We start from the raw sequence: 72,089 nt of genomic DNA, 5'->3' as shown, positions 1-72,089 counted from the left end.
TTAGCTCAATTCCTTCTGGAAAGTGGATTTTACAGAGGCACAATTGACAAGACTTTATTCTACCTCAACCATGGAAGGGACTTACTTTTGGTACAGATATATGTTGATGATATCATATTTGGTTCTACTAATTCCAAACTGTGTGAGAAGTTTGCAAAGCTAATGCAATCAAGATATCAAATGAGTATGATGGGAGAACTCAGCTATTTTCTAGGCCTTCAAGTCAAGCAAACTGCAGAAGGCACTTTTATCTGTCAATCCAAGTATACCAGAAATTTACTGAAGAAATTTGGAATGCAAGATTTTTCAACTGCATCCACTCTCATGGCCACTGCAACCAAGTTAGATAAGGATACTGGTAAATCAGTAGATATTACTAACTACAGAGGTATGATTGGCTCCTTACTCTATCTAACTGCAAGTAGACCTGATATCATGTATGCTACCTGTCTTTGTGTAAGATTTCAGGTTGATCCAAGAGAACCTCACTTATTAGCTGTGACAAGAATTTTCAAGTACCTTAAGGGTATAGCTGATCTAGGATCATGGTATCCTAGGGAATTAGATTTTAAGCTAATTGGTTACTCAGATGCAGCAGGATGCAAAATAGACAGGAAAAACACGAGTGGAAGCTGCCAATTTCTTGGAGGCAGATTGGTTTCTTGGTTTAGCAAGAAACAAAAGACAATTTCCACATCAACTGCAGAAGCAGAATATATTGCTGCAGGAAGCTGTTGTGCACAGATTCTTTGGATGAAGAATCAGTTACTGGATTATGGGTTAGAATTTTCTAAAATCCCTATTTACTGTGATAATCAAAGTGTTATTGCTATGACAGGTAATCCAGTTCAACACTCAATGACAAAGCACATCAGCATTAGGTACCATTTGATAAGAGAACATGTGGATGAAGGTACAGTGGAATTGCATTTTATTCCAACAGATCAACACCTAGCAGATATCTTCACAAAACCACTATGTGAAGCTACTTTTATAAGATTGGTCAATGAACTTGGAATGGTGTCAGGTTCTTTCTCTAAATCTGCTTAGTTTTTATTCTCATGCATCAGACTTTATGATCAGTGTTTACATATTATATTATTTATATGTAATCTGTGCTTAATTTGAAAATTCATTAAATGCTGATTGTTATCTGATGTGGATTTATATACTCTGATAAGTGTTTTGAATGTTCTGTGGCTATTCAATCCAATGAGGATAACTGTGCTAGATGCTGACCTATTAGTCTTTAACATACTAGAAATCCCATGTTTGAATTAGTTGTTTATGTGGAAACTCATTAACACAAGCAGATTCTGATATTGAGCTTAGTCAAGTTTACTTTGTGTATCTTATTACTAAGTCACAAACTAGATTCTTGTTTCTTATCTGTTAAATTCTGATGTCAGTAAATCTTAAGAATGAACTAAGTGCTGATAAGCCTCATTTATCAAAAGAAAAGGATAAAAGTCAGGTACTACTTTGAGATCTAGAGTAAAAATGTGGAAGGGAAGACCCAAGTGCATTTGCTGGTATTAAGTAATATGCATTAGAAAAGCAAAAAAATTCTTGGTGACTTTTCACACTCTATGATTACTGGAGAAATACTCTGATAACAACATAAATTTTGATAAGCAATCGTGACTCACTTACACTGAGAAGCCACTGTAAAAAGAAATTTCAAAAGATGCATAAAATGAGCACAAACATTTGAGGTGGACTCATGTATAAATTTGTTCTATAGTAGACATCATGACTGATGACAGATTTTAAGCATTTTTCTTAGTTATGCCTTATTTCTAAGATGTACTGAAGTTGATCAGACTTTAATTTTTATCTGATATTTTACTGAATGCACACACTTTCACTCCATATGAATGATGAAAATTACTGCGGTGATTAAGTTGTTTTTGACAAACAGTTAAGTGTCATTTGCATAAATTCTGAGGACAAGTTCTGATGGAAGTTCTGATGATTAAACTCTGAAGAAAACAAGTCAGTATTTGTATGAAGAATCACTGAAAAAGATATTCACTTTTTGAGTACAGAAGCCATGTTCTGATGACTGTTAAAATGTGATATAAGTTAAGTTCTGATATTAAATCCTGATAGAATCTTTGATGCTTACGTAGCATTTTTCTTTACTTGACTTATTTGTGGTAAAATCTGAAATAGTCATATTTAAATCAGAATAAATTTGGGTGAGATAAAAATAGTCATAATCATTATGAGTTAGTGGTTAACGTGTATATCTTGAAAAACTGCATGTGCACGGTAATTATTGCTTATTTTACGTGCCCATTAACTCCTGCTCTAACCGTTTATTGATTGTTCACACGGTGCCAGGTGTAAAGTGTATCCCATGTTTCAAAAATATAACTGTTGAGTTGAGAAAGTATATATATGGGAGTTAAAAGATTTTCTAATCTTTTACTTACTTTTCTAATTCTTAGTCTCTTTTACTTTCTCTCTTGCTCTAATATTCTCTTAAGCATTTTCTTTCAGGACTTTTAACAAACACTTTGCAAACACTCTCTCTCTCACTTAATTTCTTACAGAGATGGCACCAAAAGACGTAATTTTCAATGGGGCTAAGTTTGTTCCTAACAACTACTCCGCCATTCTTAGCAAGGCTGAAGCTCCATCGGAACTTCACTGCATTCAGGATTTTCTCGCTAATTCTGATATTGGGTACGCTCTGACCCAGCCTGATGCAGTCTCTAGAACTCAAGTGATGGAGTTCTGGAGAAGTGGAGTATATGATGATGGTGGTGCTCAAGGGTCCCCAAGTATTATCTTTTCATCAGGGGAGGATGAGCATGTCGTGACATTGGCCACGGTTCGACAAGCACTGCAGCTTCCTGAGAACTGCGTTTACTCTACTGTTAAGGAGCCAGTTCTTCAAAATATGATGGCCAGTCTGGGGTATGAAAAGACATTGGCAAAGATGGGTCAATTGAAGAGACCTTACTTAAGGAGGGAATGAAGTTTCTTCTTTGACTGCATTACCAAGGCTTTTGCAAACAAATGTTCTAACTTCGATGCAATCCCCATATTCAGTCAACAAATCGGGTATGCTCTCATTAATCAAACTGATTTTGATTATGCAAGTGTTGTCTTAGGTTTCATTGGGGATAGGATGAGAGAAGACAGAAATACTGTTTATTTTGCTAGATTCTGTCAGCTTATTTATAGTTTTTTTTGTGATGTTAAGCCTCAATCAACTAGTGAATTAATTCCATCATTCAGACTAACTAAAAGAGCTTTTAATGACTTATTATCTACTGATAATAAGAAGGCTGTGTTAAGACCCCTCCGAGTTCCTTTATCTGTCAAACAAGCCTTAATAATCTATGATCCAGTTAAATACACTGCACTATATCCTGATGTCCAACCATCAGAACCTCAACCATCAACACCTACCACCTTTACACAAACACCTCAGACTTCTCAACCATCAGTAGAAACAACTTGACCTTCATCTTCCAAAACTTCTAAGAGGACAAAGTCTGTTCCTCAACCTCCACAAAAGAGAAGGAAGATGATTCTCAGAGATGAGTCTGAGAGTGAAGAGGAAATAATTGAAGCACGAGTTCATGCATCTGAACCTGTGATAATTGAAGCTGAGAATGTTACTTCTCAGAAAGAAAAAGCAGCTCAAAGTTCTGATACTTTGAAAAGGAAATCTATAAATTCTGATGCTTCTGAAGCAACTCCTTCATTGGGAAGAAGATTGAATAAAATGAAGGCTAGGAGGTATTTGGCTAAGGCTATATCAGAAGATACTGAAGAAGCTGAGGAAGGGGGTCAGGAATCTCTGATCTCACAAGAACCAATTATCATTGAAGCCCTTCCAGCTCAAGCCAAAAACACTGCTAATGACACAGTTGTTACCCCTCCTGTCTCTCCTATTAAAGCTACAGATGATGCTAAAGAACACACTGATAATTCTGAAATAGATATTCATAATTTGAATATACCTGAAGTTCTGTATCTGGAAGCTCCATCTACATCAAAGACACCAACTCTGGAGATAAATTCTGCTGATCAGAATTTAGATGATGTTATTCCTGAATCTTCAGTTGCTTCACATACTATTGAGCTATCAGAACATAATGAGTCTTCCTCAAGTTCTGATGACAGTGTTTCTGTTGAGACTCCAGTACCTACTCTGGGCAAGGAAGAATTGGTAAAAAAATTTGTTAAAAAGGAAGCACCTATTCCTTGAGAGGATACTCACAGAGGTGTTGAGTGGACCAAGAAGGGGAATGAATCAGATTTTATTCCATGTTCTAAAATTCTGACAGAGCATATTGCAAAAGCTGATGAGTTGCTCACAAACGCTGATTTCAAGACACAACTCAAGATCACAGCTCTGTCTACAAAACATCTTCAAGGTCTACATACTTCTACTCATAAAAGGTTGATACACTCAGGGAACAAGCTGATAAGTTCAATCTACAGATCAAGCTTGACAAGAACAGGTATATCAGACCTATTTCTGAAAAAGTTGCAACCATTGAGAAAACTCAAGAGAAGCAATAAGCCCAAATTGTTGAGGTTCTGGCTAATCAAGCTTCTCAGAAAGCTCAATTGGATGAAATCCAATCTTCAGTTGAACTTCTTCTTTCTCTTTTACTTCCTGATGATGCCAAAAAGGGGGAGAAGGTAGTTAAGTCCAAATGCTCACCTACTCAAGAACTGAAGAAAAATGATGATAAAGGTGATGACCAGGGAAACTCTGAAAAGAGCAGAGGTCAAAGAAAAGTTTAAGGAAAATCTTCTATTCGGAACAAGTCAAGTTCTGATGCTGTGAATGCTCAAAGTTTGAAGTCAAGTGGTGATAAGCAAAGTCTGATGTCAAGTTTTGATATTCTGATTAAGTCAGGATCTGAAGACTCTCAGAAGTTTTTATAAACTCTAAAGTTAAAGGGGAAGCAGACTACTGTTTATTACAAAGATCCTAAAATCCAGACACTTGATGAGGATATAGCAAGAAGATTATTTCTGAAACACAATCCAGGAATAGATTTAGAAACTCTCAAGGAGGAAGAAGCTAGATTTGCTGTTGAGAAGATAAATCCTAAGTCTAAAGCTTCTGATGCAAAGAAACCTCCAAGGCCTAAGGAAAAAGGCATTGTGATCAAGGAAAAGTCAAATTCTGAAACTTCAAAGTTCAAGACTAGATCACAGACTGAGAGTGATCCCAAAGACAAAGGGAAAGGAAAAATTTATGAACCAACCAAGTCACTGGACTTGAAAACTTCTCAAGATCTGATGAAACCAGTATGTAAAATGGTTCAAGTAACTGATGATAATCTTGTTGAAGATGAAACTGTTCAAATTCTGAAAAGAAGAAAGATAATTGAAGATTCTAAAACAACCTCTGACACTGCTCAAGTTGTTATTCAGAATAAAGGACAGGAAGGTACAAAAGAAACAACAAATTTTGATCAAGCTATCAAGACATCAACTACTGAAAATGCTCAAGTTGATTGGGATAAAATGACAATTGCTGATAAGAAGAAGCTGTTATGGAAGAAAGCTACTCCAGTTGAACCAAAATCCAATCTCATGATTAATCAACTTGCTACATTTGGGTTGAAAGCCAAGCAACCTAGAGATAGAGCTGGATTAGGTTCTGACGAAGAGAAGATTCAAACAGGAGTAGAGGTTACTCTAAGAGATCCTTTCATATTGACAGACAAACCATATGAACAAATCAAACAAAGGCACCTTGACAAGGTGTTGTCTTCTCAAGTTGTGATAGATGCTCATGATAAGGAGAATCTAAAAGAGAAATTGATCTTATATCTCAATGATGGAAGGACTTATAGATTAGTTGATATTGATGTATTAAAGAAGTCTATTAGAGAACTTCAACATATTCACTATCTTCTGGAAAATAAAATCCGATGTTACAAGAAGATGGTCATAATACATTTTGAAGGCTATAAGAGATCTATTCAGAATCTCTGGTACAAAGACTTCTCATTACAGTCCAATGATTACTGAAGGTGATGGAAGAGAAATTCCTATGTTGAAGAATTCTGCTAAGGTGGAAGTTATTCTGAAAGGAAGATGCTTATATTATAATGAAAACTCATCACATCCTAAGGTTATCAGATTTGGTGATGGACTTGAAAGAACATCCATTCAATCTCTCAGAACATCCATTTATCAAATTGGTGATAGTAAGGAAGAAGAACTGATGCAGGTCAAAGCACAGTTAGCTGAAGTTCTGAAGAAAGCTGAAGATAATCTGATAAATGATTTTGTTAAGAATCATTATGGATTCAGATTGATTCAGTGATGTTGGTAAAGCTGGATGTTTTGTAAGTTGTAATTAATAGTCTTATTAAACTCTTATTGCATTTGAACTTAAATGTTTTTGACATCATCAAATCTATTAACTTGTATATTCTTGCATAATTTACAAGTTGGGGGAGATTGTTGGATATATTTGAGATGTCATGTCTAATATGTTTCATGTTTAGTTTTCAGATCTTAACTAACAGGAAATATCAGTTCTTACTGGAATCAGGACTTACTGGAAGTCAGGACTTAAGGATATCGGGACTTAGATTATCAGAAGATAATATCAGAAGATGGATATCAGAACTTAAGTACTGGAGGACTAACAGTTAAGGAATGAAGCTGATTTACAGGAAAGAAGATCGAGACTAATACAAGAAGACGATATGCATGGAAAGAGTTAGAGGACTAGAAGAATTATATAATATATCTGGTTGATATATTTTAGGAGACAAAATTATATTCCATGTCAATTAGAAGTTATCTTGTAACTGTGTGTCTATATAAACACAGACATAGGTTTACTCTATAAGAGTTACGATCATCGAGAAGATCATACAATTGTAACCTAGCAGCTCTCGTGATATTTGTTCATCACTGAGAGAGAACAGTTCCATTATAACAGAGTTTATTATATCGAATACATCTGTTTTCTGTTACTTATGCTTTAAATCGATTTGATTGTATTCTACACTGTATTCACCCCCCTTCTACAGTGTTGTGTGACCTAACAGATAGTCTACTCATTGATCAAGAAAAACTAGATTAAACTATGATGAGGATGACACATTACACCCCTTTAGTTTAATTTATAATATGTGGTTAAAGGGATTGTATTACATTGTACATTATTCACGAAAGGTTTAATCGATCACCTATTCAATTATTATTACTTGGGTAGCAATGATGTATTACTAAGTGCCGCTCATTATTTACGATTTTAAATTAGATTTAAAATTCATTTCCAAATCGTCTTTAAGACGTTTGACATCATTTAGGCCCTATAATATGCGATTTAATTTTGTCATATTTAATTTCGAATTTTCTAAATTTTACCATATTTGTTTTTTGTGAACAGATCATGATGGGTATGATATGTTAAGATCAGATTATGTGTTTAACATGTTCTTATGTGTTAATTGAGAATGGTGGATGTTTATGATCACATAGGATGAAGTTATAGCCAACCACGTTTACTTTATTTCACTTTACATATATATGCTCATATGATGAATGTATGTGTAGAGTAGTTTAATGATGCTTAATTAGATTAAGGATGTATGTATAGATACGACACTCATGCCATGCTTGCTAAACAAGATAAAATCTGTAACGATTCAAGAATTTAAAATGAAAAAATGATTAAGAGATTATCGTGTTAATGAAACATGGAATAAAATACATTTTTCCTTTATTTTTGACATACGGGATTTTGTCAAAAGCGGGTTCATTGAACTTGTAAGGTTGTGGGTTTTAAGCGAGACCGTTGTGACTACCTCACTACCTAGAAATAAAACCATTGACGAATATTAATTTGAAATATTTTATTCAAGGAAAAATTAGGAATCACTTTATGATGGGATCATGATCGTTTTAAAATTAACAAAATCCTAAAGTTAATATTAAGTTGATCAAATGCCTTCTAATGAGTCTAATGCGTTAACCCCTAGATCGATAAGGAGTGGGTTCGCCAAAGCGAAGTACTCCCATCTATAGTGGGAAATGCGTTAAGTATATTAATACTTTTTTACTATTGGGTTTGACTTAACTAAGTTACTACAATAGGATTGTGAGCTTAGAGGCATAGAGATTGGCAAGATTTATTAGATAAATATGAACAAATATTTTTCCATCAAGCTATCCAAGAGTTATATACTTGATATAATTGACAAATATTATCTACGTAAATAATCATATTTTAGGAGAAAAGCCAAAGATGACCTAACGCATGAAGAAATATGGATCTTGGGTTACTAGAAAGGATGTATAAGATATTCTTTCCGAATTAATAGTTAGGGCTACTGATTTGATAAAAATAGTGGGAGATATATATTGTGAATATATATGAATAATCACTTGAACATAATTTAATGATCATCTGTAGACTAATTCATTTTATGCACTTACATATTGTAGATATCAAATGACAAATAACACAAATAACTTCACCATGTAATAGTCCTTAAAAAGGATAAGCTGACATGAAATAATTTTGTCGACTGACATGGGAACTTGAGGATTGTCCTCAGGTTCAAGGATGTCACTCAAACCCCTCCCTTATTTCTTCTAGTTGAGAATGAAACATGTGCTGAACAAAATGCTTACCAGAAGCAAATTGATTATGCAACTGATGTTTAATGTCTCATGCTTGCAATTATGAGTGCTGAGCTTTAGAAGCAACACGAGCATATTGATGCTTATGATGTGATTGAGCACCTTCAAAGGATGTTTGAAGGATAGGCTCGTCAACAAAGATTTGACAATAATAAGGTACTATAAATTTGCATGAATGAGAGAATGAGTTCCAGTTGGACCAAATGTTCTAAAGATGATAGGTATACGTACCTTGATATTTAGGGTTTCAAGATTGGTCTAAAGAATTAGCTTGATTTGATCAAGAAATCTTTGAACAACTTCTATTCTCAGTTTGTTATAAACAAAATGAGTCAGATAGACAAAACACCCATCCAGTTGTGAGGCATGTTTAAAACTGGTGAAAACAACACGGTAAAGGCATGAACTTCGTTCATATTGATGGTGTACACATGAAATGCAAGTGGGAAAGGTAAGTGGGCAGGCAAGGTTAAGATTTGATTTTATTCAGTGCAAAACCAGAGTCCAATCCTAATGGGGCTTTTGAAGCATATTCGTTGTGTTGCTAAAAAAGAAAATCGTCACTTCTATGATAATAACCAGATGATTGGAAGTTAAACTGTCGAGTTTATTTGGAAGATCTAAAGAAGAAGACCAGTAATGGTCAAGCTTCAGGTTTCGGGTTAGAATTTGAGCAAAAGTTGTTTCTCTAGTTGGAGGAACTCGGTACCTACTTTCTCCCATAAGGTGAAGTTGAGAACTTGGTAAATTGTTATTATGTGCCTTCTTTTAGCGGATACATATATCAATTTATTGTTAGGACAAAAAGGTATTTTATTTTAAATAAATAAACAACAGTTGTTTATTCTATTTCAATGATAAGACTTGTAACGTTGTACACTTAGTTAACAATTTATATTTTCTAAGATGACTCAAATCAAACATTACCCCTAGCATTGTTGTTTAAGCCAATTAATGAGAAACACATTTCTGAGTTACATATAGATGGGTACTTGGATAAGTTTGATTTTGATCATACAAAAGATGCGAACTTTATCTCATTGGCAAAATGATTAAAGCTTCTTTTACCTGATTAGGTGAAAGGGCCACCGAAAGATTAGGACTTATACATAGTGATGTATGCGGTCTAATATGGACGATGGCAAGGGGTGGCTTTTACTACTTCATAATATTTACTGATGACTTCAGTAGATATGGATATGTATATCTTATGAAGAACAAATCCGATTCTTTTGAAATATTCAAAGAATGTAAGGCTAAAGTAGAAAAGCAAACATAGAAAAGTATAAAATTTCTACGATCAGATCTTGGAGGAGAATACTTAAGCCTCAAATTTAAGAGTTTCTTGAAGTAGTGTGATATTGTATCACAACTTACTCCTTCTGGAACATCTCAATGTAATAGAGATTCTGAGAGGAGAAATCATATCTTGTTGGACATGGTGTGATCGATGATGAGTCAAGTGGATCTTCCAATCAGTTTTCGGGGTTATGCTCTAGAAATGGCTGCATATACACTTAACCGAGTTCTGAAAAAAGTGGTTCAAAAGACTATATATGAGATATAGACTGATAAACATCATAGCATGTCATTTATGAAAATGTGGGGACGTGAAGCGTTTGTGAAACGTTTAGCCTCTGACAAGTTTGGACCAAAATTAGATATTGAACTAGAGTCGTAACAAGATCAGGATGTACATGAAAATGTTGAAAGTAACCTTGTTCAGGAAACACATGTTATTCGTAGATCAAGTAGGATTCACCATGAGCCCGAGAAAAATTATGAATTTCTCTTGACTCAAGATGGTAATGTGATGCTTATAAATAACGATGAGTCTCTCACCTACCAAGATGCTATGAACAATACAAACTCCGAGAGATGGCTGGAGGCCATGAAATCTGAGATGAAATTCATGTATCAAAATAAAGTATTGACTTTAGTTGATCCACTCGAAGAAGTAAAACTTATAGGGCAAAATTGACTTTTCAAAAAGAAAACTGACATGGATGGTAAAGTACATACCTATAAGGTGCGACTAGTGGAAAAATGTTTTAAACAAATTCATGATATAGACTATGATGAGACTTTTTCACCAGTTGCTATGGTCAAGTCCATCAGGATTTTGCTAGCAATAACTGCTTACTTTGACTATGAGATTTGACAAATGGATGTCAAAACCGCTTTCTTATATGGGAGTCTTGAAGAGGATGTATATATGATATAACCTGAGAGTTTTTTTGATCCAAAATTTTCTAAGATGGTTCATAAGCTACTTCTATCTATTTATGGATTGAAGCAAGCCTCAAGGAGATGGAATATTTGTTTTGATGAAACGGTCAAATAGTTTGGCTTTATTCAAAACGAAGATGAACCATATATTTACAAAAAGGTTAGTGGGAGCCATGTGACATTTCTAGTATTATATATAGATCACATATAATAAATAAGAAATAACATACCTTCTTTACAGACTGTTAAGACTTGGTTGAGAAATAGTTTCTCGATGAAAGACTTAGGCGATGCTACCTATATATTAGGGATCAAGATCTATAGAGATATATTGAGGAGATTAATCGACCTAGTCAGAATACATACATTGACAAAGTATTGCATCATTTTTGGATGCATAAGGCAAAGAAAAGATACGTTTTGATGTCTCACGGGATAATGATCTCAAAAGGATAATTTCCCTAAATCATTAGAAGATAAGGGTCATATGAGCAAAGTTCCATATATTTCGACAATTGGATCTATAATGTATACAATGATATGTACTCATACTGATGTTTCGTATGCTTTGAGCATGACGAGCAGATACCAGTCTAATTAAGGTGAGGGTCACTGAATGGTTGTCAAAAATATTCTTAAGTACTTAAAAAGGACTAAAGATCTATTTTTGATGTATGAAGAAAATAGGGAACTGGTTGTAAAGGGTTACACTGATGCTAGTTTCTGAAACTAATTTTTGAAAAGACAAGGATGATTATGTGTCTATGTCTGGTTTGTATTTTGTCTAAATATAAGTGATGTTAGCCGGAATAGTTTACAGCATCATCATTGATGATTCTATAATGGAAGCAGAATATATTGATACTTTCGAAATAGCCAAAGAGAATGTTTGGGTGTGTGCTTAGGCGATATCACTTTATTATTGAGATTAATGATCAATGAGATATATATGTAAAGTGCATAGTAATGATAATGTTGCAGACCACTGACCAAGGCTATGTCGCAACAGAAGAATGATGGTCATACTAGTTCCATGAGTATTAGATACATGGGTGATTGTCTCTAGTGCAAGTGGGACATTGTTAGTTTTCGTGCCCTATAGACAACACTATAATATTTTAGTTTAAAATATTTGGATTATTAATATTTATGTTTTATCGATTATTTTCTTTATAATTTATTATGTCTTAATTTTCTGCAATATAAATGTTAGATTAATAAATGTTCTTGAAATATGATATGAATTCTATATCTCTAAGTATGCGACTTAGAAATGAGATTATAAGAATAATATCAATATTCCTAAAGATCCCTAGTCGAGTATTATTATTAAGGGACAATAATAATGCATTAAGACTGATGTATTTGTTTACTGATGATCACATCTCATTGATCATAAGTATAGTGATAATAAAGTAAAAAACGCAGGCAAATGTAAATGTACATGGTGCTGGACAGACCCAGCGTGAGATTCTACATGTATGTTGTGTCATAAGTAATTCTCACTGTAATAATGATGTAATGAAACTTAGACTTAATATTATTATATTTTTTATACGAGAATTAATGTACTTTGATTATATTAAAAGTTACCTTTGACGGGGTAATGATAAAAGTGTATTTCAGGTATATTATGAATTGTATGAGATATGCGAATTCTCTAGAAAGAATTTAACTCTCCTAATTTTAGGAGTGATATTATTGGCCTCTTGTATGAGTTAGACTATGAAATGCGTGGCCGCACTCAAATGTTGATTTGATATGATAGTCCACTTATTGATCAAGAAAAAGTAGATTAAACTATGATGAGTATAACACATTACATGCCTTTAGTTTATTCTACAATATGAAGTTAAATGGATTATATTACATTGTAAATTATTCACGAAAGCTTTAATCGATCATCGATACAATTATTATTAATTGAGTAGCAATGATGTATTACTAAATGACGCTCATTGTTTACGATTTTAAATTAGATTTAAAATTTGTTGTCAACGTAATAATAATCTATATGGTCACACACAAAGAATGCTTGAAGGATTATTTAATTTAAATTAAATTTAAATTAAATTAAAGTAATTTGAATTATTTATAATATGAATTAAGTATGACTTAATTCATTAGATAAAAAATGATATTCAAATTTACTAATATTAATTATGAAATTCAGTTGTTAAACTTAATTATTATACAAATAGAAATTTCGAATTAATAATAACTCCTAATTAGTTAAGAGTTATAATTCGTTTTTTTAATCTATATATAATATCTCTTGTGGTTGAATTTTAATAAAAGACTTTTGCTAAAAACCAGAGCCACTAAGAGAGAAGATAGAGAGAGAGTAAGAAGAGACGATTTTATGCTAATACACATCTGATCCTTACGTTCAAGCATTCGTATGGATACCGATAGAGTGTAGATCGCGAGAGCGGGATGCGTGGTGACTGAACAAGTTTTGGATCTCCATTAGTCAACCAATTTGTGAAGTTTCTTAAGGTAAAAAATCTGATTAACAAATTAAATATCTACTTTTCGCATGGGTCCTGCGATGAGTTTCGAAAATTCTAGTTTTTCACGTTTTTAATTACAGTTTCCATTGCGTTTTATATCTCGAAATCCTTGAGTTCAGTTCCTATAAAACCTATCACTAAAATACCCTACAGTGCGATAAGGCTAAGTGGAGCGAAAATGGTTTTGCATGAGATTGAAAATGAAAACTACTGACGCCACACGAGGTTTGTGAATAAGTGATTTCCTGATAATAAGGAAGTAATATCCGGTCTTTCTGCTAAACATGATGTATTAAACTCATAATTCATAAATAATTTTTATGAATGTCAACTAAGTATCATAAATAAATTGCCCCCATTTCTTCATCAAAAGTCATTCTTTGACAAATAATCAATGTGAGTTATAATTAGTAGAATTTTGTGCGTTAGACTTAGTAGAATTTGAACAATCCTCTTCTTTTTTTTATGTCATTTAGGTCGAGAACTGAAAAAATAATTCATCCTTTCTTGTAGGATCCATTTTCCATGTTGAACAAGATATCTCAAATCGTCGTTGCGTTTGTTGGTTGCCAGATTCGACCTACATTAAGATCCTAGATATAGGTGCGTTTTGGATCATGAACCTCATTTTCATGGACCAGGTTTTTGGACTAGTTAATTATTTCTTAGGGCTTACTTTTAGCATGTATCAATGAAATTTTCCGCGTGTATTAACATAAATATACATAATTATATTTTTGAAATACATTTTTGTGTGTCTCAAAATTATCTTAAATATATTTTCATTTAACTCTAAAATAAATTCTCAGTTTCAATAATATTATTATTTATATATGTGCTTTAAGATTTTATAATTGTTTTTATAATAATGATATTGTTAGTTGAAAAAAGTTCTCCAAACTGGTCGAAATTATCCGTTCATAGTGTCATGATATTTTTTTCAAAAAATAACTTTGTACGAAAAAATGATAAAAATATCACTATTTTTAGACTTTGTGACAAAATACTATTTTTTAAATTTTTGGAGAAAAAAACCTGAATAATACAGCATTTTGAAACTTGATAGGAACAAGATCATTTCACAGATGTAAGAGCGCATATGTATGGGTATTTATGTTTTAAAGAATAAAAAACAAATTAAACCGTGATACCAATTTCAAAAGGAGTGTTATTGATACCTAGATTTTAAAATAGGTAACTGGGTGATATTTTTGGCAATTTTCTTTTAAAACGGTAAATGTGACGTAAAATCAGTGTTCTAAAAATTCTCGATTAATTTTTAAAAAATATTTGGATGATTAATTTTTTGAAATCCGATTAACATTTAAAAATTATTTTTGAGTTATAGATTTCATAATAAATAAGATAAATATAGTAAATATTATTAAAATATTTAAATATATCCATTTTTTTCCGATTAATTTCTGATTTGTCGATTAATCACTAATCGGTAAGTAGACCGATTAATACTAATTACCGAGAAAAAAATGATATTTTTGGAAGAAACCCAGACTAAATACAAAAATACGCCCTACGAAATCTCGTTAAAACTACACTTTGCTCCCATTGTCTCTACAGTGACGCCGCTATATACTCTAATTATTACCATCTCTCTCTCTCTCTCTCTCTCGTTCTCTCTCTGTATCTACTCTCCCACCTAAATAAATTGGTAAGAAAGAAAAACCCCATTAACACACACCACACCAATCCACCAAAACACACACGTATTTATATATAGAGAAAGAGCGGGAAATGCTCAATTTGATTGGCTAATATAGTAAATATATATATATATATGGGGAGCAACAAAACATTCGTGGATGGTGTTCGTAGATTGTTTCAACGTCGCGCTACATCTTCATCTTCTTCATCAGTGAATGATAATAATACCAATAATAATGATCATAAAAATACCCATTTGACTGTTAAAAATCTTGGACCCGATTTGATTGCCAAAGAAGAAGAACAAGGGCTTGCAGATTTTGACTTTTCTGGCCTTTCTGTTATCAAAGTTCCTAAACGTGTTACTCTTGTTATGGATTCTCACAAAAAGGTTTGTTTTCTTGCTTCTTTTTGTTATGGCGTTTAGATCTGTTTCATTGATTTGGGTTTTGGTCCAATGCGTTGATTAAAGTTGCAAACTTTAGTCTTTTTTTATGTGGGTTTTTGATGGTTTGGTTGGTTGGGTTTTTGTCAAAGGGTTTGAACAAAGTTGCAAGCTTTAATTTTTTTGTGATATTTTGGTTGATGATTCGATCTTTAGTGGGGATATTCGTAATTTGGTATCTATAGGTATGGTTTTCTTTGGAAAGACTTAAATGGTGGGGATTTTTGGTTATCTAGTGATGGTGCTTCTTGGTCAAATGGGGTGAGTGAAGTTGCAAGCTTGAGTCTTTTAAATGTCAGTTAATGATGTTTTAGTTGATACTACTACCTGATTGGATTGTTCCTGGGGATATTGGTAGTTATTTAATTGGTCTAATGGTTTTAGCAAAGTTGGAAATTTTTGTTTTTTTAATGATAGTTATGGATGTTCCTGTCGATATGTAAATTAATCTTTGTGAGGATTTTGTGCGGTTTGTTAATTCTGATGCTAATAAATGATGTGCTATGGTTATCAAAGCTTACCTTTTTGAATGTTAATGTAAGCTTTTAGGGATGTTAATGTAAGCATTTAGGAGTACTTGCTGGTGATCTGTCTCATCTGATTCAAATGGCTTATAGTCTTGCCTTTATGTGTTTAACAATGGTGTATACATTTTAGAAAAATTTGACCTGTTGGAAGTTGGATGAAAAATAGAATTAAAGTGCTTAGATTGGAATCTATATGGTTTTTCTTGTGGGACTATGAATATATTCTAATTGTATATGTTGATCATGTTATCTTTGAACAAGCAAATATGCCTGACCAAGTTATTTTTGGTCTTGCAAGTAATGCATTCAGGAATGGTTTGTGTAGTAAATCAGACCTGTCAAAAGAGAATGCATAAAGAAATTCTGGCAGATGATATGTATGCAAGATATGTATTAGTTTGATAACTGTAATTTAGTTTGTGGGCAGTGTGGATCTATAAACATGCAAGACTATGTAGATTACCCTCTGCTGTTTTCATTAACACAAGGTCTAAAAAAGATTAAAAAGAGTTTGCATGAAGAGCAATAATGTGTGTGTATATTCCCTTCGTTATTATGCTCATATCACATGTATCTGTCGTGTCAGTCATTTAAAAAAATAATTAACGGAATCTAATTTCTACTTGTCTCAATATTTATTCCTCAGAATTCGTTGGATAAAGAGTTCTTTACAGAGTATGGGGAGGCAAACAGATACCAAATTCAAGAAGTTGTTGGGAAAGGTAGTTATGGTGTTGTAGGTTCTGCAGTAGATACCAACACCGGCGAAAAAGTTGCAATTAAGAAAATTAATGATGTATTTGATCATGTCTCTGATGCAACCAGAATACTAAGAGAAATCAAGCTCCTCAGGCTGCTAAAGCATCCTAATATCGTCGAAATAAAGCATATTATGCTTCCACCCTCTCGGAGAGAGTTCAGAGATATATATGTTGTTTTTGAATTAATGGAATCTGACCTTCACCAAGTAATTAGGGCTAATGATGATCTTACTCGTGAACATCATCAGTTTTTCTTGTACCAGCTCCTTCGTAGCCTAAAGTATATGCACTCAGGTTCCTTGCTTGCACTAACATTTCATTACTACTTCTGCTCTGTCATGCCAGTTTTTTTGATTCATTTTTATCTTGTATTCTAATTTTTTCACAGCTAATGTATTTCATCGTGATTTAAAGCCAAAAAATATCCTTGCCAATTCTGACTGTAAATTAAAGATTTGTGATTTTGGGCTTGCTCGTGTATCATTCAACGATGCTCCATCTGCTATATTTTGGACTGTAAGTTTGCATCCATTTCTGTTTTTATACCTTCTTACTTTTGCCATATAGTATAATTTTAAATAATTGTTAAAATTTTATTAAAATATTTATTTCCACTATTGAAGGACTATGTTGCAACAAGATGGTATCGTGCTCCAGAACTCTGTGGTTCCTTCTTCTCTAAAGTAAGATATTAGCAAGGATGCTCGCTTTTAATTTCCTTTTTCATTCTTGTTCTTTAAAATAAATAATAAATATAAAGGTTAAATACTTTGGCTTAATATGGCTGTCCTTTTCTTTTTGGAGTTGGTTGAGGATTCTTGTTAATTTTTGTAGTAATTAATTTATCTAAACAAAAACAGTCTCACATTATAATCAGTTACTTGAACAATATTGCACACTTAATAAAAATAAAACATAACAATAACGATATTGTCTGTTGATATTGCGGTATTTCTTTTATCTCTTTTCTTTCAATTATAAAGTTGAAAAATAAGCAAAATCATTTTTTGAATATCATTTTTTTTTAATTTGATAAACTTAAAAAAACAAGCCCCTTAAATTTCCTAATATTTGGAGGTCCACTGGGAGAGGGCTTCTTGCACCCCTTGATCAATGGCCCTGCTTGGCAGATACCTGACTATGGTGTTTTCCTTTGAAGCCTCAGTTTCTTTAATACAAGCGGAAATAGTAAACTTATATTCGAGAACGTAACGTGTCTAGTATTTGGTATTTTAGGGACTTCAGTTTGTTCTTCTCGGGTAATGTATTGCTGACTGTTCTTCTATCTTGTCAGATATAGATATAGGACTTAAGCAGGCATTTGTTCTTTAAAAAAAATAGCTAGGGGGACTTCTTTTATTTATCCTTGTGCTAGTTGGCTTTTGGTGCTTTATGTGTTGTGTGTGTGTGGCGGGTTTACATGTGAAAAGTTTAGTGCACTGGTATAATTACTAATATTGATTATATACAGTTTTCCATTTTACATGAAGAGGTTAATTTATCACATGAGTTGAAAAGAATCAAAACCTAATGAGAAACTCACTCCATTAAATACAATCTACAGCAATATACTTGCATGTGTATAAAATATTTGGTAGCGATTATATTCAGATACATTTAGAATCCAGCTATTTTACGGAGTCTGTGAAGATTTGTTGCTTTGTCCAGAAAGTAGCATCAGTTCTGTTCTATCAAGCTGCTCTTTGTTTAATTTAGGATGTTATATGCTGCATGCATATGCAAAATGCGTAATTGTCATAATCTATTTCTCCAACACAAACAATTTATGTGCAGTTAACAAAATGTTACTTTTTTTTTGCAGTATACTCCTGCAATTGATATTTGGAGCATTGGATGCATTTTTGCTGAGTTGCTTACGGGAAAACCTTTATTTCCTGGAAAAAACGTTGTACACCAATTGGATCTCATGACTGATTTGCTTGGTACTTCTCCCCCTGAAACAATTGCAAGGGTTGGTTCTCTCAATTTCAGATTTACTCTCTTTATAATTATACCTTTATCATAAGGTTTGAGCTAGTGCTTTCTCCAAAGTCATCTACACACATTCTGTTATATGCCATAGATGTGATTTCTGTGGCCTTCTTACGTTCTGTTTCCTGATTGTTATATTAACCCAATAATTGGTTTGTTGGTAGATTCGGAATGATAAGGCAAGAAGATATTTAAATAGTATGCGTAAGAAACAGCCAGTGCCATTTTCACAGAAATTCCCTAAAGCTGATCCTCTGGCTCTTCGGCTGTTGGAGCGCTTGCTGTCTTTTGATCCTAAAGACCGGCCATCTGCTGCAGAGGTAGTAATGTTTATGTTTTAATTCAGTTTTTATAAGTAAATTGTTTTAGGTGAAGGGCTAGCGTAATTTACCTACTCCTAAAGAGTAGGGACCACTTTCATCATGGTTCTTGGGTTTGCAGGCACTAGCTGATCCTTACTTTCAAGGTTTGGCAAATGAGGAACATGAACCATCTACTCAACCTATTTCAAAACTTGAGTTTGAATTTGACCGGAGAAAATTAGCAAAAGATGATGTTAGGGAGCTGATTTATAGAGAGGTTTGGTCTTTATGCTTTTGGAAAATTATCGTCTTAACAATTTACTCATCACCTCTACTTATTATTACCAACTTCTCTTTCAAAATAAATAGATTTTGGAGTATCACCCACAAATGCTTCAGGAGTATCTTCGTGGTGGAGAACAGACTAGCTTTATGTACCCAAGGTCAGAACCTTGTCTCAGATCTTGGTCCAAGTTCATTTTTTTTCCCTTGCAATATGAATGGTTAGTTGTAAACAGTACCTGGTATTTGTAGAGTGGGTTGATGATAATTTATATTGAAGTTTATTATCAGTTTTAACTTTTATCAGATCTTCATTGTACTACTTTCATGCTCATCCAAGTATGTGATTAATATTGAAGTTTATTATCAGTTTTAACTTTTATCAGATCTTCATTGTACTACTTTCATGCTCATCCAAGTATGTGATTAAAGGGTCCTCCTACTTAAATCTGAGGGGCTATTATGAAAGAGATATCTTCCAACAGATATATTGAATTGATAGTTTTAACTTTTAAGTAGAATTGAAATTTTACCCATCTTTACACTTTCTTAAATGTTTTCGGTTGATCTTATAGTATGTTGAATCCATCGGTGCACTATTTTATTAGTGCAGTACACAATTGCCTCCAGATGTCTGTCGTAGATGTCTTTCATGACATCCATGGTTTACGAATGTTTATTTTTTGGTTGAATAAAGAGCAATGACAGAATCTTATATGATTGTTTTCTCTATCCAAAGGTCCTACTTTATTTCTCTTACCTTGTTCTGCATGTTGCTTTGTACTGGGATCAAAGGTGGAGGAATAGAAGATATGACTAGGATAGATATTCTTTCTCACTGGGATGGTACGTAGAGGAAACTAAAGGTACAAGTAGGCTACGTTAGGGGTATACCGTGTAATGGTAATTATCATGGGCTATGAACTTGTCAATAATTGAATGTACTTGCTTGGTATTGGATAAATAGGCGTTTTTGTATTCTATTAAAGTTGCAGTTGACAATTAGCTCTTGGCAGGACTCGACAAATAGAAAAGTTTCTGGGTAGTCTGCATATTATATATAACAAACATAATTTAATAATCCTTTGACCACACCAAGGTTTTTGAAATTATTATTGAAACTTTCTTATAATGATAGCAGTTCATTATGACCGAGTGAAAAAAAGTGGGTATTAAAGTAATACTATTATGTTCATCTATTTTCGTACCAATTTTAGTGTAGTACATGCAGCTGACAATAATTAGCATTCTTTATTCTTATGATTCTTGATTGTCTCTTATGGATGTTTGTTTATAGTTTTTCAGTACCGTATCCTTCACAACAATTAGTTCTTACCCCTCTTTAGGAATTAAAGTGGAAAATATTAGATGTGTATGCTTAACCAAGCTCTGCTTATTTTAATACTTCATTTTAAAAAAGTTCATGGTATTACATTAAGGTTGCTTCTAATTTCTAGTCATTTAAGGTTATTAACTTATCATATAAGACATGTAGCGGAAAGCTCATTATATTCTATTTGTGTGTTGATTAGTGGCGTTGATCGGTTTAAGCGACAATTTGCGCATCTTGAGGAGCATCCTGGTAAAGGTGGAAAAAATACTCCGCTGCAAAGGCAGCATGCATCATTGCCTAGGTAAGTCTTTAGATCAAAATTTCTGTCAATGATATATTAAATGTGCCATTGTTGACCCGCATATATCAATCAATCTCTGCAAACTCTATTTGAATGATATGTAGTATGTCTAACATCTCCAACTTAAGCAATGCACAAATAGAAAAACTACGAAGTACCTTTATTGTCTTCCATATGAAAATGTTGTATATGAGAAAAAAGCTGTTTTATACAGCTCAAGTACTAATGCTACATTCAGTTGTACTACTATTTCCAAAGCTTTCTTTTGTTGCATCAATGCTGTTTTTTTTCAGAGAACGGGTTCCGGCACCCAAGGATGAAGCTAATATCCAAGAAAGTAATGATTCTGAGAAGCGTAGTGCAGATTCTGTTGCTTCAACGCTTCATAGTCCTCCTGGACAGTCTGATGGAACAGATAATGCAAATGCAAACGATGGAACAAATAAGCCAAACTACAATGCACATAGCTTGTTAAAGAGTGCTAGTATAAGTGCTTCCAAGTGTATCGGAGTGCAACCAAGAAAAGATGCTGAAGTAAGTTTACAGATTCTTTTTGCATGTGGTCTGAGTAATTTTCTAGGATGACTGCTTTGTCCTTTCTCGATTATGAAGTAGCTCATCCCCGTGTCACACATCAGATGCCAGTATTAGAAGAACTCCTATGGTTGAGGGGTCCCCTCACACACACACACCAGAATCCGTACTTCTTAGATTAGTGAGATTGCTAAAATTGTTTGCATCTGTCTCTAACCTGCGGGTTTATTGTCGACTATGGCAATGTGAATCTTTTCCACATTAGAAATATCATATAAGAATGTGGAGAAGTTGTGGTATGTGATCGACTCTGACCTATTAAGATTTAACTGGTATATTTTTGTGTGCAAGTATTGGAAACCAAGTAAAATTGATGAGAGGCTTTTGACCCAAAATCCTTGGAAGCCCACATGTAGACTTAATTAATGAAGATTATCTGCCATCCGCTTAAGCGTTAATAATTTTATGCTACATATTACAGGAAGAACCGCTAGCCGAGAAACTGGAGGAGGTTGATGGGTTGACTAAAACGATGGCAGCCGTTATTGTCTGAGCGAACTACAACAATCAGTGGCCTTGGAAGTTTATTTACGAGCTGATCCTATGATTCAATGGACCCAAGACACTTATTTTACGAACTAATACCGTAGGACCATGAAGGCTCACCATAGTTTTGTATTAGAGAAGCTAAAAGATTGAATAATTTCCATTTTGATGAATTTGTATCATAGGTTGAATATATCGGTTAAAAATAGATGTATGATGTCTCTCTAGTCATATTTGGACTTGGCTAACACACAAAAAACGTTTGAATATATACATTGTAAAGCATTATAAATCATGTCAATTCCTCCTAAAATAACAGCATAGCGGTAAACATCAGGTTTTCAAAAAGTAATTTTTTTTCTTTTTTTGTCGGCCAGAAAGTAAATTAAATGCATTGTAAATCCATTTTTATTGTAATATATTAAATATAATGAGATTTTCATCATATTAGTGAAGTGTAATATTTCAATTTTTTTTAATTGATCAAACGTGTAATGCAGGCAATCAATTGGCTTGTAAGTTGCAACTCTAGCTTGTCTCGTCTGCATTTGGGAAAAGATATTAGCATCAACCAATTGTGTTTGATCTCTTCTACTTGAAATATTTAGGAGCAACAATCAACTGGGCAGATCAAATTGCGTGTTGATATTAATTTTATATTTGCCATTCTTAAAGTTTTTAAATTTTGACGTAGGGAAACACATGAATAGTGAATGTATGGTAAAAGCATATTCTTGCATGCATATAGCATGAGAATAAAAATGAAAGGACAGAGAGGAAATAAGTAGGAGTATTAGCAGATAGTATAAACCAATCTTGTTCCTCAGCCCTTGACACAAGTTGGGCTCCTTCATGCTTGTTGAGCAGGTGATAATAATATACATTTATTATATGTATGTATGGCTCCAATGACATTCTTCAATTCTGGTAAGTACTCCACATGGAATTGAGCTTGGGGGTTATGTTGATATGTTTCTTGATTCCTTGTGAGATATATGAAGTAGAATTTAGACTTCAACGATTAGGTCTCCCCCTCGAGAGATTTGTATGATATATGAAGTACTCGATCTTCTTCGACCTAACACTTACATTTAGTTGCATTTTACTCCTTATTACTTGCGAATTTCATTGTTTTCACCCAACCTTCTAAACTTATTTCTGTTTTTAGGAGGAAACTTGAAACTTGTAGTTGTTAAATAGTCCGGGATTTATTATCTAGGTGTTAATAATTTTAATCCCATAAATATGCAACACTAACATTTTCCACTGCCCCTCTTTTCATGTACCTTCCCCAGATAATGCAATGCATAAAAATAAATTGCAAGAGTATGCACAAAAGTGTGGCTTGCCGCTTCCTGTTTACACAACTGATAACAGAGGTTTTGTTCATAAGCCCAAGTTTCAATCCACTGTGTTAGTGGATGGAATAGAATATCGGTCGGAACAAGGGTTCTCACGTATAGTATCTGCTGAGAATGATGTAGCAAAAATCGCACTTGAGTGTATAAAGAAAAATTTGAAAATTGCAGGACCTTCAAGTTTTCACATGCAGGTTTGTTGTACCACTTATATTTTGTGTTCATACATTAATCAATATGAAGATTGTAATCTTCGATCATATGTCTATGACTCCTCGTGTAAATTTTTTCAGGAGCCAAAAATTTCAAAGTCAATTCTTTATGAATTTGCAATCAAGAGCAAAGTTGAAATTCCTACGTATAAAACTACCTGTGCAGAAAAGGCAGAACCAGTTTTCGTCACTACTTGTACATTCAAAGGAAAAAGTTACACCAGTGAGATAGCTGGAAGCAAGAAAATGGCGGAACAGTATGCAGCACGCAAAGCCATAAAATCACTTCTTGGTAATAACTAATAATAGATCATTAAGTTTGTTGAAGTCTGTACTTATAAGATGAGTTTTTACTGACATGGAGAATATTTGTTGAAGTTTTTGATTCCAGTAACGTTCTTTCCCAAATAATCAAGTCCAAGACAAAACCTAATCCGGAACAGGGCATTTCTTCCACTGCTGTAAAAGCAGGTAAATCAGCACACTTGTATTACTTGGCAATGATATATCAGATTGATTTATTGTGCTGAACTGATCTGATTTATTTCCATATATTCATCCAGAAAATTCTTCAGAACACACAACTACTACTCAGGTAAAATATTTATCTTTCTAATAGTTAACATAACCTCAAGACAACCTTCCTGTTGGTTCTTTTCAATGAAAATACCTAAATTTAGCATTGGACTTTTACTAGCACAATGTCGCAGTAGATACCAAATAGCGGTAACTTGATGGGAGCTTGTTTCGGATTATCTTTTGAAGAAAAAATTGAGCTCTTAACAACATAAAAATATATGTATTTCTTGCGATTACCTTTCTGGAAACTCTGACAGTGGCATCTGCCTAGTTGAATTATAAAACTTATTGTAATAAGTAATGCAAAGAGATATCTTTTTTCATTTGTCGTCTTTCCAGTTTAATGCTTTTATGAGCCATTAGACAGCAATAACATATCTTTTTTTCTCACTGTTGCAGTATGGAGGAGTGAGCAGTGAGAAGCGTAGGGTTGAACAAAACAGCAGGGGAGCAAAAAGAGTCCGAATTGCTGAATATTGATTTTCTTATCTGCATTTGTTGATGCTAGCTTGGTATATTTTGTTTATCTAGTTCAGTCATTGTAGTGAAACATATGTTACTTGTTATTTATCAGCATCTAAAGGTATGTACTTATATCATGAAAACTTGTGACCAAGTGGAAAGGAGAACATTGAACTACGATTTTTGTTAAACTTCAAGACACTCTCTCTGTTTGCGAACTGCTAGGTTATTACTCTCTGTTTGCGAACTGCTAGGTTATTACTCTCTGTTTGCGTACTGCTAAGTTATCTGACGTGAATAGTTTTGGGCCGCTTAAATCTCAAGCCTAATCTAGGCCTGAAGCCAAAGAAATCAAACCATCCACCTAGTTCTCCCCTATTGTACTTAATAATTCCACACTTTGCACATGGTTGCATTCCTTATGTTTTATTTTCTTCAGAACATCATATCATAATTCAACTGCTATTTTACTTTGCGATCAATGGTTTATATATATAAAATGAATACTCGTTCACGTTCTTCCCTCCTACCATTATCATTCAAAAACCTTATCAAGTTATCATAGATGTTTACACAACATTTTCTTATCTTGTCTGTTTTGCATCCTTCCCGTCCACATATAATCTTCTAAGCATGTATTCTAGCCCTTACAATTAAATGAAACCTATTGTGTTGCTTTAACATTAACAATAAGTCTCAATTTCGAAGTAGTAGGTAATGAAATGCAGGGTTTAAACCTGATGAATATTTTTATTCAGTAATCATAAATCTTGATTTATTATTTTTTTTCCATGTATTCGTCTAATCGTTCCTAAAACCTGGTCATGAAAGTTGTGTGTGTCTCTATATTAGGTCATGCACAAAGTGTGGTAGAACCGGTTTTCATAGATTCAAAGGTTACTGCAAAATCTGAAATAGTCTTCTAGCTTCCCAAGGAAATTCTTCATCTTGATTCGAATGAAAATATTATCAAGCAATAAAACAATTTTTTTTTTAATAAGCAAGAAACAAAAATAAACCTGTTCGCAATCCGAGCATAAAATATAGCTTACAATCCACAAAAGCATGATACCTTAAAACCTGAAATATAATTCACTACTAATGCAAACAACTACAAAATTAACTATTTTGTAGTTGAACACAAGCCCAATGTATTCTATCAATATGCTTAAACATAAGAACCATCTTCATCATTCAGAAACTACAAACTCTTTTGAGTCCACACAGAAAATATTAGACAAAAGACTAGTTTCAAACATTAAATTACTTTAAGTAAACTGAACATGTGGAGGCTCAAAATCGGTGAGGGAGCAAGTAATCCCTATTTGTACAGCACAAATAATTTTGTAGGCCGGCAAACATGGGAGTTTGATGCTGACTATGGAACTCCAGAAGAGATAGCTGAGGTTGAGCAGGCTCGAATCCATTTTTGGAATAATCGTCACAGGATTAAACCTAATGGTGATCTCATCTGGCGTTTGCAGGTCTGTACTGTACTTGTTATTCTTTTGCTTTAAAAGTCATGTGTCAGTTTATATTACATGCACTATGGTATAAGCAAGCTACTGACGATAAACAAAAAAGAATTGCTGTTAGTAGAAGCTAAACGTAATACTCGTAAGAGAACAATGATCGAGATAAACATCATATTTCAGAGAAAGTTCGACAAGAGGTCCAACTGATCTGTGTACATGCCTATGAGTCAATATAATAGAATAAATTGTCGTTTAAGTATGCAAGTGTGTGCATTAGTACACACTTACATACTTAAAACTCTAAAGATATGAGATTTATCGAGCTTTCATCACCAGCGTTAAGGTTATGGAAGAGTAAACAGGTCACAAGAGGTCTCGAGAGCTCATGCACTTGCAATATCTTCAAAATTTAGTTTGAAGTTGAATATTTCTCTCCAAAAATAACTTACAGAAACTTAAGATTATAGTAAAGTTAGCCACTTTATAATATTGTGATTATTCATATTTAGTGAATGATAAACTGTAGTTTTTTGTTTTAGATAGTAGGACTATATGATGCACTATATAAATTCATGGGGTGCATTCGAAAGGTTTTAGATTATGTATGTCAAAATGGTTTGTGAATAAAATGAGAAGTTTTGATTTTTGAAGAATATGTGTGCACTAAATGTTGTAGATACATGTTTGATGAATCCAGTTTTTACGAGAGAAGAATTTCAAGCAAACAATACCCCAAGTAACGGTGAAAGAAGGAGAAGAGATCAGGTACGAAGCAGTGACAAGTACATTGAGAAGGGCTGTTCACTTTTTTTCAGCCTTGCAGGCTGATGACGGTCATTGGCCTGCTGAAATTGCTGGACCATTGTTTTTTCTTCCACCTTTGGTCAGTCTTCTTATATTCTCTGCTGCTATGTACACCTTCTGCTATCCATGGAAATTGACATTTATCTATTGTCACTACTCTTTGTGCAGGTCATGTGTGTCTATATTACGGGACACCTTAATACTGTATTCCCCTCAGAACACTGCAAAGAAATTCTACGTTACATCTACTGTCATCAGGCGAGACTACATCTTTTACTTCCTTTTTTTTTTGTTCTTTCATAGTCTAAAGAAAAATATTATGAGTCGAAATTTATTAAGGCCGCTTAATCATGTTTCAGAATGAGGATGGTGGATGGGGATTACATATTGAGGGCCACAGCACCATGTTTTGTACAGTCCTAAGCTACATTACAATGCGCATACTTGGAGAAGAAGCTGATGGGGGTAAATACAATGCCTGTGCTAGAGCAAGAAAATGGATCCTAGATCACGGCAGTGCAACTGCAATACCTTCTTGGGGCAAGACATGGCTTTCAGTAAGACAAAATACGTTCTGGTGTGCATAAAGTTTTTCGTTGCTTAAGTTTTTGTTTAGGTACTCATTTTGTTGGTTTTACAAATGGGTGCATCTTTAGTTTACTGTTGGTTTGAGGTGCCAAGAAAATTCCCAATATGATTGCACATAGAATGACCCTAATTCAACTGTAATAATTTGCATAAAGTTTTTTTTTTATCACAGAAAACACACATCACATATAATTCGTACAACATTTTAAAAATGCAATGGAGTGCACAATCCCTAAAAGACCATAAAAAGCTTGATCTTTCTACACTTTCGATCATTTAAACAGATTGAACCCCAATTATCTGAGCTTCTTCATCAACAGTTTCTTCGTTTTTGGCCTGGTCTTGAATTTGTCTGCTTGTATCCCCTTCTCCACCCCCATAATTGACCTCATTTCCATTTGTTTTATCCTCCTTGAGTAGACCATAAGTAATGCTAGCAGGTCGGTGTGTAGGAATTGTCAGGAGCACATAATAATTTCTGGGAGGCCACCCCTGCACTTTTAGTTAAAACGAGTATGAAGCCCAATGATTTTATACACATCTCAATGGTAAAAAAACTATAAATCTGGGGCCCCTCTCTAACACCGCCCCTTGATGCTAGTAACATCTCTCCCACTACTAGTACTGTCATTCTCAGAGATTCATTTTATATGTATCAACTGCCTTTATATTTTGTCAAAAATGTGACAGTTTGACATAGTAACCTGCAGTGTTTCAACTAATTTAGTACCCGACTGAACATTTCTATCTTGATTCATGTATGCACACTACATCTAGATACTTGGATCATCACAAAAATTGACGAATGAAGTTATTAAAGATATCTATGGAGGAGCTTGACAGTAACTTGCCTCGTATTTCTACTTCCTCAGATACTTGGTGTATATGAATGGTCTGGAAGTAACCCGATGCCCCCAGAGTTTTGGCTCCTTCCTTCTTTTCTTCCTATGCATCCAGGTTAGCTAGTACTAATGTACCAGTCAATAGCAGTATGCATATATATCATTATTTCTAACAAAGCATGGCCCTATCACTACTACGTTTCTCTATAATCTTTAGCCAAAATGTGGTGCTATTGTCGGATGGTTTACATGCCTATGTCATATCTATATGGGAAGAGATTTGTGGGGCCAATCACTCCTCTCGTATTGCAATTGAGACAAGAGCTCTATTTGCAACCGTATGAGAATATTAATTGGATGAAAGTACGGCATTATGTTGCCAAGGTAATTTTTTTAGTACAGGAACAAATTAATCGGCATTACATGCTATCTTACAGTTTTACATGCGCTCATACATTCAAAATAAATTAGACACCGACTTGTCATTGCAGGAAGATGTCTACTATCCACATCCTTTCATACAGAATTTAATATGGGATGGTCTTTATATATTTACGGAACCTTTGTTGAATCGTTGGCCCTATAAAAAAATAAGAGAAAAAGCTCTACAAACCGCTATGAAACATATACATTATGAAGATGAAAACAGTAGGTACATCACTATTGGATGCGTAGAAAAGGTAATGTGCTGTACCATGTAGATCTATTCTGTTGAATACGATTACCAACATGAAGAAAGTATGTGTAAGACTGTAACTAAGATTTTTAATTTCAATTCAATTGTTTTGTGCAGGTTCTGTGCATGCTTGCTTGCTGGGTTGAAGATCCAAATGGTGAATATTTCAAGAAGCACCTAGCTAGGATCCCAGATTATTTATGGATTGCTGAAGATGGGATGACGATGCAGGTTGGATTCCAGTCCGACCAAATACACATTTCAAGATTGTACTAGACTAGAGATAATGACCACAGTGCTACATGAGTTTGAAATTTACACTTCACGATCGAATACAAGCATAATAATTGGCCTAAAAATGATGTTAAAATGCAGAGTTTTGGCAGTCAGGAGTGGGATACTGGTTTTGCGATACAAGCATTATTGGCTAGCGATCTTACTAATGAAATTAATAAGACCCTCATGAAAGGGCATGACTTCATAAAAAAGTCACAGGTTCCAGTTTAAATTTTACAGAATTAAAGCTTGTGTTTATAATAACTGCTGCTTCTCTGGAGGGTATTTTTGGTTCTACAAAATCCTGGAAAATTTTGGATTTAGATGTAATTTTTTCAGGTTAAAGATAATCCTTCCGGGAACTTTAAGAGCATGTATCGTCACATTTCTAAGGGATCCTGGACATTTTCAGATCAAGATCATGGATGGCAAGTGTCTGATTGTACTGCAGAAGGTTTGAAGGTATTTGGCATGCTTTGTATACTCAGAAAACACTAAATATGATACTTCAAAACCCTAACTCCCTCTTATTTTTCTTCTTTTCTAGTGTTGCCTTCTTTTTTCAATGATGCACCCAGAACTTGTTGGCAACAAAATGGATGACGCACAATTTTTTGATGCTGTTAATTTACTATTATCGCTACAGGTAACTTGAGATGAACTCGAGTTGTCATTTTAACGCCTCACACGGTAATTTATGGTGCTAAGATACTTGCATAATAGTTTTTTTAAGTACTTCTATCAAAATTTATGATCTACATTTTTATTTCTAATTACAAACACTAAAAGTACTGTTTTGTATAACTATATCTTAATTATACACAACATAGTAGGCACCCCTGACTCCCTGAGAATCTGATGTTGTAAACAACATGAAGTATGTAGCTTTGGAATTACTGTACAGTTTTCAGCACCCTTGCTATGTTCACACACTATAAACTGCTACAATATTGGCTCGCATGCACGCACACCCTCCCACCCATAGTTCACTTAATTAACCTTCATATACGTGACTGTAGAGTACAAATGGCGGTATACCAGCTTGGGAACCAACAGGGTCCTCAAAATGGTTGGAGGTATGGTTCTCTGGAAACATAAGAAAGTGCACTAGATTCTGTAATATTTATCAATATTATTTCATATCGCATTATGCCCTCCTTCTCTTCCTCTTTCATCGAAGTTCAGTTCCAGATAATATTACAGTCTGATTACTCATGTTTTGACGGTAAAGAAGCTCAAAATTTTACTAAGATTTGATATAGGCTTTCCGTAGAGAAGTTCAATGTCTATTGTACCCTCTATAGTATATGGAAGTTCAATGTTTAATGTAACCTCCATTATGTAAAATATGACATCTTTATTTTTAAAACTGTTTGCACCCTGCAGATGCTCAATCCTACAGAATTCTTTGAAGGCATTGTCATTGAACACGAGTATGATTCTCGAGTATCAGTATTTTACAAATATTGAAAGTATCATGAAATTATACTTAAGTAGGACTTCTCTAGGTATGTTGAATGCACTTCATCTGCAATAGAGGCATTGACGATGTTTAAGAAATTATACCCTGGGCATAGGAGGAGAGAGATTGAAGTTTTTATAGAAAATGCTGTACAGTACCTTGAAAATACACAAACACCAGATGGTTCATGGTATATTCCTTCACTTAATTACATTAGACGTTAAAGGCTTAAATGTTTTAAAAAGAAGGGTGACGCGACACACACACATGTAGGTATGGATGCTGGGGTGTGTGCTTTACTTATGGTACTTGGTTTGCTCTGGGAGCTCTAACTGCTGCCGGAAAGACATACAACAATTCTGCATCTATTCGAAGAGGTGTTGATTTTCTATTAAAATCACAATGCAGTGATGGTGGTTGGGGAGAAAGTTACCTTTCTTGCCCTGCAAAGGTAAATGCAGTTGCCTAAAGTATATCCATGGCCACTCTTTTGTAATTATAATTTCAAACAGTTAATCAACTGCCTGTCTGCCTTACACCATTGCTTGTCTGTCTGGCGCAGTCTCTATTGAGAAACATTTCTTTCTTACACCATTTATGAACTAACTAGGTTTAGTTGCTATACTGCTAGTTGAGCTTCAGTTGAGTAGGTATCCTCAACAAATTTGAGGGAAACCTTAATTTCCAACAAAATGCATTAGCACTAACTAATTATGGGCTCATGTTAATAATGTGTTAAGCAGATATATACAAAATTAGAAGGAAATCGATCAACTTTGGTACAAACTGCATGGGCCATGATGGGTTTGATCTCTTCCGGGCAGGTCAGTGATTAAGCACTTGGGCTGTGTATTGTTAAATACTCAAACTGCTAATTATCAGAAAGAATATTAAACTGGTCTCAGAGAGCAATGCACAAGTCATAATGTGTTTCCTATCTTGTATTCCTAAATAGGACAAGAGAGACGCGACGCCCCTTCATCGCGCTGCGAAATTGCTGATCAATTCGCAAATGGAAAACGGTGATTTTCCCCAACAAGTAAGTAAAGTCAAATCTCGATAATCTAATTTAAGCTGCAGGTAGTTGTTTAAGAAAGCCAGCAAAGATGTGAATGTGCGTAGGCACTTTGAAAACATACTTTAAAATCTTGCAATTTGGTGGCAGGAAATTACAGGAGTTTTCAATAGGAACTGTACGTTGCACTACACATGCTATAGAAACATATATCCTTTGTGGGCTTTGGCCAAGTATCGCAACATATTCAAGTCATCATCATATTCAAAAGCTATTTGTAAACTTTCAAAATCGCAAGAGATTCTGAATTTCAAAATTAAATAGATTATAATAAAATTATCACTATTATTAACAAAAATATTGTACTCATATATACCTTAATGTCATGATCTTGACTATTTTTTTTAAAATTTTTGTTAAAATTAAACTAAGAAAATGAAGTAAGAACATTAAGAAAATTGCAGAAAGTAAGAGATAAACTTAACATTCATTTCATTTTATTGATAACCATAAAATGAAGACGGAGTACCTTATATATACGATAAAACTGTGCTGACTGCTACTCTATTGGGCCGAAATAGAACCAAAAGCCCGGTAATATATTTAGCCCAAATAAAGCATATGAGCAAACAGTGTCATTTAGCATGGTTTGTGACACTTAACTGATATATATATATATATATATATATATATATATATATATATATATATATATATATATATCTTCATGATGCTGAAACGAAAGATCAAAGAAAATTAACTGTAAGATAAAATTTTAAATGGTGTTGCACGAAATCACAAGTACACAAGGACGGAAGACGTGCTGAATCACAGTGCAAGAGCTAAGAAGTCTCAGTAAAGAGAGGGAAAGCAATGACTTGGTAAAGGAATTCCACGAAAATGAATCAACTGTGATACAACAGTTTATATACAATCTACCTGTTAGGAGTTGTCCCACATCGTTTGTGTGAGTGGCAGTTTGCTAAAATATAAGCAGCCAGATAACTCCAATTAATATGAGGTCTTTTGGGAGTGATCCAAAAACAAACCCGTGCAGCAAGCCTAACAAGTGTTATCAAACCTTCAGGTTATAAACGGTCCAAAACAATCTCAGATGGGCTCCAGAAGTTACCTAAGAAGAGGCAGATGGGCTTGCCCCAGAATGGGCTCTAGGAAAAGGCAGACGGGCCTTCCAGTATGGGCCTAGGGGGAGCAAATAGCCAGATGGACTTTCAGTATGGGTCGAGGGGGAGCCTGGTCACACTGAAGGAGGCAGAATCGACGAGGCCTTTTGGGAGGTGCCCAAAAACAAATCCGTGCAGGCTCGGCCCAAAGCGGACAATATCATACTAATATGGAGTTAAGCCGTGCTCAACAAGCCCAACATCTACCATCTAACTTTAACTAAATTACGAAGTGAATTGACTTTACGACGTGAACGTATTTACGACACCTAATGACGAAGCGTTAATTATTAATAACAAACACGAATCCCAAACGATAATTCTGTAATTCATCCAGAAGATGAGAAAACTCTCTAAATTTTGATTAATAATAAAATAATAATTCAATATATAATGATGATATTTATCTAAGAAAACGAAATAAAACCAAATCCAAAGTAAAAATAATATTAATTATAAAGCAGAATGATCATGCACAATCTCTAAATATTAAAAAAAAACTTATGGTGCATTATTACGTTTTGGCATGATCATGCTATTCGACAGCCCGATCAAGATATTCGGTAGCCTCATCATGCCATCATGCATCTTATTTCAATCCATCGCATCTTTACTCGCATCAAGCAATCCTACATCACACTACAAGGAAAACAGGTAATACACAACGATTATACTCTATTTTTTCGTTCACTATTAAGGTACCGTTTGATACATGGATCAAATAACGGGCTAATATTGTTATGTGAACTTGTAGAGACAACGAATGAGTATTAAACCCGCTATATTACATCCAAAAAATATGTATTTTTGTTATTTCCATTGTAGCAGAAGACATTACTAAAGCGTTCTTACAAACTAAGTATTCTCACAAGCTAAGAAAATCGTTATGTAGACTATAACTTAGAGTTTAACATTAAAACCAAACATATAATCATTGTTGTATATTTTAACACACAACACAGTTAAATTAAGAAATCATTTGTAAAAATGGTCTACAAACAATAATTTATTATGTTAAGAGTGTCGTATAAACAACTACATATAATATTTTTGTTCTTCCAACGTGTGGTCCGAGTAACTTTAATATGATTTTTTTAACTTTTTTAAGACAATAATGTTATGATGTTATATGAATTTTCATATTACAAAAGTTTAGTTGCTAGAAGTATTGTTTTATTTTCGAAGACATAATGATTTATATGAAACTTAGGTATTAAAAATGGGGGCCGGTCTACAACAAACGTTTGTTGTAGACCGGTTGATAACAAACACATTTGTAACCGTTAGATCGGGAATTGGAGGGCTGAGATCACATGTGGACCGCGGAAATTTTCAGCGGTCCGGAGTAATTACAAAAAAACCCCTAGCCCATGGACCGCGGAAAATTTCCGCGGTTGGTGTCGTTTTTTGTTTACCTATTCCCTGTCAAACACAGACTCATAACAAGAAAAACATAAACAACAGCCGCATAAAAATACAACACAAACACAAACAGCCACACAAAACCACAGCAGCCGCAGCAGAGCAGAAGCAAGAGCCCAACAATCCAAAAGCTTAAATCATTCTCCTTTTCCGTCATTAAGGTATATATATTCGATTCTTTTTTATTATTTATAGTTTTATTGATATAAATTTATGTATTTATATTGTTCTAGATCTGATTTTGTATGAATCCTTGTAATAAATTCACATATGAATCTTAGTATGATTAAATTCGAATTTTTAGAATTGATTTAGGGTTCATAATTAGTGTTAATTTAATTCGATTACTAGGATAAATTAATGTTAATTTAGAATTAATTTAGTGAATGTAAAATCGAATTAAGACAATAATATTTTTAATTTTAATTCGAATTTCTAATAATTTTTAATTCGAATTAAGTTAATAAAATTAAATTAGATTTTATATGGTAAATTTCGAATTGTAATGTAATGAAAAATATGGATGCATTTTTTAGGATAAATTTTGTTAAATTTAGTGATAATTCGGTTTTTTAGGATAAATTAGTGTTAATTTAGAATTAATTTACTGTATGTAAAATCGAATTAACGTAATAATATTTTTAATTTTAATTCAAATTTTTAATAATTGTGTATTAAATTTGATTTTTTTTACTGTAAATTTCGAATTATAATGTAATTAAAAATATGGATGAATTGTTTAGGATAATTTTAGGATAATTCGAATTATTAACCCTTAATTTATTTATAATTCAAATTTTAGTGTTACAATTTTAGGATAATTCGTCATATTTTGTCAAAATTGGGATTTGTAATGATAAATTTAGTGTTAAATTCGAGTCATGTAAGTGTAAAATTCAAAGTTTTAATGATAAAGTTGTATGATAAAATTTGAATTTGTAATGATAGATAAATTTAGTGTAAAATTCGAAAATTTAATGATAAAATTTGTGTTAAATTCGAATTATATTACTGTAAAATGTATGGATGTAATTAACATATGATTTTGGTGATGTTTTTGTTGTGTACGTTGTGGTGTTTTTATTGTGGTGATTGATGAATTTTGTTGGCAATATTTTCAGGTATGGATAATTTTGATGATTTCGGGAATATGTTGCCGGGTCCAAACGCGCATAATATTATTTGGGATAATCGGTATCACGTCAGTGAGGATGTTTGGGATGGTGCAGGGAGAGATGAGTTGCAGAGCTATTCGGGGAACAAGTCATTGCACTTGTGGAAGTTAAGGAGACCACAACGGGAATTGATACACATGCTTGGGTTTGCGATTTTTGCAGACCCTGTTGTTGTCTTGGCTACTGACACTCGGTTGATATCTGCTTTGGTGGAGCGTTGGAGACCTGAGACCAACACTTTCTTCACGAGGCAGGGGGAGATGACTGTTATATTGGAGGATGTAGGGTTTATTTTAGGGGTGCCAGTACAGGGGATGCGCTGACTTGTGGGGTGATAGAGAACAAGGCGGCGTATTTTGCTAATAATTGGTTTGAGCCTTTGACCGAGGAGGAGGTGAAGGAGGCTTTGTATCGGAATAACATCAAGCTGGGGTGGTTGTTTGAGAGATATGGTGCACAGAAGCCTGAGAAGCACAATATGAGGGCCACGGTTGTACATACCAAGGCGTATCTGCTATTCATTATGGGTTGTATCCTCTTCCCAGCATCAACCGCTCTTTTGTTCATGTTCGGTATATGCACCCATTGATTAATATGCGGGAGATTCCTTATTATGCTTGGGGTGCAGCTGTGTTAGCTCATATATACCGGGGTTTGGAGATTGCTGCAAGGAAGGGCAGCAAGAGCATTGCTTGTTGTGTCTGGGTGTTACAGGTTTGGTCTTACGAGAGATTTCCTCGTATTGGCGTGCCTTTACGATCTCCCGGTCAGGAGGATTATCCGGTTACTGAGGGATGGGCCTATGCTAGTGATACTCATGTCGGGGTTTCGAAGAAGCACAGGATGTCAGGCCCTCACCACAGCTTACCGTTCTATAGGGGTGAGTTTGATGGTGTTGCTGGTGATGAGGTGGTCTGGAGGCCGTATGCTAGGTTCGAGGATGTTATGGACAGCGAGATGATACAGGCACAGTTAGCTGGGTGCGGTCGAGTTCCCCTTGTATGTTACGACGTGGTCGAGTGGCAGCATCCGGACAGGGTGTCGAGACAGTTTGGTTCTAGTCCGCAGATTCCACGGGCACCGGTGAACATGGTTGGTTACAGGGGGGCTAAGGATGCCACGTTTGCAGGGGAGGATTGGCTGGTGCGGTGGTTTATTGATATTGGAAAATGGGCCAGGTTCTGTTCAGATTTGGATGGCCTTGTTGATGACTCGGTAGACATAGCTTCAGAGGCTGATTATATGGCGTGGTATGCTGATATATCTCGTATGCGCATAGGGAAGCTCGATCCACAGCCTCAGCAGCAGTACAAGACGAGGGAGTTGTATGATAGCCTCGAGAGCTATGAAGTTGTAAGTGTTTTACAAATATGCATATTTCACATTACACCCCCACACACTACAAAATTTGCATTCACACGTATTTCATCTTGATGATATGATATTCTTGTGGAATTAATGAAAAAATGTTTGCCTGTTTTTATTTGTAGATGGTTGCCGGGCTTAATATGTTGAAGCAGCTGGATGCTAGGGTTCCTCCTGAGTTTGTGGAGGAGTTTGGGAGGATTTCTGCTACCTTCCTCACACCATTCTCTCGGTTGATGAAGAAGATCAAAGGACCCGCCTACAGACCTCCCACATTTCAGAACATAAAATCAGATTTCATTGCACCTTTGGCTGACGACTTTGACATTCCAGCCATTCCTGCCCAGGATGTCGTTGACATGACACAGCCATCCCAGCATGTGTCTCAGCCACCCCAGGCTATTGCCTCATCTAATAGGCCCGCGAAGCTTGCATCCCGCAGGATGAAAGAGGAGAAGTGGAGTATCACTAAGAGTCTCGGCATGACAAAGAAGAATGCTATATATTCAGATTGGGGATGGGGCTTTGGGATGGCGCCGAGGAATCCCGGTGGTCTTAGTGTTCAGGACTATCACGTCCATGCATCAGCTATGCAGAGTCTGGCTCCAGGAACATGGGTTGATGACATGATCATATACACTTATATGGTATTGTTCGTTGTCTAATATATTTTAGTTTTTGCATTTATTTTACTTGTTGCATTAATTTTACTTGTTGCATTTATTTTACTTGTTGCATTCATATATACTTGCAGGGATTGCTAAGGACTCGGGAGGAGGAGATTCACACTGGAGGTATATGGGAGAGGAAACCCGTCTATTATTTCATGGATCCCTACTTCATGGTTCTTGGGAAAGGACATGTGAAGAAAATCAGAAAAGCATCGAGGGTCGGTGGAGATACATTGCAAAGGGCATGGAATAAAGCATTACGTAGCTTTACCGGGTTTTCCAGTGCTACTGTTGGTCCTTCCGTTCTCGAGGCGGACTACATATTCATCCCATGTTGTGTCAGAGATGTGCATTGGGTTTTGTTCATGTTCGGTACTAGACGATTTGAAGGTCTTATCATAGATTCAATAAATAACGAGCCGGATTATCGTGAGGATATACGAGTGGTGGTATGTTCCTCTACTATTACTGTCTTCTATATAGTCCTTACCAATTGTATATTATATTCATTCTCGGATCATAATTTCATTGCAGTCATGGTTGTTGCCGAGGCTATTGCATATGGTACACCCAGTCGAGGGGCTTGACCCTACTTCAGCCGAGGTCCTTGCTCTACCGTCCAGGCCAAAGCAACGAAACTCTAATGATTGTGGTGTTTATGTGATGAAGTACATGGACTACTTCACACAAGGATATGACTTAGCTGAGGTACCAAATTGGTCGCAGGAGGAGGTGGATACCTTTAGGTATCGGATAGCCAGGGAGCTTCAGTTAGGGAAGGCAAGGGGGATTCCCGGGATTCGTATGCGTAGGCGTCACGAGGCTTCGTAGTTGAATTTCATAGTGTTTTAGTTTGTCGGATTATGTAGTTGGATTGCATTTCATTTTAGGTTGTCGGATTATGTAGTTGGATTTCATTTGATTTTAGGTTGTTGAATTATGTAGTTGGATTTCATTTTATGTTGTCGGGTTTTATTTGGTTTATTTGGTTTGTTTGGTTTGACGTTGTTTAATTTTGTTGGATTTTTGTTATTTTTGAGCATTTTGGGTTGTTGTGGATTTTGGTGGAATTTGGTAGATTTTGGTGGAATTTGGTGGATTTTGGTGTTGTAGGTGTTGGGATTTTGGTGGAATTTGGTTGTGGATTTGGTTGTGAATTTGGTTGTGAATTTGGTTGTGAATTTCCTGGCTGCTCTGTTTTCAATCTGCAAAAAAAACAATTTAATGGCCCCAACCGCGGAAAATTTCCGCGGTCCGTCTACAGCCCAACCGCGGAAAATTTTCGCGGTCCATCAGTTTTGTTTTTTGCCCCTGAAAACAGAGCAAAAGACAGGGGAAACAGAGTATGTGCAAATTAATCTTCTGTTGAAATTGCTTAATTTTTGGAAGTTAGTCCTAAACTAACTTCCACTAATCCAAACTACTCTCAAAAGTCTTAAAATATGGTAATGAGTGATTTTCAAAAATTTTTTTTTTTTTTTTCATTTTTTACGATAAATTGAAAATTCCTTAAAAAAGTCAACGAAAGTCAACGCTTGTCCAAATATTGAACAAGCTTACCGATCACATTTAACAAGCTTACCGCCATTCCATCCGGATTTTTTCCATTTTCCATCGGGCGTGTTGTTGCCCAAATTCAAGATCGGAAGGAAGTACGGATCCGGATGAGAGTTCACCAATCTCCACGGTTCAGTACCCTCCATCCAATTGCATGCCTCGATCCAATTTTTGGCCCTATAAGCCTCCTCATCGGGTGGGTACAAGTCCGTTTCCTCTTCCTCCACATGGGGCGGCTCGTCATTGTCCACAAGGGGCATCAACTCGGCACATGCATCTTCCATCTCACTAAAGGTTGGTGAGACCACATCTTCCTCGTCATTGTCCTCATACCACGAGTCGCTTGGTAGGGAGTCCGAGAATGTGTTGCTAACGTGGGAAACCGAATCACAACTATGATCGGAGTTGTTCTCACCACTATACTCGCTAGTCATGTTACCTATCACAATAAAACACAATTATATGACAATAATTGGCAATTATATGACAATAAAATATAACAAAAAAGAAAGCAATGTTAAACACTTAAAATTCAAATCCATTTAAAGATTACAACATTCAGTTACAAAATGGTACACCACTAATTATATTGCGATTCTTGAACATTTTTAAGATCTTCTAGTCTACTAGCACACTTCCTTTTATCATGGCCTTCCATTTGACAATAAGTGCACCTTCTTGGCGGCTTCTCCTTTTTACCAATCGATTCTATTGGACTTTTGAAACGAACGTCCTTCTTCCTCCCTTTAGTTTAGGACATAATAGGGTCAAGAATTGTTTCTTCATGAGCACTTACATTTGGAGCTTGCGAATTGCTTTCGTAAGATTTAATTCCGTCAACGCTCATTTTTTCGAGAATTGGTATTTCTCGATTCATCACTCCAACGGCATAATCATACCGTTCCTTGGATGCAATGCTACTTTGACAAAAACTCATGGTTAACATTGTCATGCTATTAAATCGATCGGTTGAGGTCATCTCATGACTTTGTCCAACATCCAAATTGTAAGGCAACACACCAACAACTCTATTGGCATGCATTGTCCACCTCCGGTTTATGTAATACGGGGGAATTTCCGAAACCCGTTTCTTAGTGAAGACCGCCAATAGGTGTCTACAAGGTAGCCCCGAATGTTCAAGCATTCTACACGTACACATTCCCAAAGAGCTTGCTTTCTCGAATGCCACAAAATAAACATTTCTTCTCGTAGGCTCGGACATGGGCCTATAACAACTATAGTACGTATAAACATCCCCCATTCTCTCCCCTTCTTCACTAGCTCGTCGGTCTTTTTCAACAAAGTATTTTGAAGACTCAACCATTTCATCTTGAAATCTTCTAAACATTTCCTTAGTGTAGATACAAAAAGCATGATACTCTAATGTGGTATGCAATTTCATGGGACGTTTTAGATTAATGGTGACATAATCTTCTTCCTTCTCCCTCATGAATTGCCTTGCCAATGCTTTTTGGGCATTTTCAATGAATTCCTTCAAACCCGTTGCCGAACTCACATACTTATCAAAGAAAGAATTCATCCCCTCACTCCTCGATGTACTATTTTGAAACGCCGAAAATTTGTTTCTAGTATATGCAGGAATCCACTTGTGCTTCAACTCATATAACCCCTTTAACCATTTATGATCTTGCAAGTGATACTTTTCCACAAACGACGCCCATCTAGCTTCAAAAACACATTCGGTGAGAGATTTATAAATGCAATTGTTGAAGTCCGTCTTGAATTCCGGAAAAGCCGAATAATAATGAGCTAATTTGTTCGGGAATTTTTGACTAATGTGCCAAGAACACAATAAATGGGTAGTATTCGGGAGTACAACCGCAATAGCGCTTGCCATGGCTTGATCTTGATCCGTGATTATAGTCAATGGAGGATTATTCCCCACACCTTCAAGCCAAGTACGAAGAATCCACTCAAAAGTCGACGCGTGTTCATCCCGCATCAATGCAAACCCGAAAATTACCGATTGATAATGATGATTGACTCCGGTAAATGGGACAAATGGCATTGCATACCTATTTGTCTGATAAGTGGTATCAAAAGCCATAACATCGCCAAAATTTTGGTAAGCCATTATACATCTCGGATCAATCTATACTAGACACTTCAAGCGATTCTCTTCATCGACTTCGGTCCTAATAAAATATTTAGAACCACTTTCTTCATTCAACCTATGCAACAAGTCCAACCCCGCTTGGGCGTCACTAATCTCAAACCTTTTCTTCCTCTCGTCTCTTAACACATTCCTAACATGTTGAACATTGAAACCAACTTTGTCATTACCTCCATGAATGTTACCAATCACATTCATCACTTGACAATTACGAACCCCCGAACGATAAAGCGTTTTAATCAAACTACGGGTCGCGGTGTTGACATGTCTTTCTCGTTGTACCAAATTCATCTTACTAGGGGAAACAAGACCGTGGTTGTGTACCAATTCAAGGCTAGTTACCTCCCAGTGACGTTTTTTCTTTTGATAATTGACATACATCCTCACCTTGCACTCGCTTTTAGGAAGAACCTCTCTACGCCGTTTATTTTGACTACTCTCGGCGACGACACTTTTTCCATAAAGCCTACAAACATATAAACGACCATATATCTCGTTGTCTTTATTACGATGGCTAGCTTGAATTTTAATAGCAAATCCATTTCGTAAAGTATAAGCCCTAAAAAAATGACCGGCCTCATCCACACTTTGAAAAATTTGATTCAAATATGGAACTCCCCCCCATCAACATTTTCATACAAATTTGCATCCTCTACATTATCATCTTCATCCTCACCCTCAACATTATCACTATCATTTTCAACCTCATTTTCAACCTCATTTCCATCACTTTCATCTTCAACATCAACCAAATCGTCATCTAAATTAATAAATTCCTCATTTCTATCTACAAAATCATCATCTTCAACATATACAGGGGTTTTAGGTTCTTTACTACTATTTAAACTATCAAGATGTAAACTACAATCAATAGCCTTTTTTTTTTCATTTTGACGTTTATGACGAAACATACGAGCAAATAATTTATCCGCCATGAAAATGTGAAATTTAAGACAAGAAATATACCTTGAATTGACAAAACAACTTGAATTTCTTGATGAAAATGTCCCAAAATCGCCTAAAATATAAACTTGGAGAGTAGATTTTTTTTTGAAATTTTGATGTTTTTGTGTGGTGAAATGAGGATCTGTTGGAATGTTGGGGATAAGGGAGCAGTTGGGGATAAGGGAGCAGTACCAACCGCAGAAATTTTCCGCGGTCCGTCCTGACCGACCGCTGAAAATTTCCGCGGTCCCCCCAATGATCCAGCCCTCCAATCCCAGATCAACGGCTTGCAAAAGTGTTTGTTAAATTCAAGTCTACAACAAACAGTTGTTGTAGACCCGTTCCCATTAAAAATATTGTCTCATACAAAATATAACTAAGTATTCCAAAAATGCTCTCTTTGATAAGCAAACAAAAGTACTAAAAGAATTCTAGACAAAAAATTTGTATATCCAAACAAAACTAGGCTACAAATACTTTCCTCAGTTGGCCCTCGTAGTCTTCTATCCTTGTTTAATATCATTTGTGCATCAACTTCGGAAACTGCATCAACTTCCCATACTAGATTCACTTGGGTGTCCAGAAGTTCATAACTTTGTGTGTGTAGAAGTTCATAACTCATTTCCCCGAGAGCTTGTTTACTGCATAATATTGTTTATACACTGTGACAAAATTCAAATGTCAGCACAACTTACTCTAACCAAAAAATCATTGGAAACACGTTAAAAAGTGATCAAGGAATAATGAAATAGCGGGCAAAAAAAGTGAGAAGGGGATTGGGAGATGACGTTAAATTGATATAGTTAATGGCAGATAATGAAGATGAAGGTGAATAATAAAATAGGTAGAAAAAGGAAAAGTGAGTAGGAGTGAGTATTTTCCGGAAATTGAAATCTGGTAGACAGAAGTGTGATAATTTAAGAGATGAGACAGTCGAGGTTAACAAAAGATACCCAGCCCCATATTCACAACTATGCTACCAAATAAATCCAAAATTTGTGCCCATCTTACCAACCCACCACTCACATTTCTTCTTATGTAAAAGAATAGGAACTATAATAAACAGCTTAACAACCCCCCAATACTTTTAAGTTGAAGTCTTAATTTTACAGTCAAGTAAGTCCATTATAATGAAAGTGTGATTTTAGTCCTTGGGTTGAAGACAGATCATGTCTCTGGTTTTCTTTTTATGAGCTAAACTGATTGATGATGGTTGCGTCGAACGTGTCGATATTTGATTTCACTAATTTGTTTGATTAGTTGTTGTAGAATATGCGACCAAGCTTCTTCACATTTTGAATTATTTACTATGACGTCCTCCCTCAAATCTAAATAATTTCGGTTTGATTTGTAACCGTGCAGGCGCAGAAAGGAATCAGGCTGTGCGGCCACACATTTTTAAATATTGTTTTACCAAGCACAACTTTGTTTGAACCGATTGTACCTGTACTTGTTCATTTTTATATAATTTTCTTTTTACTACTTCTCTCTCAATTTTATAACTACATTCACTTACTATCACTATTTTTCTCTTCTACTATACCCATTTTATATATTAAATAATAACTAGTCCCACTTTTCTTACTTTTTTTTACTAAATTATATTTTTTCTTACGCCCCTACATATATTATCTAATGGAACCGAGGACTTATCAAAATTAGGAACACGTTTTTACACGCACATAAATCGGTGTAATGAACACGTTTTTACATTAATCCACAACAAATATGAAAAATTAGGAATTTTTTCTAAACCCAGCTAGACATCATTTTTAAATTTTTTTGGCTTCGATGCAGAACTAATATTTATTAACCTCTTTCCCATAGTGATGGTATTCGATAATATTTAAATTCTTATATATGTTTGTTATTTAAAATAAATGCGAAGGATTGGGTATGGATTCCCGAACCAAAGATAAAAGGTTAAAAAGAATAATTGAATACAAACACATTAGTTATTTTCGATGATCTAAGCTCCATTTGAGAAATTTTCAAATAAATAATTTATAACTTAAAATTAATAAATGGTTTGAAAGTGATAAGTAAATAAATACTTATAAGTTATGTAAGTGTTTGGTTAACTTTACTTATAAGTCAATTTTTTTTTAACTTAAATGAATTAAAATAAATAATTTTTAAGTACGATTATCTTAATCCATGACTTTTAAATTAACATAACATTTAAAAATATATATTTAAAAACTAAAATTAATAAAAAAGTAAAAAATCAAAATAAGTTGAAAAAAATTACGTCTTTACTAACATTCAACTTATCAACTTATAAATTATAAATTCAACTTATAAGTTGGGTCGACAAACAGTCCGAGATAAGTATTTACGTAACACATAAGATAAATATGCCCTGAGTTTTTAAAAACATTATTCTGTTTGCTATTGGAGTAAAAAAAGTAGTTGGATGGTAGAGGAGAAGGCATCAACTGATTTCTGTACGAAACCGAGGAATCGACCGGGAATCACTCATCCCCCTTCTATACTCCCTCCTTGCGGTATATTATTCCCTCTCTAGTTTACTAAATTAGTTTCCGGGTCCATGACCAATTAATATTTAATTTCTTTGAAATGAATGTGTTAATTAAGTAAATAATTATGTTAAATATATATTAAATAAAAGGTTATATATTAACATTTTTATAATAATGTAAAAATAATTTTTTTTGTGTATGTTATATAAAGGTCATAACAAGATTTTATTTTACAAGTTTTACTTAAAATTTTAAAATATTACGAATCAGTCAAAAAATAAAAAATGAGTGAGTAATTAGAATTAGAGGGGGATGAAAAATGGGGAGGACCGAGAATTAGTAGAGATTAATGAGTTAGAAATGGAGGATGACAATTAATAAAGAGAGAGAAATAGAGAATATGAAAGAGGAGATTTTAAAATAATATAAATATGAGATTAAATAAGAATTGACACATAAACAGCCATGACATCATCATAGCATAATAATTTGACATATTAGCTTGGATGACACCAGTTGTACTCTATTTTAGTATATTGTTAATTTATTTATACTTTTCTTTTCTTGATATTGCTCTCGATTCATTACACATAATTTTTTTAACAAGTCACTTTCGTCTATTCCATCAATGGACATATTATAACTTTTAAGGTACAAACTGAGAGCATCGCCCCAAAGGTTAACTAGTATGTAACAATATAAGAACTGCAAGCACATAATATTTTGTTGTAGAAATTACAGGTCGATCCACAAATACTACGAATTTTCAAAATCTTAACAATTTAAATCAGGCAAACTAGAAAAATAAATTTGAGATGAAATTTGTTTAATCTAGTTAGCAAATAACAAATAATATGAAAAATCTAGGAATCCGAATCCGTTGATCAATCACAATTAATATCAACTCGCCCTAAAATCTATTCTTTTTTTTTTCCACAAAAATAACGTATATCAATTAACAAGATAAACATATACTTTGAAACTTGTTATCTAAAAATAATCCATCAAAATTTCATGGAGTAAGCATAGATAATGAAAAATAAATACGGTAACAATAATATATCAAAATCACTTTGTCAATTGAACAATTAAGCACCAAGAAAAATCATGGAAATCAAATAATAGGAACGAGAAGATGTCAAAGCAATTAAATTAACTTCATCTTAATACTAAAGAATAAATTTAGCTACACATGATAAAAATATGAGAAAAATAATTAATTAACAAAATTCTAGCTCTAGATTGGTGTTCTAGGTGTTGAGTTTTGGGGTGTGTAAAATACAAGAGGGGAGACCAATATATATATATATATATATAGGAAAAATATGAGGGTTTGAGTCTTGAAATATCAAATCCTGCTTAGGATATATTTCTTTGTTTTCCTTTTTTTTCTCCAATAAGTATTCAAATTTCTTTAGCTTCAAGTATTATCCACCTCCTTGCCATGCTCACCTTTTTCTGCTCAAATTCTGATTTTATTTATTTTCCTACAAAATAAAGTAAAACAATTTATTTATTAAAAAATTACGAAAATGAACGTATAATATGTATTAATAATATACAATAATATGGACCTATCAGATGCCCCCATACTTATCTTTTGCTCGTCCTCGAGAAAAATCAAAAAGAAAAATGCTACCTAAGAAAAGTCTTATTCTTCTTTTCGTAGGCGTGACAAGAAGTTTTAGGTTTACCAACCCGCTAAATTCATAGACGATCTCTACAAGAGGAGTGTTGTCTCTTAAGGGTTTACAAAAGATATGCGCATAAAATCTGTTAAATAATTTAGTAAGTGTCCAAACTCTATCAACAATAACATTTATCAGTGTCAACATAATAATTATTGGAAAAATACATGCCTTTAAAACTCTTCTAATTATAACCAAGATGTAGATATCAACAATCCGCTTATATCGACTCTGAATGTTCATAAAAAATCTCAAGGTGTGTCGTGAAAGTAGGTCTCTGAAGAATCAATTGAGTAAGTATATTTTCTTTTTTTAACCAATATTGAACATATCCAGTCTCGATCAAAACAAGTATCTAGCCAAAATTTACAGTTTTTTTTCTTTTTTTAATTGATTGTGTAATGTCCGTTTTCTTAGGCTTTCTATGTTACCCATTTAGCGAGTTTTGGGCCAATGACTCCCAAACCAGATGGTCTTAGGGCACTAGGTTTTGAAATACCCATACGGACATAATTACTCGAGTAACAAAGACCACAAAACAAGACTAGTCAATTATACTACTTGTGCCCATCATCTTGTTAGGAAATGAATAACACACAGGGGGGTGAATGTGTTTTACTGTTTTTGACCTTTTCTTGAATCTTTTATGGTTGAACAAAGTAAATTAAATTTTGTAGTAAAAAATTTGTTCATGCAGAAATTGAACTTGCAGAAAATAAAGAACACAAGTCTTCAAAACTCACTTAATTTTATATTAAAATTAAGAATATTTGCTACAAAATTTCTAGGCTCTTTGTTGATAAAGAGCTTAGCTTCTTCTTAAGAGAGTTACAAGATTTTATATCTAAATTGTTACGACTGACTAAAGGACCAAAGTTAACTTTATAATTCAGTTACCTACGGGTTTACACAGTGTACAATAAGACATGCTATTAGCTTTTGTAAACAGTCATTTGTCATTTCCATTTATAGAAAAATGTATCTTCTATTTCTGGCTTAGCATATCGTTAGCATCTTGTGATCATCTTGATCTTCCTTTGTCAGTTAATCTTCACCATTGATCTTACACATCCTTAAAGCTACTTTTTGTAGACTTGTCAATCCAACTGTTTGGATTGTTTGTTGATTGTTAATCTTGGATATTGAACTGATCTGCAATTTTGTACTTTGAGATTTTAACTCGAGATCTCCATTTGGTCTATAGAGAACTTGATATCTCGATAAGTATATTGGTTTATCGAGATCTCTAATGCTCCATATTAAATTTGACTTGTAGAGGTCTCTGAGTTCTCTATAAGAGAATTTGGCTTGTAGAGATCTCTAGTCTTCATATCTTCACTTTGACTTATCGATATCTCTGAATTCTCTAATGGTTAATCGACTTATCGATAACTCAGAGTTCTCTAGTCCAATTTGACTTGTCGACAACTCAGAGTTCTCTAGTAAATTTTGACTTACCGATATCTCTGAGTTCTCTAGTGGAATTTGACTTATCGATAACTCAGAGTTCTCTAATGAATGTTGACTTGTCGATAACTCTGAGTTCTCTAGTGAAGAAATGACTTGTCGATATCTCCAATCTCCATGTCTTCAATTTGGCTTGTCGATATCTTTGTGAGTTCTCTAGTGCCTTTCCCGACTTCTCGATAAGTCATTTTGAGTTCTCGAATGATTTCTCTGTAACACTAATCTGTGACTTGTGGAGATCTTGACTTAGAATATTTTTCCTAAAATAGATTTATTCAACTCCAAGCTTCTTCATAATTCTTCTAAGGCATGATCTTCTTGATCTTCTTCCAGATAGAATTCTTAGGCTTGACACTGTTTATAGAAAAAGACTCCAGTCTGCTACTTTGACATTTTTACAGACTTTAAGTATTACAAGTACAAAATACAAACTTAGATAACAATACAACTTACTTAGGGTTGACAAATTGTCTTAGTATTGTTAAGGTACAGGCATGTCTTGCACAACAATCTCCCCCAATTTGTGAGAAGATTGTTTAACACAAATTCATGCTTGTTAACAAGACTAACCCCAAGTTTAAAATGATGGAAAATAAAATTTAATACACAAAGCTTGATAGAATTACAACTTTTGTCCAACATAAGATTTACAAGATTTAATGGTTACAAGTATCAGGTAAAGACAGTCTTTGTATCTACTTCTTCCTCTAAGAACATCCTTCAAGTGATCTAGAATTTCAAGTTCTTCTATGATAGGTGTTCCACTTAGAGCTTCTACAAGTTTTTATCTTGCTATCTTGCGGTAATCACTGTCGAGCAAATCTATTCTGAACTTTGAGAATCCACCAGCTTTAATGTTTAGAAATTTCCCATCTTTAGAGATTTTGCTCATTCCTTTGGCCTTTAGCTCTTCTGATCTTTTTATATACATCTCTATTTCTTCATCATACTTCCTCCTTCTCTCTTCAGCTTCAGCTTCATCTCTTTTCTTTGTTTCCTCCCTTTCAATCAACCATTCAGCTAAAACTGATCTCCATGCCATTGTAGCAGTATCCTTGTCCTTTATCAAGCTTATTATTCTCTTAATTTCCGTGTTTGAAAGAGGGTCCATTAATTTTTTTCCAAGAAAGGTGAATGAACCATCTTTATAGAAAATTCTAACTTCCCTAAGAGATACAATCCAGACTTTGACTATTTCCTCAGCAAGTTGTTGAAAAATGGTCTTCATCTGAGATGTACCATTTTAGAGGTAGAAAGTCAGATTGCTTGAAACAGTTCCAGATGGCCCTTATAGTGACTTCTCCTTTCTTTGTGAGTTTGACTTTCTTAGGCTTTCTTCCAACAGATTTGAGATTGACTTTAAGTGAAGGCTTGGTTAAGGGTAGGGTTGTGATTTTCTTGAGATTTTTCTGGCTTGTGGTGATTGGAATTTTTAGGAAAGAGTTGGCTGTTTGTTTGTACAGAAATTTTGACTTTGAGGTTTGAGGTGGTTTGATGTTTGAGATAGTTGATGTTGTAGGTTGAGCTGAGATTTGAGCTAGTTGTGTTTGGATTTTTAAGGATGAGTGTGGTTCTGAGCCATCATGAAGCTTCTTGCTCCTCCTCTCCTCTCACCTCTTCTCTTCTTTTCCTCATCTTTCTTGTCATCCTCCTTCTTCTTCTCTCCACCCTTGCTGCCAGATGGCTTACCGGATTGACTTGGATTTGATCCAGAAGGATTTTGATCATCTTTCTTCTGCTCATTAGCATCCAAATCATCCTTGTTGATTTGTGTTTTGGGCAAGTTGGCTTATGCATTATCCAGATATCTCCTCAGTAGCTTTATCATTTCCATCTCATCATTGTTCTTGTTCTTCTTGGTTTTTAAGCCAATTTTTAGGACCATGATAAGCTTCTTGTTGCTCATGACACACTGCTTAGGGATCTAAAAATGTTTGAATTGTTTAGTGTTTGGACAAATGTATGCTATAACCTTGATTGACTGTAGATATGCTTCAGTAAGAGCAACCACTTGAGCATTTCTCAATTCAGTTAATAGCAAGGTATCTCCATGAGTTATAACTTTGACTTTGTTGATGAAGATATCCAACTAAGATTCCCTCCTTGATACAAGGTAATTGTGGGACACCTGCATACATCTGTCTGTCCCTGAGTCATTTGCATTGATCACTATCTTCTTTTGCAGAAAATTATCCTGATTGACCATGATCACTCTTATGAAATTAATTGTCTTATCCATGGCCTTTTTGCATGTGAAGTGATTGTTGTTGAGAGAAGCTTTTAAGGCTTTGAGTAGTTCATCAAACTCTTTGCTCAGACTAGGTCCTTCAGCAGCCTTAATAAGTCTCTCCATGTCAAGATCAACTTTTTTAGATAATTTCTTTTCAGCACCCTGATAATTTCTTTTCAGCACCCTGGACTTGTTGTTGAGATGACCTTGATTGTGCCAAACTAGCCTCTATCTCCCCCTTAGTCTTGTTGGCAGGCATGAGGAGGGGAGTAAGAATTTCAGGCCTTACCTGTTCAGGTAGAGAAGGTAGTGGTATGTTGAGTTTGCCCATGATGGCTCCCAAAGCTATAGAATTATGCATTTGAAGATGCTTATGGGAGTCCACCAGGGTCTGGATATCTGTTTGTTGACTCTTGACAAGAGATGTCAAGGCCTGAACTTGTGCAGTGAGAGAAGAGTTGGAGTCTTTCAGTGCTGAGACTTGACCTTGTAGAGATTGAATCTGTAGATTTGTTGAAGTAGATGCAGGTTGATGGGAGCTTGATGTAGAGACAACAGTAGATGACCCAAATGTAGCTTGCACAAATTTCTGAATCTCATTCATGACCAAAGGAGAATGAGTGTATCTTGTGATGGATTTTAATCGCAGCGGAGGCATGGTAAAACACTTTTACACATATAAAATCCAAATAAAAGCATATAAATCGTGATTAAAACATATGAATCGATTACTAACCTTTAATAGCGATCCAAAAGCAACGATCGGAGATCCTTAGCAGCTGCTCCTCAAACGTGAAGCACTCCACCGGTATCCACCAAGAAAACGATGCTAAGGAGGAGGAGGAGGTGGAGAGAATTAGATTTTCTGAAAAATTTGGGTTGGGGTTAGAATAAAAATAGGGTTTATAATAGTATATTTATAGGCAAAATTTTCAGCTGAAATTTTCCCATAAAATATTATTATTATTAACCCATTTATTATTCTCATTAATAATTAAAACACCTTTTAATTATTAATCCTTTTTCTAAACACTTTAGAAATAATTCTCTCTCTTGATTTAATTTCCAAAAATTAAATTCTTAATTAATAATATTAAGAACTTTTCTTAATTAATTTATAATCAATTAAATCTCATTTAATCAATTATTAAATTTGCCAATTAATTATTTATTTCATAAATAAATAATTATTAGCCATTATTAATTAATTCCTCCACCATTAAATCATTCTCTTTTTATGGTGTGACCCTGTAGGTTCAATATTAAGCCGGTAGTAGAAATAAATAATAATAAAACTATTTTATCATTATTTATATAAATTCTCTAATTTATTAAATATGATTAATTAATTAATCATATTTATTCTACATCGTGAGGGATACTTCTCAGCATATCGCGACTATCCGGATAATACGAATTCACTACTTAGAATACCAAGAACCTATTCAGTGAATAGTTACCGTACAATAAACTCCTTCTACCCTACAATGTCCTGATTAAATACAAGGCATGGATCTTGTGTCAAGCCTATCTAATTTAATCACTTGCTTACCATTTACTATGCTTAGTTCTATGCAAATTAGAAACTCCTTTCTAATTTCATTCACTCTGGCCAGAGATTCCTGAACTAGCATAAGTGGATCAGCCTTGAACATTCGCTTCCTTCACTGGAAGGGGTAGATCCTTTATTGATCATACACTATCTTCGTGTACAAATTCCTATACCCAGTAGAGCCCTAATAATTGTCCCTGGAGACTAAGAACTAAACCAATGCATAGTTCAGTGTACACAAGATGACTATGATGACCTCAAGTCTAAGGATACTTGTACAACTATCACTATGTGAACAACTGCTGACACGTGAGTGAACTCCATCAGTTGTTCAGCTGTGCGAGTCATGTTCAGTGAACTTATTCTATAATAAGCACCTACATACTAGCTATAGTGTCACCACACAAATGTCTATGAGAACAGACATCCTTCATAATGAAGCAAGCATAGTATGTACCGATCTTTGCGGATTATTAATTACCAGTTAGTAATCCTATGATCAGGAACTATTTAAGTTTAGAGTTATCATCTTTTAGGTCTCACTATTATGATCTCATCATAATCCATAAAAAGCTTTACTCTAAACTATGGTATATCTTATTTAAACATTTAAATAGATAGAGCCCGTAATAAAAACAAAACAAGTCTTTTATTAATATCAATGAAATCAAAACAGATAAAAGTTATTCCTAAATCCTAATACATGATTGGACTTAGGACATATTCCTTTCAATCTCCCACTTGTACTAAAGCCAATCACTCTGGTATCTAATACCCATCTAGTCTTTATGACGATCAAAGTGACTTTCATAAAGTAGCTTTGTGAGTGGGTCTGCTATGTTGTTATGTATGTCAACTCTATTTCAATACAACACAAGAAATATTATCGCGCTCCCACTAACCCTTTTGTAGACACATGGTTCATCTACGTTTTTCATAAAACCAAACTCTTTGATTGTCTCATCAAAACGGATGTTCTATCTACGAGAAGCTTGCTTTAAACCACATATGGTTCGCAGCAGCTTACACACTAGGTTTTCATTTCTCTTGGAAAGAAAACCATCTGGCTATTTGCCAGATCTCATAGTCGTAGTAAGCAGCATTCGCAAGCAAAATCCGAACTGATTATAACAGGGCTACAGGTAAAAGGTTTCATCAAAGTCAATCCATTGCCTTTATTTGAATTCTTTTGCCAAAAGCCTGGCCTTAAAGGTCTCCACCTGGCCATCTGCTCTAATCATTCTTTTGTATCCCGCATACATAGATTTCATTCCGGATTTTATGGCACTATGCCATTTCTCTGAGTCAACACTACTCATAGCCTCATTATAGGTCACAGGGTCGTCATCATCAATGATCGACAACTCATTGTCATTCTCAATGACAATGCCATATTACCTCTCAGGTTGGCGAGACACTCTCCCTGACCTACGAATGGGCTGTTCCACAGAAGGTTGTTCAGTCAGAACAGGTGTTTCCACTTGATCCGTAGTAGTTTGTGCTTCTTGAACTTCATCAAGTTTAATTTTGCTCCCACTGTTTCCTTCAAGGATAAACTCCTTTTCCAAGAAGGTAGCATGTCTGGAGAAAAACACCCGATGATTGGTGTAAAAGTAATACCCTAAAGTCTCTTTAGGATATCCCACAAAACTACATTTTACAGATCGATATTCCAGCTTATCTGGGTCAACTTATTTGATATAAGCTGGACATCCCCAAATCTTAACATGTTTAAGACTCGGTTTCCTTTCTTTCCATATCTCATACGGAGTTTGAGGAACAGATTTGGAAGGCACCTTATTTAGTAAATATGCTGAGGTTTCCAATGCATAACCCCATAGGAATACTAGAAGATTTGCATAGCTCATCATGGACCGAACTATGTCTAACAAAGTTCGATTTCTCCTTTCAGATACCAATCTGGAGGCGTCCACTGGGAGACTATACCATTTACTTTGAGATAATCCAGAAACTCTCCATTCAAGTATTCACCACCTCGATCTAATCGAAGAATTATAATACTATGTTTGGTTTGTTTCTCCACTTCATACTTATACTCTTTGAACTTTTCAAAGGCTTCAGACTTATACTCTTTAATCATTATGCATATTATTTTGGTGGGCTTGCTGCTCACCCTTGCTTTCTTCTTTCATCACACAACATCAGATAGACAAGATGAACCGGACCAAGCTCCCGATTCGCAAGAGGTTAGGAGACGTTCCGCAGTTTTCTAGAAGCACTGATGCCGCCGTAGCTGAGGTAGGAACTACCAATAGGCTAGGCTTTCAACTTTTGATGTATCAGATTATGTATATTTATGAATTATAATAATGGCAAAGAAATGTAAATTTATTCAGAAACCTGTTTAAGGTGTATTGGCATATAATTGTGGAATAAAACGACTTGTGATTATTTTTGGATATTCATCTCTGAGACTATAACTTGTGGTGTGTGTGTTTATTGTGGGGTCACAGTACAGAGTAGTTGATTATTTATTAAGATTGGGTGTTATTAAGGGAAATGGAACTCGTGACAACCCGGATCCCCGACCCCGGATTTGGGGGTGTTACAGAAATGGTATCAGAGCTAAGCGTTATAAACCTCAGAGATGATGGGACGTTAAGATAATAAGTTCACTAAGATAATAAGAACTCTTGCCAAGTTCATAGTCGGGCTACCTAACGTAGTACTGACAGTTAAAACCCTTATGGGAACCCTTATAAATATCATGATAGGAGTGTAGTTCGTTATCGTATATGGTAGCGGAACTCCGAACCCTGAGGTTGAGGAGCAACAACGCGATGATGTTTTATTACTCATTGGAAATCAGATTATGGATCCGATAGAGCGTCCTAACGCAGGACCGGATGATGTTGATATTGAGGATGTAGCGGTTGAGGAGGTTGTCCTAAAAGGGATAGTTGTTGAGGAGGATCCCAAGGAGGATCCTGACAAGAATAAATAAAGGACCATTGAGGAATTGATAACCATAGTTAGGGAAACTACCAGAGGTAGGATTGGTCGGTCACTACCGGAGGTTCGTTCAAGTTTGTAAAGATAGTAGCCCCTTTAACGCGGCATACTCGTAAGACTGAGAAGTTCGAATGGACAGAGAAATGCGAGAACAACTTTTAAGAACCGAAGCAAAGGTTGGTGACGTTCCCTATGCTGGCATTGCCGGATGGAAAAGGAGATTTTGTGATTTGTAAGTGACGCTTCACATAAGGAATTAGGGTGCTTCTTAGCACAGCAAGATAATCGCGTTTGCGTCAAGACAATTAAGGTAATATGAAATTCGATATCCCCGCCCATGAGCTTAGGCTCGTGGCAATAGTTTTACCCTAAAGATTGGAGGCACTACTTGTATGGAGAGAAGTGCGAGAATTACCTAAGCCATAAGTGCTCTAGTACATTTTCACGTAGAAAGAGCTCAACATATGCTAGAGGAGGCAGTTAGAGCTAATCAAGAATAATGATTGGGAGATTCTTTATCATTCGGGGAAAGCCAATGTGGTGGCTGATGCCCTTAGTAAAAAGGAGAGACTCAAGATGATAATGTCTTTGGGAGAGTTTATAAGAGATTTTGGAAATAGTAGTGAAGGTAACCGAAGCCGGTACCGAAAAGCTGTTTGAGATTGCAATACAGACCGAATTATCAGAAAAGAACATATTATGCCAAGAAAAAAAAAGTGATGAATGAAGGCAGAGAGCCAACAAATAGATATGAGATTAATACCGAGAAAGATGATAAGGGAATAATGAGGTATTCCTATAGAATTTGGGTTCCAAATGTTCAAGAGCTTAAAGATGAGATCTTAGATGAAAGTCATAGTTCAAGGAATAAGATTAAGGGCAAACCCTAAATGTGATAGTCAGGGAGGACGCCATCAAGATAGAAGGAACCCATAACATAATGAAGTGGAAAATGAGGATTTTAACGTATAAGATAACCCCAAGTATGGGAGAAGGATGAAACATTTTATACTAAGAAAACAGAAAGTCGAGTAAGGAAGGGAGACCCGAGACGGTTCTCCTATACGGAAATTCATGGACCTGTCTAAAAAGAACTTAGACTATTATCCCCAACCACCACCTTGAGGAAACAATGCGATAGGAAATTCTTTCAGGACCTTTAAGTCTCTAAGCTCCCACAGTTCCAAGGAACAGGTTGACCTAGTCGAGGCAAGAGCCTGGCTAAAGGAAATAGAGGAATCAATTGAGATTCTAAATGATTGACGAATCACAAAAGACTGTTTTTATCACTTACCCTCCTAAGAAAGAGACCACTCGCTGGTGAAAGACCAAGGAAGGCACAGAGCCAGAGGTTAGAATAAACTGATTTAAGTTCAGTCAATTGTTTTCGGGAAAGTAATTCCCAAAGATAAGGAGATAGTGTAAAAGCTTTGGAGCTAGAACAAAAGTGGATGAGTATGATGAATTATGAATCTAAGTTGTAAAAGTTATCAAGATTCGTTCTGAGGACACGAATCCAGAATGACGGGATGTTTGGAATCAATACTTATGTTGTGTTAGTTCATGAAATAATGATAAGAGAAAGGAAAATAAATAGAAACTGAAGTGGAAAGGAATATAAAGGCAATAGAGTTTGAGGTATGATAAGGGAGTTGGGTATGAGGAAACCCTAAAGACTCGTAGCAATAGACATAGAAAAGTATGTAATCGTCAGGATGAGGGTGATTCACCATGAGCTAAAGTTGATGGTTGAAGGCATACAAGTTATGTACATTTTATCCCCTTTAAGTTGGGAGGATTCAAGGAAACCTTTAGATAGTTCGAAGGATAAATAATAAGACGCGGATAGACTAAGGAGACAAGAAAGTAACAAAGTAGGAAAATTGGATGAAGGAAGTGACCTTCAATAATGTGAAATGTAAGACCGGTGGCTCGATACCCAGGAAGGGAGACGCCAGGTATGAAAGATATCCCAACATTGAGATGACTGTTGAGATAAACAACAAAAGTAAATAAGGATTTATTAAGAAGAAGTTCACGTTGAACACGACCAATATCTTCCAGATCATCCATGTGATCATTACCAAATCAGGAAAGAAAAGCGGATAACCATTTTTTTATCTTTTGGAGGCCATGTGGATTGACCTTAACTTGAATAAGGATGCTATTGTGAAATTCGGTATAGACTATCGAGGTGGAAATGATTGAATAAGATACCCTTATCAGGGATATATGACTTTATTTATCCATGGAAGGATGCTTGTACCTTTTTAAAGGTGGAATTAAGGATAGAACATCGGTAACTTAAAACGAATCCTAGGGGAATGCATAAAGGTTGGCATTTCACCCTTAATAGGGATAGTATGAGTTTTGACAGTATGAATTGGAAAGGATTAAGGTAATAATAACCTTTAAGGATCAGTGGAGAAATTTTTCAGAAGTATATAGACAATGGTTCTAGTATTAGTAAATGGTATTTTGATATGCCCTGTGTATAGGGAATAAAGGAGGAACGATTGAAGGATAACCTTAGAGGTTTTACAAGGAGAAAGGAAATATTCGAAATTCTCAAGAATAAAAATGTTGATAAAGGAAATATGACATAATTATAATGATGCCAAGTGGGGCACGTGTTAAACCACGAGAAAGTATGGATCGAACCAGTAAAGGTCGAAATTGTTCAGGGCAATTAGGACCTAAGATAAAAGATGTTCTAAGTATGATTGAGAGTCAGTCGTGACAGTGATTAACCTCTAAAGATTGAGGCAATAACTTATGGAAAAATGGTGATATTTTTTTTATTTACTCATCAAATATTAAAGAAAAGCATTTTCACATAAGATGTGATTGAAATAAGGTAGAAAATTTATTTGGAGGTGGTTAAAATGACATTGACTATAAGGAAATTTTACTATCAGGAAAGGCCAAAGAGGTGGCCGACACTTTAAAGGTAAGAGGATAATTATAGGCGCTTGTGCCAAAGGAATACAGTGATGATGGTTAAAGCTATGAAGGTTGTATTATGGTTTGAAAAATTGACATTCCTTCTGATGACTGTGCAATACCCAACCGTAATTGTAGTTGGTAAAGGTTTAATTCGTGTAATCGCCATGAGCGGGCTATCTATCTCAGGAGATACTATCTTGAGAATGAGCCTGGACCATGTTTCAAAAAAAAAGGGACTAAACAAACCTTTGAGTTAAGTCTTCTATTGAAGGCATATGATTAAGAATGGTATTAACCTGCTATCATTGCTTTCATTGAAACTCTTCTGCAATTTTATCTGCTTCACGTCATGAATGTACGTCAGGATCAGGAGTGTTCTTCATGAATCAAGAACGGTGATCATGTTACCTCCTTAGAAGAATTCGATATGATATGAATGGACTCCGTATGGTTAGCTATTAAAACTTCATGGAAAACGAATGACTACAGTAGGTCAACGGTGGGCCATAGTAATGCAGGAATGATTCTGAGAGTAATGAGCTGATTACTTACAACCGTGAGAGTTGTATTGGAATGGATGTTGAGAGTAAGTACCACTAATCGGGTCATGGTGGTGTATAAGTTATCATTGATACACTAATTAAGTCGATTATCTACCTATGATATATTTATTCCTTCTTATCGATAAAGAGTAGTATTACCCATACGAAGAAGGTTGCGGTATAGAAATGGATTCTAGTAACGATGAGGTCTAGAATGAGATCCCAGATTCGATTTTCGATATCGAGGGAGTTTCAAAGGTGATTGTGTATAAGCTCGAGGAAGAGCATGGGTCCATAGAATGATGGGCGGAATGGCGAAAATATTTAGGCATGTGAAATGCGATGCTATAATACTTGATGTTGATATAAATACATATATGTTTTGTTCTCCTATGACAAACCTCTATAGTTCAGAGGTAGGTTCCAAGCCAAATATTTTGTGGCAGTATATTTTTTTTCATATATACAATTCTCTTCAATTCGTTCTTTTCTCTTCTTTTCATTTCATGTAAGCTGAGAAGAACAACCCTTCCAGAAAGGGGAGGTATTGCCGAATGACTATCTATCTGTGTGATAGAAGCCTAGTAGGATACCGTCTATTATTTAATTGCTTGTCAAGTACTAAAGGCTGGCCACCTTCTGTACTAACTATGCGATATAACAAGTGTTCATGATCATAGTGATCTCTCAATAAATTCTTTTACTTCTATATGAAGGATTAAGCTTTCGAAAATAGAAACAGCTGAAAAAGGAGTAATAAAGTTGTGGTAGTATTCGGAATGGAAACACATTCGTGATACTAAAGTTGGCCTGGTTATTAAAAGGTTATAGAACGCTAACGAGCAAAAGTATAACCAGTATAATATTAGGAATGGAAGGTAGTAGCGATTACGAACCGCAAAAGAATAGAATTGAGAAGCAAAAGCTCTAATGTTAAAAGCTATAATGAGAGTCTGTGCAATAGACTTGAAAGAATTTGGAATGATCACTTAATTCGGATTGAGTTATCTTACGACAATAGATCATATGTCATTATCGAGATGTCGCCTTATGAGATCCTTGAGGGAAGACAATGTCGATCTCCCTTATGTTAGGATGAAGTTGTACAGCGCAAGATGCTCGGACCCGCAGTAGTCCAAAGGACCAAGGATATGATAGATCTAATCAGAGGACGGCTGGTAGTAGCCCAAGATGGACATGATAAGTATGTTGATTTGACACGAAAGGATAAAGAGTATGAAATAGGGGACCTAGTAATGTTATAGGTATCCCTTGGAAAGGATTGATGAGGTTCGGAAAGAAAGGAAAGCTAAGTCTACAATTTGTTGGACCCTTGGATATATTAAGACGTTTGGGAAGTTAGCATATGAGCTAGCCCTAACCCCGAACATGTAGCAGGTCGTAACGTGTTTCACGTATCAATGTTAAGGAAGTGTAATTCAGATGCCAGATAAATAGAGGCATATGAGCGCATAGATATGCAACCCGACGTAACCTATATGGAGCAACCAGGAAGGGTTATAGAGTGAAAAGGAACAAGTGCTTAGGAGAAGGATTATCAAACTAGGCAGAGTTTGGTGGTAGAACCATAATGTGGGAAAATTGACTCGAGAGTTAGAAAGTGTAATGCTAAGAAAGTATCCCCATTTGTTTTCTATCTGATTCCGGGACGGAATCCTTTTAAGGAGGGGAGACTGTAATAACCCCAATTTTTGAGAAATTTTGAAACCCTTATGAATAGTGTTTTTGCTGAACGAGAAAACTTTTCATGCCACGCTATGTAGGGGTTCTGTTATTGATCTTATGGGATATTATTAGTACTCTATGTGGTATATAAGTGTATGTAAAGATCGTCAGAATCCAATTCCGAACACTTTGATTTTTTTCCCGGAAATCCACAAGATACGGAGAGAATTGAGTATAAGGTAACAGGATAAAAAGGATTTAAATTAAAGGATTATAAGAGAGGATCATAGAAGGAATACAATATATTGCGAAAGGTTAAGGGAACCTAAGTAATAAGATCCGGGGTATGATCCCTCAAACGATAAACGAGAACGAAAGATAAGCGAACCGTAAAACAAATAAGTGACCAAGAGACAAGCTTGTACAAGAAGCCAGGGATTGTGACATCATCAAACCACAAGGTGTGGACAAGTGGGAGCATTATGACATGTGCAAGGTGACACAAGCATGACATGGGAAGGAAGGAGGTGTGGTGGCTTTTTAACCACACAAATTCAAGGGCAACAAGGTAATTAACTAAATCAAACACAAAAACAAGCCAACCAAGCCAAGCAAAATCATTTTCATCAAAATCAAAAAGAAACCAAGGCATGGTTCATCATGCTCTCGGCTTTTTACTATTGCAAATGGGCAAGAATTCAAAAACTCATGATCCAAGCCTCCTAAATTGGTGAGTTAATTCCCTAATCATCTTCATGCTTAGTTAGGGCTATATCATGAGTTTAAGCCATCAATTCCTTCTCCATCTTCTCCATTTAATCAAAGAAGAAGACTATGAATAGTGTTTTCAAGTTTTTAACTTGAAGTTTTTCTTGTTTTTCTTGAAGATCCAAGCATTCTTAAGACTTCTCAAAGCTTCTTAAGGCTTCCTAGCTCCTCCCACCACTCAAAGGAAGGTATACCATCTCCAAACCCTAGATTCCTATATATTATAAGATGATTTTGATTAGTAGGATGATATTGTAGCTTGTTGTTGTGATTAGAGTTTGGGATTTGAAATGGTAGTGAAATGGAATGGTAAATGTTGAGGTTTTGATGAAAAGAACTTAAGTATGATTAAAGTTAAGCTTAGGCATAAGTATGAATGATTAAATTGAATTGGTTGGGGTTGTTATGATGTGATGAGGATGGATATTGGTTGTATGTTGGATTTGAGGTTGATTTGGAATGGGTTTGAATGGTTTAAAATATTGGAAATCGCGTAAACATAGCCGTCGTAACGTCCGATTTTCTTTGGACTGTTTTTGTGCATAGCATTAGGACCCGAGAACCCCCTGCTAGATTATGACCACTGCCATGTTTAGATAGCTCATGTTACGAGCTTCGTTTTGATATGTAGTTCGTTCGATTCCGATGCACGGTTTAGGAGAAACGACCGTTTCAAGTAACGGCGTTTCACGAACGAAACTTTTCCCCTCGCCTTACTTTGAAACATAGGTTAAAGACCAAAAAGGGTTAATTAATGTATGAAACATTTATGGTAAGTGTGTTAGGCAGTTGGTAAGACACTCGCGAAGGAATCGCTTTAAAACTCGTAAAGGTTAAATTATTAAAAATGGTGGAGCCGAGGGTACCCGAGTGACTTAAGCGAATCAGTGAGCGCAAAACAAGCGTTAGAGTCTAAGTTAGTTAAAGTATAGATTTACAAGTGACTTTGGTTTAATTCCAACTTACTTGTTGTTTATAGGTTACCAGACTCGTCCCGAGCCTTTTATCACCCCAAGTCGCTCAGGCAAGTTTTCTACCCGTTATACTGTTGTTGTGATGTATATATGTATATGCATTATCTTGTGATAGATGCATGTTGGTTAATTAGCAAATTTTGCGATATATTGAAGCATGCTGATATGGTATATATATGCATGCCTGTTTCGTATTCTTGCCATATATATCTGTTAGTTCAGTTGATAATACCTATGCTAGAGAATAGTGGTAATTTGCATATACCCTTAGTATAGGGACCCAAAGGTGAAAACATTTTCTAAAACCGGGAGTCGAGGATCCCGAGTAGATTTTATATATATATATATATATATATATATATGGTTATAGTTTTCAAAAACTATTAATCGAATAAGGTTTATTCGATAACTTTATTTTATTAATGAATATTATCTTGAATATTCATTCGAGGATTTATGACTCCTTTTATTTTATTTCCTGAATATTACTTGAATATTCATTCGAGGATTTATGACTCCTTTTATTTTATTTAATGAATATTACTTGAATATTCATTCGAGGATTTATGACTCCTTTATATTATTTAATGAATATTACTTGAATATTCATTCGAGGACTTATGACTCACTTTATATTATTTATTGAATATTATTTGAATATTCATTTGAGGACCTATGACTCCGATTATTTACTGAAATATATTCTTTATTTTATTAAAGAATAAGGTGTCGATAATCAAACTTATTTTTGATTATTCAAATAAAGATAGCACTTTCGTATAAGTATATCTTTGGTTATTTAATACTCATTTCAAGTATAAGTTTTACAACTTCTACTTCAAGTTATTTATATAGAGATTATCCTTATGGGAATATTATTTAATAATATTCAGATATTTTCTAATATATCGGGACTGATTTATTTTAATAAATCAGCAGTACTCCAAACATTCTTAAAAATGTTTTTGAGTCTTCAAAATGATTTTTAAAGTTAGAGTGGACCCCAAAACTCATTTTTTTATATTTAAGATCTTCCTTTCAAAGGGGATTTAAATACTCGCTCAAAACCTGGGGGATCCAGCTCTGTGGTGTATTTTACATTCGCAACGTGGTTGCTGTTTTGAGAAAACAAATGAATTGATTACTTACCCAACATTCGGGAAGTAAGCCCATCTAATTGAGTCGGCATAAGCGACAGGCCGGGGTACGGTCTATCAAAGTGTAAGTGCCTGGGTGGCAGTCCATCAACGCGTAAGAGGCCGGGTGGCGGTCCAGCACAAGGTCCTTATGTGGCCAGGGTGATGACCGGTGGGGGATTCATCCATCTACTAGTAGAAAAGGTTACTTATTGGTATCTTTGCCTGATCAGCAAGATATCGGGTTTATGCCAAAATTCTTTTCTTTTCCAAAATTCATTGGATATTACAACTCTGTTCATACTTTACATGACAGAGATTTTCAGGAAATGTTTAAGAGATATATATGTGGATATATATATATCGGGACTAAATAAAGTATCTCATAACTTTATTTCATTCAATAATATTTCAAAGATTGAATCTATTCAAGTATTATCTTGTAGTCTCATCGATGTGATGAACTTTTGAACTAATTATAACTTGAACGGTGGTAGTTCAAGTAGTATTTGGAGAAGATATAAGTATATTGGAGTATCTTGTAACTTCATCTTTTAAACTTATATCTAGTAAATGATTATCTTATGCATGACAAAGATTTTCAGAAAAACATTGAGACAAGGTTAGATATATGAGATCACCTTGCAACAATATTTTTATGCAGTTATAAACTGGAACTCTGTGTATATTAGGTATGGAAGAGGACTTCCAATATTTTGAAAAGTATATATGTATATATACTGAATATTTTGCGACTTCATCGCATTAAGATATCAAACTTGGTTCATTTCTTTTGACCAAGACTTTCATGAGTACTAAGAGAAGGCTCATATACTATTAATCATTATGCATATTATTTTGGTGGGCTTGCTGCTCACCCTTGCTTTCTTCTTTCATCACACAACATCAGATAGACAAGATGAACCGGACCAAGCTCCCGATTCGCAAGAGGTTAGGAGACGTTCCGCAGTTTTCTAGAAGCACTGATGCCGCCGTAGCTGAGGTAGGAACTACCAATAGGCTAGGCTTTCAAATTTTGATGTATCAGATTATGTATATTTATGAATTATAATAATGGCAAAGAAATGTAAATTTATTCAGAAACCTGTTTAAGGTGTATTGGCATATAATTGTGGAATAAAACGACTTGTGATTATTTTTGGATATTCATCTCTGAGACTATAACTTGTGGTGTGTGTGTTTATTGTGGGGTCACAGTACATAGTAGTTGATTATTTATTAAGATTGGGTGTTATTAAGGGAAATGGAACTCGTGACAACCCGGATCCCCGACCCCGGATTTGGGGGTGTTACAACATCCATATGCTCATGTTGCTTCTGTAGCTCAATGTTCATGGAAGCTAGCATGATGCATTGAGCAACATTTGCATCATCTACCCACTTATGATACACAACATGTTCATCATTATGTGCATCAATAGCAGGTTCAATAGGCTTAGGTGAGTCAATCACGTATTCCAGCTTCTCAATCCTGAGAACAATTCTCAAGTTTCGAAGCCAGTGAGCATAATTAGGACCAGTCAACTTGTGAGCATCTAGTATGCTCCTGAGTGATAGTGCAGAAGACATAATGTATATTGTAAATCTGTAAATGATAAACACATAACAACACTTAGCAAATATTCGATTTCATTTTAAAACACTATATGAATCGGGTCTTTATTCATAAGTGGCTCCCACTAGTTTACCTAATTTATTCAACCCCCTACATGGAAAAATTAAGCATTCATAATGCTAGTGGGAATAGGGATCCTACATTCCATTACACAACCCCGGCTGTAGCACGAACCGCCATGTAATATTCAATAGGCAGAAAACTCTTGCCAATTATATCTTATGTTATTCCCTAATCAAACTTTAGCCTCTTGAATAATTGAGTCACGGCTGTGGCACGACAAACTCAATATTCTAAGTCAAGTCTAACCCAACATTCCGTACAATTGAATCAGTCCCCAAAGGCCCACGACTGTGGCACGTACCGACCTTTAGATTCTTATTCAATGTACACATCTCTATGTAATAGACAAGTATTTCTTATTTCGAAATCAAAGCCCTCGGCTGTAGCACGAACCGACAATGATTTTAAAATAAGAACTACTTTTCTATCATGTTGGAAGGCTATGACCGACACAAGCCCGTTGTGTCATTGGCCAATTACTACTTGATATTATTTAATTTTAGAGGGATTATATTACGTTACAATCATAATCATATTATAAAGGGATTCTTCCTTTTAAATTAAATATTTCAAATTAATAATCAATAATCAGATGATTCCCAGATCGGGTGGAGCATTGTCAAGAGGCGTCACTTAATAACCCTTTCTTACAGATAGAAATCTGTTGTTGACAGAATCATCCTTTCTCTCAATATTGAAAATTCATATTCAATTACGTGTTTCATAAACACAAGAATCTCATGATTGTATTCATAATATTATTATTAAGGTTATGAAACAATTTCACTATACTAGGTTGTCTAATAAACGCCTTATGTTCATTTAAGTTCACCTAAATCTATCATCGCATGATAAACTAAGCATATATCACATATATCAACATGAATAAACATCAAGGTAGGCATGTTACATCATCTAGCATATTGGTCTAAGCATTATACATCTCTATGTATCACATGAAGCATTTAAAAGCAATTAAAACAGTTAAAAACAGCTTTAAAACACTTTCGGAAATATAAACAGTTCAAAACTTTTATATAAACTAAAATTTGATCACTCCATTAGATCCGTCTCGGAAAAACGAATCCAACGATATATTGCATGCCTAAAACGGAGTTACGAAACTCCCAGAAAATCAAATTTAAAAATAACAGACGGGCTGTAACGCATTACAAGAACGCGTTACAAGCCCTGTAACGCATTCTGGTAATGCGTTACAACCGTTTTAAGCCATTAAAAAGGTGTAACGCATTCCGTGAATGCGCCACAGTGTGTAACGCATTCCCCGGATGCGCCACACCCTCCCGCGCGCGCGTGCGCTACACGCGCCTGGAGCTGCCGCCTGACAGCTTCTTCTCGATCGCCGTGTCTGTCTTCTCTGTACCTTTCTTTACTTTAATGCATTCAACAGTACAGCAAAAACAACACAAATATATATACATAATTGAATATATATATATATATATATATATATACTTATCTAATTACGAATTATTAATGATACAACTTCAAAAATTCATAATAAAAAATCTATACATCATAAAATTATGAAAAAAATACCCAGACGATCTACAACACTTGTAGAACCCAGATCAACATTCAAAATTATTCTGAGAAATGATTTCTCATCAGAAAAAATTAATCCATGATATAACTTGTAAAAATCATAATTAATTCATACAAGCACATAAAATTCTGAAATTTTTACCACAGATCTATATGCATACAACCTGGCTCTGATACCATTGATGGATTTTAATCGCAGCGGAGGCATGGTAAAACACTTTTACTTATATAAAATCCAAATAAAAGCATATTAATCGTGATTAAAACATATGAATCGATTACTAACCTTTAATAGCGATCCAAAAGCAACGATCGGAGATCCTTAGCAGCTGCTCCTCAAACGTGAAGCACTCCACCGGTATCCACCAAGAAAACGATGCTAAGGAGGAGGAGGAGGTGGAGAGAATTAGATTTTCTGAAAAATTTGGGTTGGGGTTAGAATAAAAATAGGGTTTATAATAGTATATTTATAGGCAAAATTTTCAGCTGAAATTTTCCCATAAAATATTATTATTATTAACCCATTTATTATTCTCATTAATAATTAAAACACCTTTTAATTATTAATCCTTTTTCTAAACACTTTAGAAATAATTCTCTCTCTTGATTTAATTTCCAAAAATTAAATTCTTAATTAATAATATTAAGAACTTTTCTTAATTAATTTATAATCAATTAAATCTCATTTAATCAATTATTAAATTTGCCAATTAATTATTTATTTCATAAATAAATAATTATTAGCCATTATTAATTAATTCCTCCACCATTAAATCATTCTCTTTTTATGGTGTGACCCTGTAGGTTCAATATTAAGCCGGTAGTAGAAATAAATAATAATAAAACTATTTTATCATTATTTATATAAATTTTTTAATTTATTAAATATGATTAATTAATTAATCATATTTATTCTACATCGTGAGGGATACTTCTTAGCATATCGCGACTATCCGGATAATACGAATTCACTACTTAGAATATCAAGAACCTATTCAGTGAATAGTTACCGTACAATAAACTCCTTCTACCCTACAATGTCCTGATTAAATACAAGGCATGGATCTTGTGTCAAGCCTATCTAATTTAATCACTTGCTTACCATTTACTATGCTTAGTTCTATGCAAATTAGAAACTCCTTTCTAATTTCATTCACTCTGGCCAGAGATTCCTGAACTAGCATAAGTGGATCAGCCTTGAATATCCGCTTCCTTCACTGGAAGGGGTAGATCCTTTATTGATCATACACTATCTTCGTGTACAAATTCCTATACCCAGTAGAGCCCTAATAATTGTCCCTGGAGACTAAGAACTAAACCAAAGCATAGTTCAGTGTACACAAGATGACTATGATGACCTCAAGTCTAAGGATACTTGTACAACTATCACTATGTGAACAACTGCTGACACGTGAGTAAACTCCATAAGTTGTTCAGCTGTGCGAGTCATGTTCAGTGAACTTATTCTATAATAAGCACCTACATACTAGCTATAGTGTCACCACACAAATGTCTATGAGAACAGACATCCTTCATAATGAAGCAAACATAGTATGTATCGATCTTTACGGATTATTAATTACCAGTTAGTAATCCTATGATCAGGAACTATTAATTTTAGAGTTATCATCTTTTAGGTCTCACTATTATGATCTCATCATAATCCATAAATAGCTTTACTCTAAACTATGGTATATCTTATTTAAACACTTAAATAGATAGAGCCCGTAATAAAAACAAAACAAGTCTTTTATTAATATCAATGAAATCAAAACAGATAAAAGTTATTCCTAAATCCTAATACATGATTGGACTTAGGACATATTCCTTTCATCTTACAGTGTGCATCTGATCCAATTTCAACCTTGTGTCATTAGAGTTGGTGATATGATTTTGAATTTGATTGTGCAAGGAAACAAAGGAGTCCTTGAGTTGTGTCATGCTTTTATCTACACCACTGAGATCATATCTGGAAATTTGGCTGAGAAGTGTTTGAATTAATTTTTGATCTCAGTTTGAGAGGGAATGATTTCATCCATCTTTTCCCTTACCATCTTCCTGATCCTGTCTTCATGACCAGTCAATATGACTTCAATAGCTTTACTAAAAAGGTGAAAAGCCTTGAGTTGAGCTTTGTACACTTCTGTGACTGCATCATATACTTCTTGTGGAGTCAAGGCCTTTGCATTGCTTCCAAGGATAGTAACATACTCTTCCCTGAATCTGGCCAAGACTTGATCCATCTCCAACACAAAGTCTTGAGATAGCCATGCATCCACATTGCCATCCTGTTCTTCATCATTAACAATCTTCTCCTTCTGTTTCTCCACATCTTCACTGTAGGTGAGCATGATGGCCTGATAGTCCTGATTGCTCATATCAGAAGTGAGTAGATGTTGAGAGATGTTTGCCAGTCCAGAAATCTGCTCCACTAAGAGATCATCTACAGATGTGGGTTGAGAGACAGATTCTTGCAGCCAGTTGGTGAGAATGTGAGGTTGTTGAGGTTGGGAAGTTGAAGGTTGTGAGGTTGATGGTTCAGAAACACCTGTGACTGAAGTCACAGTTTTACTCACATATTTCTATGTGATTATGGCTAGTTGTTGTTCCTCACTTGGTATGGGAACCTCCAATTGAATTGGAGGGGATTTGACTAGGTTACTGCCATGTGCACCAGTCTCAAACCCTTGTGTGCCTTGCAACACACTGGCACTTGAATGTGCTATACTTGCCTCCCCTATGACAGGATCATTGGCAATTGTACTCCTAGCTTCAACTGCCAAGACAATTTCTTCTAGGGTTGTGAGGGGAGTTGTCCCTATATGAGGAACCTCCAATTGAATTGGAGAGGATTTAGATAGCTCCCCCTCAGGAGTACTACCCTCAAACCTTGCAGTTTGTGAAGACTTTTTTGCACATGAAGGTGCATTAGAAACATTCATGGGGTCTTTAGTTAAAACTGATGAAACCCCCATGATTTTGATGGTGTCATCAAGGTTTACCCCGTCATGTAGCCTCTCACTATCTAAATGTAGTGTCTGGGTGGTGAGCAAAGCTTCTTGAGCTAAGTCACTTGATTTTTATTGCACTTGAGAAACAAATTCAAGTGCAGTATGGGAAGAAGAAATTTGAGAAATTAGAAGTTGTTGTTTAGAAGTGAGTGTTGGCAGCTCCCCCTGAATGGATGAGGGAGCTTCAAAAGATGTGCCCTCACTGTGTGTGCCATCCTTGTTTTTTCTACCATACACTTGAATTGCTTCTTGTGCAGGCTGTGCAGACTCACTACTGGTTGCTTTTACAACTGCATCCTGTTGGGAGGATACAGAGGAGGCTAGAGTGGTCAGCTCAGTTTGCTTACTCCTTTTGGATCTTTTGACCAGAGGTGACTCTTTTTCATCTATCTCCTCACCACTCTCAGTTACCACAGTTAGGGTTATCCCCTTTATCTTCTTTTTACTCACCTCATCCTTTTGAGAAGATGAGGTGGTTGGTTTCCTAGCTTCTACATGTTTTGAAGGAACATGCTCAACTTGGGTAGGTTCTTGTGGGTGTGCCTGTGTTTGTACTTCCATAGGCTCAGAAACCATTGTTGTACTGGGTTGACCAGCACTGTTCTCATGTCTGGCATAGGATAAGGATAGGTCCTAAATCTTTCAATCATGAAAGGTGTTAATCTAAGACCCACATATACCTTATTTTTAGTAATAAGTAATCCAAATAGAATTTTGGACAATTGTTTAGAATTGCCAATTAGTGACCTATTTACACATTCTAGCAAATGTATGTCATTAACTTTATGATTTAAAGCAGACATGATAAATCTAGGAAGGAATATTTCTTTACCTCTTGACTCCAATGGCATGATCAGCCTGGTGCTCAGCTTCTCCAATATATATTGACCAACATTGATCTGTTTGTTGTGAGCCATGGAGTATACCAGTTTTTGGACAACACTAGAGATGTTATCAAACCCTGACTTCCTGCAAGTGAAGGCTCTTAACACAGAGTCAAACAGGAATGACCACTCTCTTCTCAAGTTCTTCTTGTTTAAACTTGCCAAGTTGATCTTCTCAGATTAGTTGATAAAGTCCATGAATTCATAGAGCTCTTCCTGAGTTGGGATCCCTACCACCTTATCAGTTGGAATGTTCAGGGCTAAGTTCATGTATAACCTCAGTTATTTCCACTTGTTGTCCTTTGATTTGACAGTTGACAACCAAGCTTGAAGATTGATCTTCATGAATAACTGTCCTAGTCACAGCTGAGTTCCAGAAGTCACCCAATATATCCAGATATAGAACTGGGTTAGCTGTTAGAGCTCCAACAAAATAAGTTTCAGACAAGAACTTGAAAAAGCCTTTAAAAGCTTCAAGAGCTTGATTTGCATCCAAAAATGCAAGGAAATTGGTCTCCTTTGGGATGAAAGGTACAATAGTGTTTGCTGCCATTGAGATAAGTATGAATCTTAGTGGGTAAAAGAAATTTTTGAGAAAGGAGGAGAAACGAGAGAGAAATCGGTTTTTTGGATTGAAAGCTAGGTTACTGAGATCTCGAAAGTTGTAAGTATGTATATGTATCGAGAAGTCTGGGTATTTATAGTAAAAACAAGTGACTTTTCGAGAACTCAAAAATAGACGTTTGGAGTTTGCCTATCGAGAAGTCATTTTTAAGAATTGAAATACATATCAAGAAGTCATTTTAAATTACTCTTACAGAGAACTAAAAATTGACTTATCGAGATGTCACTAAATACCCAGTTTGTCCAAAAATAGACTGAATTAATTCCAACTTTTATTTGAATAAATTCAAAATAAAATTATAATAAAATTTCCAAAAGTATTTTACCAAAATAATTTATTAAATTAAATTATTTCAGTTCTGAGTTATTGATAAGTCAAAAATTGTACTTGTAGAGAATTCTGTGAATTACCACTACTAGAGAACTCTACAAGGACTTATCGATAAGTCATATTTAAGCCTATCGAGAAGTCACCCGAGAAGTCAGTAAATTGACTTGTCGAGAACTCACTCGAGAAGTCCTAAAATGACTTGTCGAGAAGTCAATTAGACTTATCGAGAACTCAGTTCTCTATCTACTTTTGATCTATTTAATTCCGCCTTGTGTTAATTTTACATATTAAAAATGTAAATTAACAACTTAGCAGCTTACTTCGAATTTGAAAAATTCCAAGTTGAATTTTGAAAAATAAATATGCATAGATTTCTGAAATATTTATAGTTCATATTTCAGTTAATTTCTAATTAAATCAAATTAATTTTGATTTACTGGAAATAAATCTTCTGCAACATATTAGCTGAGTTCTTGCCTTAGGATGAAGAATTAAGCATTCCAATTTCATCTACAAGTCTAGTGAAAGTTGCTTCATCCAAAGGTTTAGTAAAAATGTTAGCTAATTGTTTTTCTGTTGGAACAAAAATGAGCTCAATGGTACCATTTGTAGCATATTCTCTAATAAAATAGTACCTTACATCAATGTGCTTTGTTCTAGAATGATTTACTGGATTAGCCACTATAGATATAGCACTAGTATTGTCACACATGATAGGAATTTTGTGTAACACTAGGCCATAATCCATTAGCTGATTTCTAATACAAAGCACTTGAGCACAACAACTTCCTGTAGCTATGTATTCAGCCTCGGCTATAGAAGTTGATACATATTGTTATTTTTTACTATACCGGGATACAAGTCTTTGTCCAGGAAATTGACAGCTTCCACTAGTACTCTTTCTATCAACCCTGCATCTAGCAAAATCTGCATCTGTGTAACCAACAGCTTCAAAACCAGTTCCCTTAGGATACCATAATCCCAAGTTTGGAGTTCCCTTTAAATATCTGAAAATCCTCTTTACAGCCATCAAATATGATTCTTTTGGATTGGCTTGAAATCTTGCACACAGACATGTTACAAACATGATGTCTGGTTTACTTGCTATTAAATAAAGCAATGATCCAATCATCCCTCTATATATTGAGATATCTACACTCTTGCCCTTTTTACCTTTATCCAACTTTGTTGCAGTAGACATAGGTGTAGATGCAGGTGAACAATCAACCATACCAAATTTTTTCAATAGAT

At 35.0% G+C, this 72,089-nt stretch overlaps 5 protein-coding genes across 5 annotated transcripts; 4 read left to right on the top strand and 1 right to left on the bottom strand.

Annotated features, from left to right (window-relative positions):
• The first annotated feature begins 15,000 nt into the window (after positions 1-15,000).
• Positions 15,001-22,371, top strand: LOC141713210 (mitogen-activated protein kinase 9-like). The gene is made up of 11 exons (XM_074516517.1): positions 15,001-15,444; positions 16,672-17,080; positions 17,175-17,302; positions 17,410-17,469; positions 18,609-18,758; positions 18,943-19,098; positions 19,220-19,357; positions 19,450-19,523; positions 20,895-20,996; positions 21,290-21,530; positions 22,012-22,371. The coding sequence occupies exons 1-11, from the start codon at positions 15,187-15,189 to the stop codon at positions 22,081-22,083; spliced, it is 1,788 nt and encodes a 595-aa protein (XP_074372618.1). The 5' UTR covers positions 15,001-15,186; the 3' UTR covers positions 22,084-22,371.
• Positions 22,372-22,843: 472 nt separating this feature from the next.
• Positions 22,844-24,874, top strand: LOC141711010 (double-stranded RNA-binding protein 4-like). Its single transcript, XM_074513473.1, has 6 exons — positions 22,844-23,003; positions 23,372-23,628; positions 23,728-23,938; positions 24,025-24,117; positions 24,210-24,241; positions 24,625-24,874. Exons 1-6 carry the CDS (start codon positions 22,976-22,978, stop codon positions 24,703-24,705), a joined length of 702 nt encoding a protein of 233 aa, XP_074369574.1. The 5' UTR covers positions 22,844-22,975; the 3' UTR covers positions 24,706-24,874.
• A 1,096-nt stretch (positions 24,875-25,970) lies between these two features.
• LOC141713209 (beta-amyrin synthase 2-like) lies at positions 25,971-32,190 on the top strand. Its single transcript, XM_074516516.1, has 18 exons — positions 25,971-26,171; positions 26,860-27,072; positions 27,105-27,224; positions 27,326-27,523; positions 28,427-28,511; positions 28,614-28,780; positions 28,888-29,076; positions 29,190-29,303; positions 29,448-29,567; positions 29,688-29,810; positions 29,896-29,994; positions 30,368-30,424; positions 30,735-30,781; positions 30,857-31,000; positions 31,084-31,261; positions 31,554-31,634; positions 31,766-31,849; positions 31,976-32,190. The coding sequence occupies exons 1-18, from the start codon at positions 25,971-25,973 to the stop codon at positions 32,147-32,149; spliced, it is 2,394 nt and encodes a 797-aa protein (XP_074372617.1). The 3' UTR covers positions 32,150-32,190.
• Positions 32,191-37,475: 5,285 nt separating this feature from the next.
• On the top strand, positions 37,476-38,684 carry LOC141711009 (ubiquitin-like-specific protease ESD4). The gene is made up of 3 exons (XM_074513472.1): positions 37,476-37,618; positions 37,726-38,091; positions 38,177-38,684. The coding sequence occupies exons 1-3, from the start codon at positions 37,502-37,504 to the stop codon at positions 38,471-38,473; spliced, it is 780 nt and encodes a 259-aa protein (XP_074369573.1). The 5' UTR covers positions 37,476-37,501; the 3' UTR covers positions 38,474-38,684.
• A 1,266-nt stretch (positions 38,685-39,950) lies between these two features.
• On the bottom strand, positions 39,951-41,294 carry LOC141714913 (protein FAR1-RELATED SEQUENCE 5-like). The gene has a single exon (XM_074518409.1). The coding sequence runs from the start codon at positions 41,292-41,294 to the stop codon at positions 39,951-39,953; it is 1,344 nt and encodes a 447-aa protein (XP_074374510.1).
• Positions 41,295-72,089: the final 30,795 nt, after the last annotated feature.

The sequence above is a fragment of the Apium graveolens genome, chromosome 3 (genome assembly GCF_009905375.1).
Source record: "Apium graveolens cultivar Ventura chromosome 3, ASM990537v1, whole genome shotgun sequence".
NCBI lineage: Eukaryota > Viridiplantae > Streptophyta > Magnoliopsida > Apiales > Apiaceae > Apium > Apium graveolens.
This window is presented reverse-complemented; position numbering and strand designations above follow the sequence as displayed.

Excerpts from the sequence above, each read along its gene's own strand:
- LOC141713210 (XM_074516517.1), top strand. The coding sequence starts at position 15,187 with ATGGGGAGCAACAAAACATTCGTGGATGGTGTTCGTAGATTGTTTCAA. Across the intron at positions 17,303-17,409 it reads CATCTGCTATATTTTGGACT|GACTATGTTGCAACAAGATG; the intron begins GTAAGTTTGCAT and ends CCACTATTGAAG. Across the intron at positions 17,470-18,608 it reads GTGGTTCCTTCTTCTCTAAA|TATACTCCTGCAATTGATAT; the intron begins GTAAGATATTAG and ends TTTTTTTTGCAG.
- LOC141711010 (XM_074513473.1), top strand. The coding sequence starts at position 22,976 with ATGGCTCCAATGACATTCTTCAATTCTG. Across the intron at positions 23,004-23,371 it reads AATGACATTCTTCAATTCTG|ATAATGCAATGCATAAAAAT; the intron begins GTAAGTACTCCA and ends TACCTTCCCCAG. Across the intron at positions 23,939-24,024 it reads AGCCATAAAATCACTTCTTG|TTTTTGATTCCAGTAACGTT; the intron begins GTAATAACTAAT and ends TATTTGTTGAAG.
- LOC141713209 (XM_074516516.1), top strand. The coding sequence starts at position 25,971 with ATGTGGAGGCTCAAAATCGGTGAGGGAGCAAGTAATCCCTATTTGTAC. Across the intron at positions 27,073-27,104 it reads TTCTTATATTCTCTGCTGCT|ATTTATCTATTGTCACTACT; the intron begins ATGTACACCTTC and ends ATGGAAATTGAC. Across the intron at positions 31,850-31,975 it reads ACGGTGATTTTCCCCAACAA|GAAATTACAGGAGTTTTCAA; the intron begins GTAAGTAAAGTC and ends ATTTGGTGGCAG.
- LOC141711009 (XM_074513472.1), top strand. The coding sequence starts at position 37,502 with ATGGCGCCGAGGAATCCCGGTGGTCTTAGTGTTCAGGACTATCACGTC. Across the intron at positions 37,619-37,725 it reads TGATCATATACACTTATATG|GGATTGCTAAGGACTCGGGA; the intron begins GTATTGTTCGTT and ends ATATACTTGCAG. Across the intron at positions 38,092-38,176 it reads GTGAGGATATACGAGTGGTG|TCATGGTTGTTGCCGAGGCT; the intron begins GTATGTTCCTCT and ends ATTTCATTGCAG.
- LOC141714913 (XM_074518409.1), bottom strand. The coding sequence starts at position 41,294 with ATGGCTTACCAAAATTTTGGCGATGTTATGGCTTTTGATACCACTTAT.